The sequence below is a fragment of the Rosa rugosa genome, chromosome 6, assembly GCF_958449725.1.
Source record: "Rosa rugosa chromosome 6, drRosRugo1.1, whole genome shotgun sequence".
Lineage (NCBI taxonomy): Eukaryota > Viridiplantae > Streptophyta > Magnoliopsida > Rosales > Rosaceae > Rosa > Rosa rugosa.
In genome coordinates, this window is record NC_084825.1 from 36,959,548 (window position 1) to 37,014,141 (window position 54,594).

General features: G+C 39.6%; 6 protein-coding genes across 11 annotated transcripts; 4 read left to right on the plus strand and 2 right to left on the minus strand.

The window, feature by feature from the left end:
- The first annotated feature begins 744 nt into the window (after positions 1 to 744).
- LOC133714574 (probable glycerol-3-phosphate acyltransferase 8) lies at positions 745 to 3,493 on the plus strand. The gene is made up of 3 exons (XM_062140711.1): positions 745 to 1,154; positions 1,251 to 1,563; positions 2,308 to 3,493. Exons 1-3 carry the CDS (start codon positions 835 to 837, stop codon positions 3,181 to 3,183), a joined length of 1,509 nt encoding a protein of 502 aa, XP_061996695.1. The 5' UTR covers positions 745 to 834; the 3' UTR covers positions 3,184 to 3,493.
- A 42-nt stretch (positions 3,494 to 3,535) lies between these two features.
- LOC133714575 (inositol phosphorylceramide glucuronosyltransferase 1-like) lies at positions 3,536 to 12,368 on the plus strand. Of its 2 annotated transcripts, XM_062140713.1 has the most exons (3): positions 3,643 to 4,707; positions 4,788 to 4,861; positions 12,004 to 12,368. In XM_062140713.1, exons 1-3 carry the CDS (start codon positions 4,681 to 4,683, stop codon positions 12,134 to 12,136), a joined length of 234 nt encoding a protein of 77 aa, XP_061996697.1. In that variant the 5' UTR covers positions 3,643 to 4,680; the 3' UTR covers positions 12,137 to 12,368. The 2 variants fall into 2 exon arrangements, 1 of the variants encoding a protein (XP_061996697.1); XR_009848732.1 differs by having other exon boundaries at positions 3,536 to 4,707; positions 4,788 to 12,368.
- Positions 12,369 to 18,509: 6,141 nt separating this feature from the next.
- LOC133714576 (uncharacterized) lies at positions 18,510 to 20,702 on the plus strand. Its single transcript, XM_062140714.1, has 5 exons — positions 18,510 to 18,919; positions 19,006 to 19,211; positions 19,301 to 19,399; positions 19,482 to 19,555; positions 20,238 to 20,702. Exons 1-5 carry the CDS (start codon positions 18,625 to 18,627, stop codon positions 20,461 to 20,463), a joined length of 900 nt encoding a protein of 299 aa, XP_061996698.1. The 5' UTR covers positions 18,510 to 18,624; the 3' UTR covers positions 20,464 to 20,702.
- A 1,962-nt stretch (positions 20,703 to 22,664) lies between these two features.
- LOC133714111 (ascorbate transporter, chloroplastic-like) lies at positions 22,665 to 27,892 on the plus strand. Its single transcript, XM_062140188.1, has 11 exons — positions 22,665 to 23,013; positions 23,650 to 24,221; positions 24,425 to 24,532; positions 24,802 to 24,957; positions 25,394 to 25,609; positions 25,919 to 26,128; positions 26,393 to 26,530; positions 26,637 to 26,738; positions 26,838 to 26,903; positions 27,216 to 27,300; positions 27,451 to 27,892. Exons 1-11 carry the CDS (start codon positions 22,959 to 22,961, stop codon positions 27,546 to 27,548), a joined length of 1,806 nt encoding a protein of 601 aa, XP_061996172.1. The 5' UTR covers positions 22,665 to 22,958; the 3' UTR covers positions 27,549 to 27,892.
- Positions 27,893 to 28,250: 358 nt separating this feature from the next.
- Positions 28,251 to 31,089, minus strand: LOC133714112 (cytochrome P450 86A8-like). The gene has a single exon (XM_062140189.1). It carries the CDS (start codon positions 30,347 to 30,349, stop codon positions 28,709 to 28,711), a length of 1,641 nt encoding a protein of 546 aa, XP_061996173.1. The 5' UTR covers positions 30,350 to 31,089; the 3' UTR covers positions 28,251 to 28,708.
- Positions 31,090 to 34,426: 3,337 nt separating this feature from the next.
- LOC133717156 (origin of replication complex subunit 5-like) lies at positions 34,427 to 39,786 on the minus strand. 5 transcript variants are annotated; one of them, XR_009849443.1, is made up of 8 exons: positions 39,657 to 39,786; positions 39,382 to 39,549; positions 38,463 to 38,588; positions 37,261 to 38,105; positions 36,771 to 37,187; positions 35,967 to 36,282; positions 35,731 to 35,855; positions 34,427 to 34,704 (listed from the first exon to the last, which is right to left on the minus strand). XR_009849443.1 is itself a non-coding variant. In XM_062143816.1 (7 exons), the coding sequence occupies exons 3-7, from the start codon at positions 38,577 to 38,579 to the stop codon at positions 35,805 to 35,807; spliced, it is 1,746 nt and encodes a 581-aa protein (XP_061999800.1). In that variant the 5' UTR covers positions 38,580 to 38,588; positions 39,382 to 39,549; positions 39,657 to 39,786; the 3' UTR covers positions 35,620 to 35,804. The 5 variants fall into 5 exon arrangements, 1 of the variants encoding a protein (XP_061999800.1); XR_009849444.1 differs by lacking the exon at positions 34,427 to 34,704 and adding an exon at positions 35,130 to 35,566; XR_009849445.1 differs by lacking the exon at positions 39,382 to 39,549 and having other exon boundaries at positions 39,657 to 39,747.
- Between the last annotated feature and the right edge of the window lie 14,808 nt (positions 39,787 to 54,594).

The following is a 54,594-nucleotide window of genomic DNA, read 5'->3' on the forward strand; positions in this document are numbered from 1 at the left end:
GAATATATGAGGTTGAAATATTCATAAATAGCTAGTAGCTTTATTCCCCAGCAAAGTTAACTTCATGAATATAGCAAATATTACCTAACGTACTACACCATAAGTCAAATCTCTACTAGCCTAGGATATGATCAAATCTACAAACTATCAATTCAATTCTTATAGCCGAAGATTATTTTGTTAACAACATAATGGATCCTTCCAAAAATTGAAAAAAATAGACTCCCACACTCAAATGCAATTCACTTACCAAAACGTGTTACGTACATCCACACATTTTATACGACCAAAAAAACTCTAATTTTTATTAATTCTGTTTTCCTGTTAATCATGGTCTTTATCAAAAAAATCTAAACTAAATAAGTGAACAATTTCTATCATTGAACCGCATTATTAGGTGATCGACGAAACTTGCCGTCTACAATGCAGACAGTCGGTCTCCCGTCGATCCACATCGCCCTAGCAAACTTGCAACTTTTTCTACACATTGTACTTTTAACCTACTTTAATTATCCTTTTTCACTGTAAAGAGCTGTAACTATCCTCAGTCACTTGCATTCCATGTTGCCCTGGACATGCCTACCTTGTGAATACATGTTATAGTAGCCAACTATTCATAGCACCAAGATCAAATATTCAACCCTAACCCCAACCATATTAATTTCCACCTCAATATGGACCACCTAATAATTTCTCTAATTTCCATACCCAACCAACTCTAATACTCCCTCATTTAAAACCCCCTGCGCGCTTTCCCCCTCTCTCAGACAAGTAAGCACCAAACCCTCAAAACCCTCATTTTCAGTTTCAGAGAGAGAGAGAGAGCTTTCAGCTATGGCGTCGAAGAAGCAAGGGCGGAGCTTCCCGTCGATCACGCGGTGCGACACCAGCGAAACGGCGTCGTACGAGTCCATCGCGGCGGATCTCGACGGCACTCTCCTCATCTCCCGCAGCTCCTTCCCTTACTTCATGCTCGTCGCAATCGAAGCCGGCAGCCTCCTCCGCGGCTTCGTGCTTCTTCTCTCTCTTCCGCTCGTCATCGTCTCCTACCTCTTCGTCTCCGAAGCCCTCGGCATCCAGATCCTCATCTTCATCTCCTTCGCCGGCCTCAAAGTCCGCGACATCGAGCTCGCCTCACGCGCCGTCCTCCCCAGGTACACGCGCTTAGGATAGGGACGCATAACTAATTGTTTCGTTACGAGTAGTTGTTGTTGTGTGTATTCTGAGTTGTTATGTGATTGATTTGTTAGGTTTTACGCGGCGGATGTGAGGGCGGAGAGCTTCGAGGTGTTCGACAAGTGCAAGAGGAAGGTGGTGGTGACGGCGAATCCGACGCTGATGGTGGAGCCGTTCGTGAAGGATTTTCTCGGCGGAGATAAGGTGCTCGGCACGGAGATCGAGGTGAATCCGAAGACGAAGAAGGCGACTGGTTTTGTGAAGAAGCCGGGGGTTTTGGTCGGGAAGTTGAAGCGTGCGGCTATTGAGAAGGAGTTCGGAGATGTAGTGCCGGAAATTGGGATCGGAGACCGGAGCTCCGATCACGACTTCATGGCTATTTGCAAGGTTCGTTTCCTTTCCCGCAAGTTTGCTCTTTTTATTTATTTATTTATTTTTTATTTAAGTAGTAAAACCATTGGGACCCATTGTGATAACCATTTCCAACTACTTTGCCAGCTCAAATGGCAAGTGGTCTAGCAAAGTTATAAATGAGAGTAAAAGGAAATAACTACCTTAGTTATGAAGTTCATTCATGCATCTCACTTAGTTATGAAGTTCATTCATACATCTCACATGAATCACATGGAAATGCAATCATTGATATGTACTTCATGAAAGACCCATAGTTCTCTAGTAAAATTAAGTGATCGCTTATCTACTATTACATTTGGAGGCATTTTTCTGAGTCTCCACAATATTATATCAAAATCGTCACATATTTCGTGTGAGATAGAACTTAATCGATAAGAAATATGTTATTGTATTACCGCTATTCGATTTAAATGTTAGAATTCATTTAAAAGTAAACTAATTAAATCAAACTTCTCATCTAACCAATCACTCTAATGCGCTTGTGACCCTGAACAAATATGTTAATCATGTCCCTACTGTGTATCACTCGGATTACAAATTGTGCTGATTTTCGTGAAATTTGTATTTAGTTCTAGTTACCTATTTATTGATCTGTTATTGATCATGTTGATATATATATATCTGGATCACTTTGATTACAATTTGTGCTTCACTTTCTATAGCGCTGTATTATATTATGGTTTAGTTTTTGCTCATTATGGTTTCAATGTTGAGCAGGAAGGCTACATGGTTCCCCCAAGCAAATCAGCACGCCCAGTCCCATTGGACCGCCTAAAAAACCGGCTCATCTTCCACGACGGCCGCCTAGTCCAGCGCCCCGACCCACTCAACGCCATCATTACCTATCTCTGGCTCCCATTCGCCTTCGTCCTCTGCATCATGCGCGTCTACATCAACCTTCCCCTCCCCGAACGCATCGTCCCCTACACCTACGCAATGCTCGGTATCAAGCTCAAAATCCGCGGCAACCGCCCCCCACCACCTTCCCCAGGCACACCAGGAAACCTCTACGTCTGCAACCACCGCACCGCCCTCGACCCCATCATCATCGCCATTGCCCTAGGCCGCAAAGTCTCGTGTGTCTCCTACAGCGTCAGCCGCCTCTCTCGGTTCCTCTCCCCCATCCCCACCATCGCTCTCTCCCGCGACCGTGAGGCTGACGCTGCTCGCCTCACCGCCCTTCTCCAAAAGGGCGACCTCGTCGTGTGTCCGGAGGGCACCACGTGCCGAGAGCCGTTCCTGCTTCGTTTCAGTGCTTTGTTCGCAGAAATGAGCGATAGGATCGTCCCGGTGGCGATGGACTGTAAGCAGAGCATGTTCTACGGCACCACCGTGAGAGGGGTTAAGTTTTGGGACCCGTACTTCTTCTTCATGAACCCGAGGCCGACTTACGAGGCGACGTTTCTGGACCGGCTTCCGGACGACATGTCCTGCAAGGCGGGGAAGTCGGCGATCGAGGTGGCGAACTACGTGCAGAAGGTGCTGGGTGATGTGCTGGGGTTTGAGCGCACCGGGTTAACTAGGAAGGACAAGTACTTGTTGCTGGGGGGAAATGACGGAAAGGTGGAGTCCATGTACAATGGGAAGAAGTGAGTGCGAGGGCGTTATGGTCATTGGAATTGGTAGAAGGAATTTGGTATTTTACTAATTGCTGGGTGAAAGCTCTACTGAGATTTAGTGAAGCTCTCCGTTGGTATCGCTGAAGGATTCCAGGTGGGTATAATGGTCTAAGTGTAGATGAATTCAATGTTCAGATCGAACTTGCTTAATGATAGTGATTCGATCAGCATGATATCAAAACTGTTTCTTGTTGGAATATGGAAAATTTGTATTAATTTATACTTTTCTAGTGTTCTTATCTTTCGTCTATTCATGCAAATATTAGTAGATCGATTTCTACTCATGTATTGTTTGAAATGTCCTTATAAGCTAATTTAGTATTTGCATGAAGATGAGAACCAATTTTTCTCAATACTACTTAGCAACGTGTGCCGTTGACTCTGGAGAACAAAACTTAATCCCACCACCTCTATGCTTCTGCGCATATCACCAAGGCATCACCCTAACTCGTTTCGAACAACAACTCCCAACACCAACAACTGGTTCTGCGCATATCACCAAGCGCAAAAGTGAGACCGCTGCAGATGGCGAGGAGTCTACTGCGACAAACCAAATGGCCATGTTACTCGACTTCGTCTTGGAGACCAATATTTGGGAGGTACGGTTACTCCTAAACTCATTCAGTTGCAGCATTTGGAATTTTTGCATCTCCAATTCGATATATGGGAGCCAAATTCCAAAGTTCATTGGTTCCTTTACCAACTTAAGCGTACCTTCATCTTTTTGGATTTTATGGCAAATTGCTATATGGCCCATATCAGCTAAGAAACCTTACACACTTACAATATGTGATAACTACCTTGATGTACAAGAAAATAACCTCAATTGGCTTCCGTATCTTTCTACTTTAAAATACTTGGATCTGAGTTCGAACAATCTCGATAACGTAATTGATTGGCTGGAAACGGCCGGTAAACAAGCTCCCCAATCTAAGAAATCCACTTTTTCTCACATAATTTCTTCCAAATCTCTTGCTAGAGTTGACCTGTTTTACAACCCGGATGTCAGTGCCACTACTTGCTCAATGAGATGGAAGTTTCTCATGAAGTTTCCACGAAATTTAATGAGATGGAAGTTTCCACGAAATTTCAGTCTCTTAGTAATCGATATTTCCTCAATAGTTTGGTCATTGACTGAGACTTACTTGGAGCTCTTGAAGAAGCCCCAATGGACCGAGGGCATCACCTCCCAAGCATTCGACGGAATCCGAATCAGAATCATCGGCCACCGCGGTCGGCGATCTGGTCAACTCGCGCTCCGAAGCGGCCTGAGGGTGGTCGGCGACGAGTTCTCGTTCCTCCGAGTCCGCGGCCTCCGCTCGCTCCTTAAGTTCCTCCGATCCGTCGTCGAGTCCGACTCCACCATCAACCTCTTCTCCCCGACCCAATCCATATTTTCGCACTTGGAATTTCATATTTTATTAATCTGTGATTTCTGACGGATGTGTGCTTGGATGCTTTGACTGCGATTATGTTGGATTCATCGGCTAATCAAATGGTATGTTCAGTTTCGTTATAATTGGTTTTGTGAATGATGATGGGTGTTTTGTCCTTTGATTGTAATGGTGTGATGTTCAGGACTTTGAGGCACTTAATGGTATCGAGGAAGTTGCAGAGCTTATAAGAGACAAGCAAGTTGATGAGAATCTCAGGTTAGTTACTCGTTATATGTTAATGGATCTTTTTTTTTTTTTTTCATATGCTAACTTCCATTATATAATATCTAGCATTTAATGTTAAGATGATAGTTCCACTGAATTGAGTTACGATTTGAGGCTTTATCCACGTATAATGGTTTTGGGAGGCCAAATTCTTTAAAAACGATATTTCTTTCCTGATAGTTACTGGAAAAAATGTGAGTTTTTTCAACAATAGCTTTATGGTAACAACATGATTTCTGTGTGCGCTCCTTTCTTCTTCATAATCCCTGCATATCTATCATCAGTACAGATGTTTGTTGGCAATTTGATGTTGAGAGGTTATTGTCACCGTCCTTGGTCATCATGTGAAGCTTTTATCTGCTAATTGTTGGTTATGAAGGGTGAATTCTTTGAGTTGAAAATATTGCTCGATAGATATTTTTTTTCCCCACTATAGCTTTATGGTAGCCATATGTTTTCTGTGTGTTCTACTTGGTTCTTCCTAATCCCTATGCAACTGTTGTTGGTACTGCTATTTTTTGGCTTGTAAACTAATCAAATCGGAAATCATTTGATCATAAAACCAACAATCGAGTAAATTCACCGTTTATTCATTAATTGGCTAATTAAACAATTTCTAAGATTGATTTCTCTACAAATGATTTTAGATAATATAATAATTAGTATGACTGATTTTGATCATCATATTACATTGTATTATGAACATGACGGAGTTTGGACGGATGTGTCCAAGCTCAATTTGACAAGATAATGAAATTTTCTTTTTGACATTGATATTTTGTGACGTTAAATTTTGTCTTTTGTAATTTTATCTCGTTAGCACTCATTCAAAATTCCAAGTACTTCAAACAATAAATCCATCATGTTCTTGCTAGTTTGGACTAACAAAACCTAAATAGATTAGAGGACTTATCAATATTTATTGCGCTATGGTCATATATAGAAATAAAAGCTGATGAGACATATACAGATCAGATGGGGAGGAAAGCTAATATAGTTACCCAAAAGAAAAAAGCTATAGTTACCCAAAAGAAAAGAGCTAGAGTAAAGAAACTACTATAATGATGGTGAGGCTGCATATGTGGTTGCCATATGCATTATTACTCCAAAACATAAGTTTGAACTACTTCATGATTGTCGTCCGCAACTATGAACTACTCTTCCATTCAAGGGAAGCATGCATCTACTTCTCTCGAAAGCTGTAGGACCTAAACATACACAAAATCATAATCACGATAAGTACCACAAAAGAAAGCTACTACTTTGTATTTGTGAGAGTGTGTGTGTGTGTGAGAGAGAGAGAGTGTGTGTGTGTGTGAGTGAGAGAGAGAGCTAAGTACCATAAAAGAAAGCTACTACTTTGTATTTGTGAGAGTGTGTGTGTGTGTGTGAGTGAGTGAGAGAGAGAGAGAGAGAGAGAGAGAGAGAGAGAGAGAGAGAGATTACCACTTAGTTATGATGAAATAAACTAGTCAATCAATTCTCTAGCCTCTTGATCAAAGTTATCCTCACATAAAGCCGGTCGTTTAGAAGATTTAAGAACTTATAGTATGCATATCTCCATGACTGTCAAAAACCAAACTGCCACAAACTCTTAAGAATACATCAAAAAATCCAAGACCTACACTGATGTAAAATCCTTGTGTGATGAGCCCAATGTCGTTCTTGATCCCAAAGTTCTTGTGGACTGTTTTCCGAATCTAGAAAACTTGACTTCTCAAGTGAAATCCACAAAGGTGAGGATTTCCCAAAAAGTAGAAGGCATTGTAGTTTTGGAGCTGAGAACCCTTTGGAATATTTCCGGAAATGTTGTTGTGTGACAAGTCCAAATAACCAAGACCATATATTTGAAATCCACTTGTTGGAATTGTGCCATGTTATAGGTTTCTTGATAAATCAAGGGAATTTAATGATTGCAGCATTCCATTCTCTCGAGTTATTTGACTTGTTAAATGGTTTCTCGACAAGTTAAGAGAAACTGACTCAAAAAGACAAGTGATTTCATTGGGAATATCCCCTGTCAACTTGTTGCTCGAGAGATCGAAACTCTACAAGTCCCAATTTACTTTTGTTCTTGGACAATTTTCCTTTCCATGTGATGGTTATTTCATCTTCATATAACTTCTCCCATAATGAAACACGTGTTCAATCTCCTTACCTTTATTGACAAGACTAGGTCCATTATTCATTCTGTATATGTGATTAATGGTTGGATTAATTGAATTTTCGCTATGAGCCATAGCAATCAAATTGTTGATACATTTGTGTATACTTCTAGAGATGTCATTGATTGACAAATCTAAAATTTGAATGCTTGTGAGATGACATATATAATCGTGAAGGAATGCTACCATTGAAGATACTGGATTGAAGGATAAGTATAACCGAATTTGCAAATCGAACCCTTAACCACTTAGGTATAGGTCTTGAAAATTTATTGTTTTAAAGACCTAAAACTTTTAAATTTGTGCAATTCTTCAGGGAATAAAATTTTCCCACAAATTTGTTGTTATCTAGTTTCAATGACTCAACAGAAACTAAGTTTCCCATTGTGTTAGAACTCTTCCTGAAATTGCATTGTTACTCAAATCAAGAAAGATTAGATTTTCTAATAAATGTGTCTAACTATTTGGAATTTCCCCCGATAGATTATTACTTTAGAGATCAAGAAAGGTTAAATTGCTAACCGCAGCACACAAGAATGAAGCTGACCATAAAAATTTATTATTAGAGATATCCGCAAATAAAAAAATCATTGACAAGACGATTGGACCTTCCAATAGATTCCGACTCAAATTAAGTCTAGAATTATATACAAACTCGAATCTCAAATTTTCCAATGTTTCTCTAATTAGTTTGTATATAATTCTGGATTTAATTTGAGTAGGAATCTATTGGAAGGTCTAATTGTCTGGTCAATGATTTTTTTATTTGCGGATATCCCTAATAATAAATTTTCAGGGTCAGCTTCATTCTTATGTGCTGTGGTTAGTAATTTAACATTTCTTGATCTCTAAAGCAATAATCTATCGGGGGAACTTCCAAATAGTTAGACACATTTATTAGAAAATCTAATCTTTCTTGATTTGAGTAACAATGCAATTTCAGGAAGAGTTCTAACCACAATGGGAAACTTAGTTTATGTTGAGTCATTGAAACTAGATAACAACAAATTTGTGGGAAAATTTTATTCTCTGAAGAATTGCACAAATTTAAAAGCTTTAGGTCTTGAAAACAATAAATTTTCAGGACCTATACCTAAGTGGTTAAGGGTTCGATTTGCAAATTCGGTTATACTTATCCTTCAATCCAATATCTTCAATGGTAGCATTCCTTCTCGATTATGTCATCTTACAAGCATTCAAATTTTAGATTTGTCAATCAATGACATCTCTAGAAGTATACACAAATGTATCAACAATTTGATTGCTATAGCTCATAGCGAAAATCCAATTGATCCAACCATTAATCACATATACAGAATGAATAATGGACCTAGTCTTGTCAATAAAGGTAAGGAGATTGAACACGTGTTTCATTATGGGAGAAGTTATATGAAGATGAAATAACCATCACATGGAAAAGAAAATTGTTCAAGGACAAAAGTAAATTGGGACTTGTAGAGTGTCGATCTCTCGAGCAACAAGTTGATAGGGGATATTCCCAATGAAATCACTTGTCTTTTTGGGTCAGTTTCTCTTAACTTGTCGAGAAACCATTTAACTGGTCAAATAACTCGAGAGAATGGAATGCTGCAGTCATTAAATTCCCTTGATTTATCAAGAAACCTATTACATGGCACAATTCCAACAAGTGGATTTCAAATATATGGTCTTGGTTATTTGGGCTTGTCACATAACAACCTTTTTGAAAAGATTTCCATGATTTATCAAGAAACCTATACATGGCGCAATTCCAACAAGCATTTTTCAAATATCTGGTCTTGGTTATTTGGACTTGTGTTAGAAATCCTCAACTTTATGGACTTCCACTTGAGAGGTCCTGTTCTCTAGATTCGGAACACAATCCAGAACAAGTTGAGTACTCTTGGAATCAAGAAAATGACGATGGGCTTATTACACAAGGATTAATTTTACATCAGTGTAGGGCTTGGATTCTTGGGAGTTTGTGGCAGTTTGATTTTCAACAAGTCATGGAGATACACATACTACAAATTCTTTAATCTTCTGAACAACCGGCTTTATGTAAGGATAACTTTGATCATGAGGCAACTAAAGAATAGACTAGCTTAGTTCATCATAACTAAGCGGTAATCTCTCTCTCTCTCTCTCTCTCTCTCTCTTTCTTTCTCACACACACACATACAATACGAAGTAGTAGCTTTGTTTTATGGTACTTATCGCAATTATGATTTTGTGTATGTTTAGGTTGATCCTGTAGCTTCCACGAGAAGTAGATGCATACTTCGCTTGACTTGAAGTGTTCATAGTTGCAGACGATGATAATGAAGCAATACAAGCTTATGTTTTGGAGTAATAATGCATATGGCAACCATATATGCTGCTTCAGCATCATTGTAGTAGTTTCTTTACTCTAGCTTTTGCCTTTTTGGCAACTATATTAGCTTTCCTCCCAATTTGATCTGTCTATGTTTCTTGAGCTGGGGTTTGAGTGCACTGGGTTAACTAGGGCTACGTTTGGGGGGGGGCTTTTTTGCTCCCCCGCTTATAACTTTATAAGCACCTCAACCATTTCCGTTTGGTAAACTAGCTTCTGGCCGACTTTTTCCAGAAGCCACCGCTTCTTTGGTCGAAAAGCCAAAGCCGCCAACCCCTTGCTTTTAGAAGAAGGCAACGGCTTTTCTTGCTGTAGCGGTATATACTGTAGTTTAATGAAATTTTTGAAATACCGGGATGTATCCTCTATTCCTTTCAGCAATTACACAATGCCATGAAACCCTTCTCTTCCGTGTTCAAAGTCGAAGTGAGAGAGCTGCACCGCAGTGAACACAAACGCACAAGCCATCTTGCTGACTGCCTTCACCTCGCCTCTCATCCGTGTTCGAAATCGAAGCCTCAATCCTTGATTGCCGGCTGCTTGGAAATTTGATTCACGGTTAGTTTATATCTATATCAGTTTCAATTTATTTGAAAAAGAGGTATTATAGGTTGATTTGGGTTTCAATTTCAGTTTCAAGTTCAAGTTCAATTTCAGTTTCAAGTTCAGTTTTGTATCTATTATAGGTTGATTTCAGTTTCAATTCGTGTAATTGGGTATTGAATTAATGAGTTTCTAGGTTGATTTGGGACAATCAGGTAAAGCTTATTCATCTATGGAGTCATTGCTCGGTCTTTGATTTGGGACAATCCGAGTGTTTTGTAGTAGGGGAGGAGATTTAGAGGTGTGCTCAGAGGTAGTTCTAGGCTCTAAGAAGAGCAATGAAGGTGGGATAGATGACAGACACCTTAGGAAGAATGTAATGGGGAGAATTGAGCTAGAGGATTTTGATTCTAATGGCTTCGTTGCAATAGGTAGATGGGAATGATATCGTTGAGAGAAGATAAGTCGATTTTTTTGTTATGTAGTGTTCTTGGCTAGTTTGTTTTTAAATGATGGTGCAGGTTAGCAATGATGATACCAGGGGTTCATTGCTTTACTTTCTTAATTCACGTTTTTGGACTCTAGTTTTGTGTATCATCAATTTGAGCATTTTTCTGGTTTAGTATGTCAACTTGTGCACAAATTAGGTTGGATCACTATGGTAGGAAAACATTCATTTTTAGGCCTAATTGAATTGCTGGTGCTGCAAGTTTATGTTCTTTTTGTTTGTTTTCGTCTCGGTATATTCATCAGTAGGTGGCACTTTTAGTCATAATTCTCGTGAGCCTAAGTACAAGATTGAATTCCATTATGATGACTCACCTTTTCCTCCTACCAAAGGGGGCTATGGTTGTGATACCATCTTCTAATATAAAGTCATTTGATTGTAAGCACGAACCTTCCCTTTGAGTAATTTGTTTTCGTATAGGGAGCATAGAGTGTGCTATCTAGACCAAGAGTGTGTGGGTAAGATTGTATCAGTTGGTAGATTAAAACTCTCCCACGAATTGATTGAATTCTGGTTAGCCAGAACAAATGGCTGGTAAGTTCTTTCTGGTATCTTGTTAAACCAAATGACCATTACCAATCATTTGGAAACCAAAAGCAAATTCCCCAGATTGTGAGGCCCAAAAGGAGTTATTCTCCTGTGCAATGAGAGATGAACCCGAAGATATATTTTTGTAAGTTTGAGCCATAGTGGAAAATGATAGTAGTTGTAGAAGGATTAGTAAAAAGCATACAGAATATGATAGTGCAAAAGCCATGGCGTGAAGAATACTATTTCTCTAGTGTTTAGAGTAGTTAACTATGAATCAAGTTATCAAAATATAAAGATCAATCCCTTGCATTTATATAAGACCTGCTCTATTTACTGTCCAAATTTTCTAAGTCATCCACAGTCCATTGGAATTGTCGACAATTGTTCTTCATCTTTGGTCTTTCAACTTTAGATCTTTGATTTCATTTTATGTTGGTGATTTTGTTGAATCATATGGTGTTGAGTCATTTTATGTTGTTGAATTCGGTGTTGATAAAGAAGATTCTCGAGTGTATCTTCTGAGAATCTTCAGCTGCAGCAAATCTCTCTAGTTCCCCTGTTTATGTTTCATGGAATATGAATTCAAATTCATCATAATTCTATTTACTAAGAGAATTTATGCTGTTTTTGGGTTTCATCATGTGTGAGTTTGGTGTCATAGCTCTTCACAATTGAACTACAGAACTTTGGAATTCTATTCCTTCTGTTGGTATAGCTCTTGCAGGTCTTGGTGATTTACTTGAATAGTGAAGATGGTGGGAAGCATTGAGGCTGCAAATGGATTGGGAATTATGCGCACCCTGTTCAGAATTTCAATGATTTGGGACTGCATTGGCGAAAATTTAATAAGCACGATGCTCTTGAAGTTTATGTTTAATAGAACAATATATACATGAGTTGGTTATTGTTAGCTTATGCTTCATATGATAGGTATAATGTGTATATATGAGTTGGTGCATTATCCAGTTGCTTGTTTTGTGGGCTCATATACACTAAGGAGCAAGAACTGACAGATTTATATTATCTTTGACAGGTTAGGTTTAATGGTTGTGGGAGGCCTAATCTTGGCATCTTTCATGACATATGCGTCGGAGCACCTTGCAACTAGATCATTCTTGAGATTCCTTGAAGACCGAGATGCTACGAGAAGTAGGAGCTTTTGTTAGATATAGTTCACTGGTGACAAAACTGAGCATGTAAAACTATTGTCCAAAAGACCAAGTATGTCCTGTAAGCAGTGTTTGATGCTTCTGTTGTAATCTGTTTCACATGGAACGCCTGGATGAATTTGTAAATTATTGCCAGAAAATCTGTTGATAAGTGGTTTTTCTCGAGGAAATTTTGTTGTAACATTGTTACGGAAACTATTAATGATACTGTTAACATTCTTTCGCACAATCTCAATCTTTCATATATCAACCCTGACCTTAAGGTTTCGTTAAGCTAGATTTCTAACAATGGGTCAGATCACAATCTAGTCATCCACAGGTGATTAAGAAGAAAGCTTTGAGGCAGCCACTATTGAAATTTGATTGGATTAATTTTGTTATACTTGGCATTGGATCTTGCGAGAAGAACTAGGGTTTAGGGAGGAACAGCTCTTAATCAGGCTCGTTGTCCCCAAGCTGAATTGAATATCATTTCTTAATGTTCATGAGACCACTTATTCCATAAAATGTATTTTAGTAACTAATTGTTATTAATGTTACTAATATATTCTTGTTTTAAATGAGGATGCATGTATTTTTTTCTTGAAAAAATGATGCTCTCTCCAAAACCTAGCCGCCCAGGCTATGGTGTTCAAATCTGGCGATCGACTCCGATCTCCACCCTAAGTGGAGACTTGTTCTCCTACCTCTGCGGTTTTACACCCGCCTCCCTGAATCGTCCGTTTCCGGCAATCACTCTTCATAAGCATTGCGCTCTAGGCATTACCAACTCATTTTCTCAAGGGCGCGATGATGAGGACAGAGGGATGGATCAGGTTGAGATCAGTGATAGGAATGATTGGTTACCTGGCTTCCGGATTCGACCACAGAGGGCACGGCTCAAACCTCTTGGTACTCGTGACTTTTTTTCGAAATCTCCATGGTCCTGGCATGGGGGTGTGGCCGGAGTTGTGCGGGATGGGATGGCGGCGGCGGCGTATTACAGAAGGAGCTGTTTGGGATCATTTCTGGGTCAGAACTGGTCTGGCGGTCTGGGGCAGGGCGTGAAGTGGATCGGGGCGTGTTTGGCCCGTCAAGAGGGACGTGGGGATGTAGAGTAAGCTTTGGAGCGGATCTGCAGTGTTTTCCACCGCACAATGGTTGTGGGTCTGATTGGGATTGATGCAGAGCCGATAGGGGCAGAAACGCAGGCGAAAGTTGGCGTGGAAGCTGTCGGAAAGCAGTCGACGATGGCGGTATGGGTGGTGACCAGATCAGTTGGGAGGCCTAACTCCAAACGGGTGCCCAAATCAATTTTGAGGCCCAATTGGGTGCCCAAAACTATTCTGAGGCCCAATGGAGTGTTCAAAGTTTTTGAAAATGTTGCTTGGAATTGGGCCATTTTGTGGACCAAAATGATGGGCTCTAGTTCTCTAGGGTATCGTATTTGGGATCCCGGCGGCTTGATCCAACTAACTATGGTTATGTTTGAAATTAGTGATACTTGCGAATCTTCTAGAGTAGTACTGAAGGAGAATTTGAGCTACTCTGTAATGGCGGAGCATGACATGTCAAATGAGTGGACCTATCTCTATGTACCACCGTGGGTACTACCACAACTTCTTGTTCTGTTTGTAGATGGCAGCGGAAGGGTATGTAATGGTTACTCTAGCCTTAGGCTAACACAAATTTCTAGTAATTTGATAACACTCCACAAATGCTATATGGAGATGTTACGATATAGTTGATATTTGAATTTCTATCTATAAAGTTATTTCCTTGATTCAAAAAAAATTGTCCAATATTAATCATATGGTTATCATGATTTATAAAAATTGAAAGTTAACAAAAATTAATAAGGACATAATAAAGATTAAAAATAATAACAAGAGCATTTGAACAACATTGTATTACCAAACAATTAAGGCAAAATAATCTCTCATGTCCAATTTAGTCATTCCACAAACAAAAAGCACAAGCCAGTTTGAGTTTACCAAACACTTTGCCACTGACAGCTCTTATAAAAAGTCAATTTACCAAACACTCAGCTGCTTTGCTTTTCAGCTACTTATTCTCAGAAATAAGCAGAAGCCAGCTTTTCTGAAAAGCCTAGCCATACCAAACATAGCCTAGAAAGGACAAGTACTTGTTGCCGGGAGGAAATGACGGAAAGGTGGAGTCCATGTACAATGCGAAGAAGTGAATGTGAGGGCGTTACGGTCATTTGAGTTGGCAGAAGGAAGTGGGTGTTCTGCTAAATGCTAGGTGGAAGCTCTACTGAGATTTAGTGATGCTCTCTGTTGGTATTGCTGAAGGGTTCCAAGTGGGTATATTGGTCTAAGTCATGGTGAATTCAATGTTCAGAACTTGCTTAATGAGATTGATTCGATCAGCATGATATCAAAACTATTTCTTGTTGGAATATGGAATTGTAATAATATTCCTACTTTTCTAGCATTCTTATCTTTTCTCTATTATTGCAAATATTAATAGTTTTATGCCTATGTAACGAAAAATATTTGTTTCTCACCATGAAAATAAATTCTAAAATCTTTGTACACCCCTCACGGCCTCACTCATATAATATCCAAGAACACAATAATCACCAAGGATAATTTTCCTCTTGACTCTACTTTTTCCTTCCACTCGTGCACAATTAAGCTCTTTCTCATGCTTGCATAAACTATCATGCTTCCTTCCTATTCATAATTCGGCAGCACCACTTTGAAGACCAAGTAATGACTTGCCTATGGTTCACAACTATATCACAATAGTAAGACCAAGTAATGACTTGCATTTGGTTCACAACTATATCACAATAGTAACTAAGCCATATATAGAAATGTCCTTACAAGCTAAGTTAGCATTTACGATCAGAAGTTCAGAACCAATTGATCTCAACACTACTAGCAACGTGTGCCGTTGATTGTGGAGAACAAAACTTAACCCCACCACCTATATGCTTCTGCGCATATCACAAAGGCATTACCCAAACTCGTTTCGAACAACAACTCCAACACCAACAACTGATCGAGGACCCATTCTCATAAGCTCCATAAAATCAAAGTGTTAGTGGCCACTAGGGGAATTCCTCTACTAACTTCAGTACTGAATGCATGCTTGCATTCTGATCATCAATTACCCTTGTTCAATTAATGACCTTCATCAATTAATATTGAGATGGAAGCAAACCGCTTGTTTATGCATCTATGCTGCTTTTGCTACTGCTATATATCAATAACTTAGTTCATCATCATAACTAAGAGGTAATCTCTCTCTCTCTCTCTCTCTCTCTCTAGCTCTCTCTCTCATATACAAATACAAAGTAGTAGCTTTGTTTTATGGTACTCATCGCAATTATGATTTTGTGTATGTTCAGGCCCTGCAACTTCCGCTAGAAATAGATGCATACTTCCCTTGACTCGAAGAGTTCATAGTTGCGGACGACAATAATGAAGCAATACAAGCTTATGTTTCGGAGTAATATATGCATATGGCATGGCAACCATATACGCTGCTTAAGACAATGCTTTACTCTAGCTTTTGTCTTTTTGACAACGATATTAGCTTTCCTCCCAATTTGATTTGTCTATGCCTCATGAGCTTTTGTTTTATATATGACCATAGTATAATAAACCCTAGAATCAATACTTTGCAACTCCTATATATTATGTATTTAGGTTTTGTTTTATTTATGTCCCATGGAAGTGGTCTTCACCTAGTCCCCCCTTCTTTTTGTACTTTTTTTTTTCTATCAATAAAATTTCGAATAAAGGTGAAGAGTTAGCCTTTATTTGTGCTTAGAAAAAACTTTAATTAGGGAATGCATGACGCTCTCTTTTTGTCTCTCTCGAGCAACCCTAAGGTCGCAGCCGGCCTTGATTGGTGGCGACAGCACTGCAAATTTCCTGACTCTCGGCATAGAGGTTTCTCAGTCACGTTGTGGCTCTACACCTTGGATTTGGAAGGGCGGCGACATCTCTCTTTCTTCTCCCCCCCTTGGTGACGTCGGTGTTTGGCTTCGACATCCCTGTAATATCTCTCTGGATCGGTTATGTCTTCTGGAAGGATCGGAGATTCTGATGGTAGTCATCTTGGCTGAGATGGCGCGAGTTTCCTTGACTTCAAGCTCGTTGGAGATAGGCGGAGCAGGGCATTTCGCTGCCGGTGTGTTTGGGTTAGGTGATGTGGGACGGGGACTCGGTAATGGCTGGGTTGTTCAGGCCGGAGTGGACTCAGATCCGATCAGATGGGATTGTTCGATTTTTATGGTGGTCGAGGACATCGTGATCGGTGGCGAATCGGTTTCCCCTTCGGCGGCAAAGATTGCAGCTGGGCTGCAATTAAACTGTGTCGGTGGTGATGGTGATCTTTCTCTTATGCTGGATTGCGGCGGTAATGGGACAAGCTGTGGCGGCAGTGGTGAGGGTGGTCCTGCTGAGGGCAGCGGCTATTTGGTCGTTAGGTATGCCAACGTTTGCTACTGGGCTCTAAGACTGTTGGGCCTGGAGTGGTCCTTCGCTTATGGTTGGGGCCTTTGCCCTTGCTTTTGGATGGTGGACTTCCTGTGTGCTGCATGGGTCTCTTGCTGGGCTAAGTTTAATCGGGGATCCTCGATCAATTTGGGCTGCTCTGATGAATGAAGACAGAGTGGATGATGATACATCATCCGTTACTCCTAATTTTATTTAATTTTTTATCTTGGTCACAGAAACCAATAGCTCTGAGGGTTTTTTTTATTCCTGCTTCAGAGTTTCTAGGTTTTTGTATGAAATAATGGTGCATAGACTTTCTAAAAGGTGGGTGTACTGGGGGTATACTGGGTTCTTGTTCTTGTTTAGAATAGGACTCTTAATTAGGGTGCTCTGAGGAACGATTCTTTCTGTCAACTCCATAGGGATGTTTTGTTTTTGTACTACTTGCTGAATCTATATAATAGACTGACCTCTTTTGATTAAAAAAAAAAAAAAAAAAAGAGTTAGCCTTTATTTTGCTTCTGGAAAAAGAAAAAAGGTTATGTAGATCAAAAGATTCAAAACTAACTTAAATATGATGAATTTATTGTTTGAAGTTTAAACTTGTGCTAATGAGATAAAATTACAAAAGACAAAAGGTCGGCAGCGGCTTCAATTGAGTGAGTACTCTCGTCCGGTGGTAGCTATGGCATTCAGGCGGGCACGTTTGGGTCTCACCAATGACGCGTGATCTGCTGCCGGACGGGACTCGATGCTAGCGTTCTAGAGGCTCTGGTGTGGGTGTTTTGCTCGAATGTTTTGCAGGTGGTTGTCGGCTCTGGATCAATGGAAATCTAGCTCTGGGGTGCATGCGGTGCAGTATGGTGGATCTCATCTGCAGATCGACGGCGTTGCAGATTGAGGGCGCTGGGTCGGGGCAGATTCGATTTAGGGGCGGCGTTGGATTGTGGAGCGTTGGGTCTTGGTGTCGTGGCGGTTTCGACTTCGGCGGCGGAATCGTGGAACGCTGGCGGGGTCCGTGCCGGTTTTGCGTCGGTGGGAATCTTGCCGGAGCTGGCGTGGGTTCGGTGTCGGCTGAGGGCTGTTGTGCTTGCCGCATGCGTTTGGAGATGAAAGTTGGTCTGGGCCAATCTCGGCCTGTTGGGCATTGGGTGGGCCTGTTTTTTTGGAGCCTCTTGGGACAATAATTTGATGGGCTAGGGTTTTGCTCTCAGCCCATCCCTATGTTCTTTAGTTTGTCTATTTACAATAAGGTTCTGTTTCCTGGGACAGTCTAGGCACTGTTGTGCATCTAGTTGTTGCATTTGGTCTGGTCTTGTCGACTTAATTCTCAGTAATTTAGTTGTACACCAATTGAGGTCTCTAGGCAACTAGGTTTATTGGTTATGAGTTAGGTTGGGTGGGCCAGATCCTTCTATCGCCTCTGGCGTAGTACCAAAGGGGGATTCCCGCTATGTCTACGTATTAATTGTACAATGAGTGGATCTATGTTTCTATGTACCGTTGTGGGTACTACCACTATCTTTTTATCTGTTTATGGCAGCGGAAGGATATGTAATGGCCTATTCTGACTTTCGATGAATATATTTTCGCCTACTGGCTCCATTCTAAAAAAAAAAAAAAAAAAAAAAACGTGATAGAATTAAAAAAAAATAATAATTCATACTCGCCAAAATGAGTTTGGACAAATGCGTCCAAAAGTTTATGAGTACAATATACATAGTGTAATATAATGATCGAAATCACTCCGATTATTCATCATCTAAAAATCATTTGTATTTAATTCAATCTTTTAGAGATTGTTAAATTATTTAACCATAGCAAAATACATGAACGGCAGGCTATGAAAATATCAACCATTGTCAAAAATATTTATTTGTTCGATGGTTTTAAATTACTCTAAAGTCTAAACTCATACGAAGAAATAATTTGTAGCCGTAAAATCTACATAGACCCATTACTATCTTCTTTAAGAATTTATTCTAAATTCGTTCTGAAATTTTATTCTGAGGTGACCACTGAGACTGAGCTATGTACTTGAAGAAGCCCCAATGGACGGAGGGAATCACCCCCAAGCCCTCGCCGGAATCCGAATCAGACTCACCGGCCACCGCCGTCGGCGATCTGGTCAACTCCTTGACCACCCAGAGAGTCTACCGCGAGGTCACGCTCGCGCTCCGAAGCGGCCTGAGGGAGGTCCGCGCCGAGTTCTCGTTCCTCCGAGTCCGCGGCCTCCGCTCGCTCCTCAAGTTCCTCCGATCCGTCGCCGAGTCCGACTCCACCATCAACCTCTTCTCCCAGACCCAATCGATTCCGGAGCTTCAAGGTCCGGCGATTTTCGCACTTCGAATTTCACATCTTTATAATTCCGTGATTTCTGATGGTTTGGGATTTAATTTCTTTGGGTTCCAGTGGTGCCGGTTCTGTTTCAACACTCGCTGAAAGAGGCGGAGGACGAGATCGTGAGGAATTTGGATCACATTTTCGGCGTGGAGCCTCTGAAAATCACCACTCCTTCGACTGACTCGGAGATTTCGCTCGCGCTTCGGGTTTTGGAAGGGTGCTGTTTGCTTCATCGGGAAAGTGCCGTCTTGGCTCACCAGCACAAGGCTATTCAGGTACCAATTTCGGAAGCTGATACCGAAATGAACAATTGATTGATTGGTGTTGTGTTGGTGATGAATTTTGTGATTGGGGTTTTGTTTAGGTGTTGATGAATGTATTACCTACTAGAGGAGTGGCTGAGCAGGGTGTGTGCTTGGATGCTTTGACTGCCATTATGTTGGATTCGTCAGCTAATCAAATGGTATGTGCAGTTTCGTTGTTACTTGGTTGTGTGAATGATGATGGGTGGTTTGCTCTTTGATTTTAATGGGTGTAATGTTCAGGACTTTGAGGCACTTAATGGTATCGAGGAAGTTGCAGAGCTTATAAGAGATAAGCAAGTTGATGAGAATCTTAGGTTAGTTATTCGTTATATGTTAATGGATTGTTTTCTTATGCTAACTTCCGTTGTACAATATCTAGCATTTAATGTTAAGATGATGGTTCACTGAATTGAGTTACGATTTGAGGGTTTATCCACGTATAATGGTTTTGGGAGGCCAAAGTCTTTGAAAATGATATTTCTTTCTTGACTATTCTGGGAAAAATGTGAGAGTTTTTTATGGTAACCACATGATTTCTGTGTGTGCTCCTTGCCTCTTCATAATCCCTACATATCTATCATCAGTACAGATGTTTGTTAGCAATTTGATGTTGAGAGGTTTTGTCACTGTCCTTGGTCATCATGTGAAGCTTCTATATGCTAATTGTTGTTTGAGATGAAAATATTGCTCGATAGATATTGTGTGAAAGTTTTTTTTTTTTTTCTTTTCGCAATATAGCTTTATGGTAGCCACATGATTTCTGTGTGTTCTATTCTAATCCCTATGCAACTGTTGTTAGTACTGCTATCTTTTGGCTTGTGATGAATTAAGTCTAGAAATCATGAATCTCTTGAGAAAATCATGTCCTTTATTCTAGGCAAGTAGGCGTAGGCCGCGTAGTTGGATTAGTAATGAGTAATGAGGCCATCTGGCTAAGCTAGGCCCTTACATCTTATTCAAGCACACTGAAGAACGCCGCCTATTGCTTCTGATTAGGTTGAAATGCGGAGAGTTCCTGCTGCTACTCATAGGGCATGTAAATGGGAGGGACAGGCCACCCTTGGCAACTGTACATGAAGACATAAAGCGACTTTTGGGTGAGAAATCTGCTTCCCTTATCTGGGCGGCCAGTCAATTTGGCTCAACTCTTGATCCGGAGCAAAGACTAACTGCCCTTCACATCCAAGCTCGTCGTGTACTGGAGTCATTGGACCTGTACTGAATCTGAACATAGAAACCACCATAGGTCTTACTCATTGTTTTTAAGAAAATCACCATCTGTAACCGTATTTCCTCCATTGCTTTGTGTGTTTCTCAGCAATGGCTAATTTTTGACAATGTTTGAGAAATTGATTTGAAGAAACCGTGTTAACCTATTTCTTACAACATAGAGCAACGTGTTGTTATAATCTAGTTGTAAACTTTATGTTAATAATAATAGTATAATGTTCTTTTATGGATTCTTTTACTAGCATGATGCACAAATTTATTCACCGTCTTCGATCCAACTGCATTTGAAACTGCATACACCAGACCTCATATTTGAATTCTGCATTTTAGAACATTAATAAAGTTCTGGCAGAAACGGTTGCTTTCCAGACGACCCCGATATATACCATTCCTTCTTACTTAGTCCTTTGGCTATATGTTCAGTGTGATTAGGTTGTTCACAAATATCAGTTTATTGTCTAACCAAAGTTTGATGGTCTTAGTGTCATTAAACTACTACATTCGGGTTCGAATCTCGTAGACTCTTATTGGAGTTTAAATCTCAATATATATATATTTTTTTTTTTGAAAAGTCCACGAGGCGAAATAATATATTCATCACAAGCTAGAATAAGCCTATACATACCCTTTCGCTGTCATTTAAGGACATAGACAGACAAGAATGTAGTGGTAGTACCCACAGTGGTACATAGAAATATACCTATTCATTATACATTTCAGACTGTAGAGATAGCGGAGATCCTCCTTTGGTACCACGCAAGAGGCGCTAGAAAAATATAGGAAACTTATTATAATTAGACAAAAAAGCTAAAAACATAGGGTTGGGCCAATGGCCTAAACCCTAGCGCAAATTTAGAAGCTAATGGACTACGGTAGAAACCTCAGCCCAACAACCTGAAGCTCAGTAGGGTAGTCAGCCAAGAAGATCCCCCAGGCCCATCATCCTGGTTTGAGCCCGGTCCACCATCTTCTCCCAACCCTCGTCGTATGTCACATTCCGGCCGAGTTCGGTTCGACCTTTGCCACCAACCCGCCTTGTCGCGATCCACATCACCATGGCAGCGATCCAATCGTCCCGAGCCACACCGCCGACCTGCGTCACCACCAAACAACACCATCCCCAATCCAGATCTTCACAACCTCGCACCGCCAATGATCAAAACCCATGTCGGCGTTGCCGGTCTAAGAAACCATTCACGGGGACCGATTACCGACCTGTAACAACACAACCATCGCCTTCGCCACCAGCCCAGCCGAACCAAACTGACAAAAACCGAGAGAACCCTCTCCGGCAGAGCCCTATGAGCATCTCTCCCGTCCGGCAGGAAACCCCAAGACTGTGGCAAGGTCGGAGCCCACTCGGACGTCCGGACGCCGCCGGACATGACCAACTTTGCAACAACGGAGTACGCGGCCTTAGGGTTTTCCTTAGGATAAGACTCCTGAGTCTTCTTTTCGATTAAAAGTAATTTATATTTAGTCTGAATTCTCAATATATTATTTGTGGTCAGGGGAGAAAGCATTTTAACATGATTTTTTGGTACAGATTAGTCTTCTGACCTAGAAAACTTTTAAGAATATCGTGTGATTTCGATAAAAAAAAAACATATTAAGTAATTCCACTTCATTAAGTAATACATTTTTATAAGATATGATACTAAATGCAATGTATTTTGACGTTTTCATCGAAATTCAATACTTTTTAAATATTTTTATAAAATGTTAGTACTGTTTTGACCTTCGATGTACTCGATTTATTGGTCACATAACCTGAAAGTACAGTTTGTCCCGTTTAATACGACTCGATTTATAGTCCCTCCACGTAGTCCATCACTACGTATTCGAATATCCCACGTTGGCCAGAATTATGCGGCAAGAAATTAAACAAAAAATGGTACTCTATAAAATTTCCAATTCTTTATTTTTCTCTAAAAATCAAATAGCAACTTTTGAGGTTGTGAGGGGGTGTTTGGTTTCTAAAATCCCCAAAACACCCAAACTCCATCTCTTAAACTACCATTTGACCCTTCCAAAGCCGCCAAATATCCCCCTTGCATGCAGGGGCGTTTTGGACAACTCCGTCTTCTCGCCTCCATTCACGAGGATGATAGGCCACGTGTCAGTCTCTGTACCCGTCCTTCTTCGGGTATAACGCCCACTGGGATTTTTTTTCCCGCGAGTTTAAATAATAAAAAAGAAAAAAGAAAGAAAGAAAGAAAATGAGAAGAAAAATCTGGGAGTGATGTTTGTGTGAGGAAAAGGCTCTCTCTCTCTCTCTCTCTCTGGTTATCCTCTCAAGCTCGAGAGGAGTGAAAACGACGGAGGAGCAAGAACGTCCACACTTAAATAGTTAAAGCTCCGAAACGGCGTCGTAACACTCTCGGTTTTCGTTGGACTCGGAATTCTGAAATGGAGTGATAGCCTTCATAGCTCCGTTGAGCTCTGTGATATTTCAATTGTGCTTATTTTGTTTTGGTTTGTATTGAAATGGCTATCGGCAGTGTCATATCCAACCGGAATTTCGGTTCTTTTATCGGCTCAGGTAAACTTTAGCGGACCTTATCTTGATATATGTAATTTTTTTTTTTTTTTTGAAATTTTAAGTTTTGGCTGCATTTTGTGAATTCTATGTTGTCAGTGAAATTATTTGCATGCATGTTGTTTGATTTGATTATTATATATTCTGGATTGTTTTTGTGAGGTGATGAAGAGTTTTAGTTTGGTTGCATGCTGCTACTGCTTTTGATTTGCTATTTTTTTTTTTTTTAGATAAACTGGTTATGTTGTTGGAATTTCAGCAGAGATTTTTCATTTTTACTTCTGAATTTTTCTGAGGAAATCGTCTTGTGTCTAATATTGAAGTCAACAAGTTCACCAACCAGTATGTAGCTTTGCATCATTCGTTACTTTCGGTTTCAAGATGAATTTGATGTGTAGCTTTGCATCATTTGTTCTTGTTACCACATTGATTGTGAACTATGGCTTTATGTATGTCCAGTATATAATCGCCTTCTTGTTCTCTATGCTTACAGAATGTATTAGGATGGGTCTAGATAATTTCATGAGTGTAAAGATGATAGCTTTCTTTTCAAAAAAAAAAAAGATGATAGCTTAAATTTTGATGGTTCGGAGGTGATTCCCCTTTTTAAAGTTTGTGTCATTTTTTTTATATTGGCAGGAAGAGTATTTCAAACCAACCATGCTGTTGTTCATAATAAAAGAGACAGTCTACAACTTCAGGGGAAAATGTTCTACCAAACTTTATGTACTCCAAGGGCCAATGGTTCTATATCTAGAAACTCATATAACCCTTACCTGGGTGCCAGTTTTTCTTCAGATGCAAACACACGGTTGTTGCATGATGAAGGCAACCGGCGTTATGTAATGTCTCTACAATCTGGTATAAGGTGCCAGAGCATCGTTACCAAGCAAAGAACTATAGGAAGATGCGAAGGCTATCTTTCTTCAAATCACTCTTTCAAAAGTTTCAATCAATCAAGGAAGCTGGATAAGCTTGATAACTGGCAATACCAGAAGTCTGAGAATGTTAAAGTTAACAGGATCCGTGCTGATTACAAGCCGGAGGATATTGACATAACCGAAACAGAGGTGGACTCATTGACAGGATCAGGTGAAGCTTTTTTGGCAGATGGAAAGGTGCCTAAAGTATCCACCTGGTGGGAGATTCCTAAACGATGGGTGATTGTGCTCCTTTGTTTTACAGCATTTCTATTGTGCAACATGGATCGTGTGAGTCTTTCTCTGAGTTAAGATAGAGTCTTTAATTCTTCACATCTGTTAGTTGTGTGTACATCGTTACAAGGTGCTTCAAGTTACTATGGAAATTTCCTATTCAAGACGCTATATCATGTCTAAAAATTATGCTGCTTATATATTGAATTTAAAGAAATGATATATTTTACTCTGCTGACAGTATCAAATATGTGTTGTAGGTGAATATGAGCATTGCAATACTTCCCATGTCCAAGGAATTTAACTGGAATAGTGCAACAGTTGGCTTGATTCAGTCCTCTTTTTTCTGGGGCTACCTACTTACTCAGGTTTGCTTCAGTCTGGCTGAAGTAGTTAGCATTACTCAGAAAGAAAGTACTTATCCATGGTCAATGCCTTATGAGCACACAAATAGGAATCTAGTACTGCTCCTGTCATTGTATGGTTTAGAAGATTGGTATTTTATATCAGCTGGATCTGGCATATATTTTTGTGTTCAAGCTACATATATGATATATGCATACGTTTGATTTTCTCATACACAAAGGCGTAGAGATTCTGCTTATATTGTATTAATTTATCATTTCTTTGAATATAGATTCTTGGAGGCATATGGGCAGATAAAATTGGCGGGAAGCGTGTATTGGGTTTTGGAGTGATCTGGTGGTCAGTGGCGACAGTTTTGACACCTATTGCTGCAAAAATCAGTCTTCCTTTCTTGCTTGTTATGCGTGCTTTTATGGGGATTGGTGAGGTTCGTCTTTTCCAGTGCTTAGCCTTGGATCTCTAGTCCTTAACTACTCTCCATTAGATAATAAGAATCTGATTTACCGGTTTGTTTTGAAATTTGCTTATCTAGCTTTACAAACGAAATAGAAGCAGATAAACTACCTAAAGTAAGAAATTATAGTTGGAGTGCTCCATATACTTGAAAAGGCTGAGGAATATTTGCATTTGGCTAGTTACTATGGACACTAGCTGAGTCAAAAAAAAACATAAAAAAAATTTGTAGCTTAGCATCAGAAACTTTTATTTTGGCTATTCGGAAAGATATTAAGATTTTGGTTTATTTTTGTCATTTGATACTTATCGTGTCTTAGCTAACTGCTACACAGTAATTTTCTTCGGCTTGTCCAACTAAGAACTTTCATTGCTTAACAGATTTTTTGTTTCCCTTTTTATTTTTACAGGGTGTTGCTATGCCTGCTATGAATAATATGCTCTCTAAGTGGATTCCAGTGTCAGAGAGAAGCAGAGCACTTTCACTAGTATATAGTGGCATGTATCTTGGTTCGGTCACTGGGTTGGCCGTTTCTCCCATTCTAATCCAGAAATTTAAATGGCCCTCTGTGTTTTACTCATTTGGCTCTCTTGGCAGCATCTGGTTTGCATTATGGCTGAGCAAAGTATGGTCTTGCTTCCCTCAACTACTGTTCATTGGAAATCTTCAAATTTACCGTATTGACTGCTGTTAGTAGACAGTTAGAGATGAATATTAATCTTTTCAGATATAGAGACTAGCATGAACTTGCTTTCATGTTTAGTCGTGCAATATTTAATAGAAACACTCACTTGACAAACACACAAAAAACAAGAAGGAAAAAGACCGGTAATATTTGATTCTAGGTCACTATGTAATTCAGAATCTCAGCTCACTTTATTTTACTCCATAATATTTAGCTCTGAAAGTACTTTCTTGTTTATTGGATCACCAGGCATATAGCACACCAAAAGAAGATCCAGAGCTTAGTGCAGAGGAAAAAGAGCTCATCCTAGGTGGCAATGTATCTAAGGAATGTGTTACTGTCATTCCTTGGAAACTAATTTTATCAAAACCAGCTGTATGGGCTCTTATAGTCTCCCACTTTTGCCATAATTGGGGAACCTTTATTCTGTTGACATGGATGCCTACATACTACAATCAGGTAAGGAACTTCTCCAAAACTGTTTTGCATAGATATGCACACAACACAGATTTTAGCAACTTATCAGCATGTCCTATCTGCTAATATGTAGTATTTGTATGAAAGTGAGACTCAAATCATTTAAGTATGAAAACACAAATATTTTTCTCATTATTACCTTCCTGCGCATGGTGTACAATGGTCTGTTCATCCAATAAATTTTAACTATAATTCATGACAGTCTGTCAAAGTTTGAATTCTCTTTTAATCTTAATTGCCTTTTAGGTTTTGAAGTTCAACCTCACTGAATCCGGGCTCCTCTGTGTCTTGCCATGGTTGACCATGGCTGTATTTGCAAATATAGGGGGTTGGATTGCAGATACACTTGTCAGCAGAGGTTATTCTGTCACGACAGTTCGTAAGGCAAGGACTAATACTGATTGGAATATAAAAATGTGGTTTAGGTGCCGATTCTCTCCTGTTTTTCTTTTCTGAAGATAAGCTTCTCCAAATCCATTTAATGTTGCAGATCATGCAATCAATTGGGTTTCTGGGACCAGCCTTTTTCCTTACTCTGCTGAGCCGTGTCAAGACACCTGCTATGGCAGTATTATGCATGGCATGCAGTCAGGTAGAAGCACTTGTTATCAGATACGGTTGGGCTTGAAATTTCCCAAATATGATTATGATGAGGTAGCATATCTATTCTCACTTTCTGTACTACTGATAGGGAGCTGATGCATTCTCACAATCTGGCCTCTATTCAAATCACCAAGACATTGGACCTCGCTATAGTGTGAGTTGCTATCTTCTTATGATATGGCTCATGTGTTAATGATATTCATGTGCTATTTTTCTTTCTCAAGTAGTATCGTCCTTATTGCTTGTTTTTGATATATTTCATAAATTCTAAACAGATAACAGTTTATCCTCTTTGTTTCGGGAATAATTTTCTGGGATCAAATTTATATTTGAATTCTTTACTGAAGATTTGAACATTGCCCCCCAAGATAAAAGAAAAATAAGAAAGAGAAAAGAGGTCCTTACCAAAGAACTGAAGTAGTATTATCTGAACCTGTGGAATTAAACTTATTAGTATTAATTACAGGGAGTATTGCTGGGGCTGTCTAACACAGCAGGAGTTCTTGCTGGTGTCTTTGGTACAGCAGCAACCGGGTACATACTCCAGCGAGGTACAGTTTAATGCTTCAGATATAACTGTTTTCGACATTTTCTTTTCCAGTCAGCTTCTAGTTTCCAGTTCTGTAGTGAGTTATCGAACTTCAATATTCAGGTTTCAATTCCACATTGACTTCTCAGTTCTCACACTTTCATATCTGCAGGTTCTTGGGATGATGTATTCAAGGTGGCTGTTGTATTGTACCTCATAGGCACAGTAGTTTGGAACTTATTTTCCACCGGAGAGAAAGTTCTCGACTAAAGAAAAGTGAGAAATGCAAGAATCAGAGGAATGGAGGAGCCTGCAGTCTATGTAACTGTAGAGATGAAACTATAAAGAGATGGAAGAAATTTAAACATATGAAAGGGCAAATCCTGTCTAGTGAACTAGAGTTTTTCGATACCACCTGTATCAATCTTTTTGTAACAAACTTCAGAGGCCCTTTCTGGGTTGGCTTGTGACCCCACTTTTTTACAGGTTAATGCCTTTTCTTTCATTTTAGTACATGCTTCTAATGTAGAGAACTTTTGGGTAAGTTGCACCCGTGAACCTTTTGCTTTGCCCATACAATGCTAATAGTACATGCTTCCCTTAGGTCTTTCTTACTGGATTTCCCAGCAGTTTGATTCCATATGCATTAACTTTGCACATTCGAATCCATGCATAGATTGTGCCGAATATGGGACTTGTTTGGGATCAGAATCTCTTCAATCCTTGATGTATTAGGGAGAAATGCTAAGGATTGGCGAGTGATTTAGATTCTAGCAAATTGTTTTCCAACTAGTTTGAAGTTTTCTCATAGAAAATAGTAACAATTACTTGCAGGCCTCATATTTTGAAATTGTACACACTCTCTTGAAGAATATGCCTTACAAGTAGAATCAGACATTTCAATACATCAGCTTGATGGTATATTATATCAGTTGGCTTATCTGGTCATTTAAATTCTCTCCAGCTTATGCATTTCATATACTTTCAGAAATTTTTATTGAACATAACAATATTAAGTACATTTCAGCTGAGAAAGACCATACATACATGATGTAAGAAGCACAAAATTACTATGTTTTGCAAATGAATAATAATATTGATAAAAGGTAATTTATGAAAATCTGAACAAGCATGAACATAAAGAATATTGTAATAAAATTTTGCAAGCTTAATTTGCTTACAAGGGAAAGATAGATGATACCCTATAATGTTCAAGTAAATTATGAGAAATCCACTACCTCCGTGTGTAGCTCAATGGAAGAGATAAATTGCTGTGGCCCAAAACATTTGCAAACATTTAATTGATCCACATGAGCTTAGCTTCCTCACTTTCCTTTCTATTGTGCTGTGTTTTCTTCTGTCATGGGGTTCCACCACAAAAATACACATCTTCCACAACCCTAATTCAATCCCGCAAGTTCATCACCCTCTTAATCAGCCCCAACTACCACTTCACCGCCACCGTTACATTTGACGGCAACAGAGTCTTGTCCATTCAGCTGTACTTCCCTGTCTCTCTTTGCCCTTCCCAAAACACCCCCTAAATCCCTTTGATGCACATTCATCATCAGACCATACTTCATGAACAATGTCAGTGACATCTTTTGCTCCACCTTGTGGCCCGGCACCACCGTGAGACGGTGGCGGAGCAATACCGATGCGGCTACCGACTTCATTTGCAGGTACGCCAGGTCCCTCCCTAGACAGATTCTTGGACCAGCATTGAATGCTACATATTTGTATTCATGCATTATGAATCTCTTACCATCCGAAGACAACCACCTCTCAGGACGAAACTCTAGGCAATCGTCGCCCCATGAGGACTTCATCCTCCCCGTCGCGTATATTGAGTACGTGACCGATGATCCGGCGGGCACAAATGTCCCGTCGGGCAAAACATCATCCCGCACAACATGCTTCGAGTCTTGGGGTACGGAAGGGTACAACCTAAGACTTTCGGACAATGCTGCCTTGAGGTATATCAATCGGTCAAGTTCCTCAAAATGCAACGACTCTTCCAACCATGCTGTAACATCCTCGCCACGTGTCTCAATCAGAACGGTGCAGATTTCTCGCAAGATTTTCTCCTCAATAATTGGGTTTAGCGTCACTAACCAAAAGAACCAGCTGAGCGCCACCGATGACGTGTCACGTCCGGCTAGGATGAAATTGAGCGCCACGTGTTGGAGGAAGGTGTCCGAGTAGGACTCCTTTTTCTTCATGAACCTTGACAGCAGATCATCATGTGGGTTCCCATCCTTCTGCTGACTCAGCAACTCGAGCTTACGTGAAGCGATCACTTTGGATAAATACTCATCAATATGCACAAGGCTCCGGCTCAGCGTGACTTCCATTCCAAGCCCGAGCCATTTCTTCACCTTCCACAACACCTCAGGCAAAATGAACCGCTGCAGCGACGCCTCGGTGGCCCGGTCGAAAGCCGAGGCGAAGCTGTTGTCGGGATACCCCGCAGAGCAAGTCTCCGGGTCTTTCCCGAAAGCCAAGCCACAAATATTATCAAAAGTGAGCCGAAGCAGCAAGTCCTGAAGATCAACAGGCTCGCCTTTCAGCTCAGCTTCTTTGAGAATAGGGCAGAACCTGAGCTTAATGGCTCGGCTCACCCACCGAGCCATGGCTTGGCGCAACGTCCTGGTAGTAAACTCCAGGGCAGCAGTTTTCCTCTGGAACAGCCACGTGTCGCCGTCGGAGTTAAATATGCCCTCGCCGAGAAGATCGTGAAACACCGATTGCCAGGTGGGGCCCTTCGGGTAGTTGTCGAACCGGGCCTTCAGGATGTGCTCCACATTCTTCGGGTCGCACGTGACGGTCACGAGGCCCTGCTTTTTGGCGAGAAAAGGAACCGCGCAGATGCAGGTTTGGTACGTGCCGCCGCAGGCGCGTAGGTTATCGCAGATCCAGTCATGCAAACGGTCGCAATTTTCGATCAGGCCGGGGAGGCTACCCAGTAAGGGCCAAACACGTGGACCCTTCAGGGACCGTGAGATGAAGGTGAACCAAAGTAGGTAAGCCGTGATGGCCGTGAATAAGAGCAAAGCAGAGCCAATCTCCATCGTTAACTTATACACCAAGTCTCGACCTAACACGAAACAACCAACGATGGAAAATGTCAATGCATGCAATGTGACAAGAGAGCAGAATCTTTTGGGTTATCTTCGGACAGATTTCCCCGAAACAAATGTTGATTTTGGGGGAAAGCTCGAGGAATTAGAAGCAAGGAAAGTGCTGGACTAAAAGAAGGAAACACAAGTAGGGTTTTTTGGAGGAGAAAAGAGGGTGTGTGATGGATCTAAGATATAGAAGAATGGAGAAGGAGAAGAAGAAGAAGAAGAAGAAGGAAGCAGGGAGGAGTGGTGGAGACGAAGGAGAAGTTTTGGTGGTTGTGGATAGATATAGTACAAAGTGGAGTGTTATAGAGAGAGTCTTTTATAGGTGAGAAGCAATTACTAAGGCCAGACTGGTCCTGACGTTGCGCTCTCTTCTCTCTCACACTGACATTAAGCTTCACATACAGCACAGCACAGGCTCATAAATGCCATCAGAGGTCGGTGAGAACGCGCAAAACAACCATGGCTTCATCAAAAGCATAGAAAACCACTGGCTTCTTTTCTCTTGTGTGGACTCTCAAATACACTGTATATCATACAAAAGCGAATAAAAATACCACTTGTGGCACCTAAATTTACTGGAAATGGAAGAAGCGCTTTTAATTTTTGGAGCATTGAATGGTGGAAGAAGTAAATGAGATTAGTTGAGAAACAAAGACAGAGAAAGTGAGAAAAGGGGGGAGAGGGAGAGAGAGAGAGAGAGAGACAAGGAAGAAAGCACAGAATTAAAAAGGGTGGCAGAAGAAAATGGGTCACATGCACCCACATATTTCACTACACACAGATAATTAGATCATGGGTTGTTTTAATTATTCATTTGATGGTTTTGTTGAACAGAATTGGGCTAAGAGTAGCTTAGCCCTGGCTTTTTTTGTATCGATAGAGAGAGCTTGAAAAAAGTAATGAAAATGGGGTTCTTCATGTACGCGTGTCTTTTTGGTTAGGATTGCGTGAGCAACCCACCCACAATTTATTACACTTATTGCTTGTGTGACTTCAATTTTGAACCCTTCTTTTCTTTTTCAAAAATTTTCTTATCTCTATCCTCAATTCTGCAGAGACCTATGTATGTATCTAATTCTTCTGGCCTAGAGTAAAAACAATTCTGGGATTCCTTGCTTCCTTCCTTCTTCACAGGCTTGACCTTCTCACTTTTAATGCTGTTATGATTTCAAAAAATGCGCGCCTATGTCTGCAGTAAGGAGGCATAAGCAAAAGTCAAAGTGCAAGAGACAGATGCATATAAAATAGTGCTCCCTCACGAGTCACAACTGCTCACCTGAATGCAGGTAATGCCCCTAAATTTTTGAACAAATTCATAGACTACTGCCCAATTCAGGGTATACGTTAATACATGTATGAAACTTGGCATATCCCTCGTACAGTTTTTTTTTTTTTTTTCCTCGCTAAAGTTTACGGGTCCCCTAAACTTTCCCAATTGTCTATTGTGTCTCTTTAACTAAACATTTAGCTTGAATTCCCTCTTGAGTTCCAATCTTTACAATGTCACTCTACCATCAAGTACATACATAAGCTATCTCGTTGGTTATCATTATTGTGACTCTTCAACTTCGATGGTCAGATTAGCAAAAATTAAGACCACTATAGTAACGATTGACTACATGAAAGTGGGTAAATTTGGGTCGATACTAGATGATAGTAACATGAAAAGATAAGAACTCATTGGCTAGTGATGCAAAGTGATGGTGAAAAAAAATTGAAACTTCTGAGAATATCTAATAAGCTAAATTTTTAGTTAAATGAACACAATAGAAAACTCATCAAAAGTGAGTGCAGTGGCTAAACTTCGGTTTTTTTCTTTTCATTTTTCTTTCGTAGCATTAATGATAGTTCACATAAATTTCCTAAGTTTTCAAAGAAGCAAACCACATGATTGAGACCCAATTGACTATATCAACCCATATGATTAGTTCATCGACCTAACTCAACACAAAATATCAATTCTGGAAAAGCTAGATAGTCTCTTTAGGTTTCTAGAGGAAATGCAGCACCGAAATTTGAGGTGGTGAACTGGTGATGAAGAACAAGTAAGTGCATAGTCATATATCCTGGTCGCTGAAGTTTTCCACCACCGTCAGTTTAGGTCTGTGCTTGGCTAAGCAGGGAGCACCATCTCCATCACTACTTTTCACTACATGTGCCTTCTGACAAGTTTCACTAGGTTGGCACTTTGTAATTTCTGTTTACACCATAACTGGAATTATCACGTACAATCAAAGCTTTCGTTGCATTGATCATCTCATGCATGATCAGCTAGATTTATCACTTGGAGGTCTTAATCTTGAATCTATAGTCTGCTAGATGGAAAAGTCTCCCGTACGTGTATATATCGATGGTAGACAAGACCATTACGGTAGTAGATCAACTTTTTATAGTTGTAAACCAATATTTCATAACCACTATGAGAAATTGGTTTTTTTTTTTTTTGAGAAAATGATAACTTCATTACTTAAGGCCAGAAAACACGTACATTAGATGCTGTCTCATACCTAAAATCTAGATGGCACAAGCCGCCAAGAAAAAGACAAGTACCTTCACTGTTAACACATATGCTCACTTATTGAGCCTAAACAACAAGAAATCAAGTCCTCACTACTAACCCCTCTTTGAAAAGTAAATCTAGTCGCCTAGAGACCTCAATTGGTGTACAACTAGAGTAAACTAAGAAGAAAGTAATAGAAGACCCAATTTCAAGTGGTAGGCAAGAGACCAGGAAAGCCTAAAAGGCTTTCCTTTGCTCTTATGTCTAGGGCTAGAAACCGAACCTCCAATTGCAGTTACTGGGACGTTGGCTCTTGTTCTGACTTCTGGCGGTCTACCCGTCTTCTTCTTCAGAGTGACAAGAGGCACATCATTGTCATCCGCGATCAAAGGTTTGCCAAGTAGAAAAGATTGGGAGGACCTGCACACAGGACCACCGCCAATCTTTCCCAGATCTGGGGCACTACCACCCGTTGCAAGAGAAAGAGGAGCAGCAAAGCTTGCTGTGTCGGCATCTATGGAGGCCATGGAAAGGAGGAAGCAATAGCAAGAGGCTAGAGGCTAGGGAAGGAGGCTTTGGGTGCCGTAGAAGACTAGGTTGAGAGAAAAACTCTCCTAGGGTTTAGTTTAGCTTGTGAATGCTCTTCAAAAGTGTATGATAAATATTACATGAGAAATTGGTTTATTATAACATCGGGTAGTGTACAACTAATATATTGGTAGATTAATGTATCAAAAGAGATGCCTTACTACATATGTGTAAACTTGTAAGATGTTGAATGAGGGACTTGAACTTAACTAAGTACTAAAATGGTCCAAACATAAAGCATCATACAACCTCTAGTTATACCTACTCGTTCATTTCTAGATGCTACTATATTCAAGAAAGAACCATTTTACTTGGAGAAGAAAATGCATAAAATACCCTATCAATAAACAGAAATAACTTCGAGATTTACTTGAGAAAAACAATCACAATACGTTTATCACGTTAAGACCGAATTATTTGTTTAGCAATAACCATAACTCATTTAGGCTTGTTTTAGAGAAGAACATATTTTGAGCAAGATTTGACATAAGCGATCGAAGTCCTACATCAATACAAAAAGAGATACTACCATCATGAACAACAAATCTAGCAAGACATACTATGGGTCGCTCTACTACTCCATCTAAGAACATTTAAACTTGTTAATGTGTATTTGAATTTTGTCTAACTAGCTATTGATTTAATAATATTTTTCTCCACAATAATAGATTAAGTCACCAATTCGGTTTTGCCTTTTGGTGCTAAAAAAATTGTTGACTTTGTCACTTCCTTGGTATGTATAGTGCATTTTTATCTTGTACATAGTGTTTCGAGAACTTAATGTTTAACATATCCTACCCTTGAACTAGTTTAAAACAAAATTTCTGTGTAGGGTCAATGAAGGTAGATGAACACTCACTTTGCTATAAGACACAGAAGAAGACAGAGAATGAATTTGTAATAAAGAAATCAAGCTAACTTTTGACTATGCTTGCCTATAGTTCCAAAATTTATACACACCGACACTTTGTGCTGAAGGAATTAAATTACATCTTATTTTAGTTTTTTTCTCATCTTCTCATTGAGCACATTGCATGAGAAAAATAATTGACTGATGCTTTTCCCATTCCATAATCTGGTCTCTAAAATTGCAAGAACACATTTAATAGTTCTCTGGTCAAAACAGTTCCTTCTCTTTTCATCCCTGAGCTCCAGTAAAATAGAGTAATTTGGTGCTGAATCATACAATTAAGCTCCTTCAAGGCTTTCCCTAAAAAATACACACTGCAAATAAGTTTGTGCTTTCTATTATAATACTCATAATACAAAATCATCTAAAGAATCATCTCAGTCAAAACCCATTTGCTTCTGACGAACTTCTTTTTCTGGGTGAACTAATTGCATGCTTCTGTGTTTTCTATCCAAACAGGTAAAGACGTAAAGTAAACTATTGTAATTTCCAAATGAATGGCTTGGATTGAGACATCCCAGAAGAAATCAAAACTTCCCCATTTGTTAATAAATTAGATAGCTACAGACACTCCTAATGAAATAAATAAAGTAGTTGAACAAAAGAATAAATTAATTAGGTCCAGCATCATATTAGATATGGTGGCTTAGAAAGCTATAAGGGAAAGTCAAGGTAGGAAGACTATAATGCTGTTCAAACATCAAAATCAGTATATCTTTGTGTTTCTGATAACAAATTCCAAGTACTTAAGATTCTTGTCGACAGCTCTCATAGTTGTTGTGAAGTGTTCATAATCCACATTTCAAAGAAGAATTAGGTCTCCCACTAGAGATTGATGGGCAAAGAAAAATTTGTACATCCACCTCCCATGAAGGACCACTAAGGATAGGACTCTGGACCCTAGAAAGTTATTAGAGTCAGCCCTCTCGAACTGTCTCATTCCAACTGTTTCTAGTTTTGTCAACACTTCCAATTGGACTCATTGAAATAAACCATTGACGCGGCATTTCTCTAAAGATGGCATTTAAGATGGAATTTAAGGCCCCCCAGAAATTTAAAAGTCCTCCCACATTGAAGTTGTGGTATCTACCCCAATTTCCCCATCACATCTTTCATATTATTGTTGCTTCCTCAGCTATTTCCTGGTAGTAGCAAAACTGACCTGAAAACCTAAGCAGTCTTGGGGTTATCATCATACCCGTAAGTAATGCTCTAGGTTCATTATTCAAAGTAGTAAAGTGGCAGTCTCATATAAATATCCTTGTTCTGTTTTTAAATTTATAATGGAAAATAAAAGTATTAAGCTTAAAATGATGTATCACTTACACAATCTGACCCTTCTATTTCATCCTTGAAAATAAGTTGACGACAATGTTGCAGATACCATTGCTCTTAAGCAATCATCTTCTGTACAAGTACTTTGAGAGAGGAAACTTAATGCTCCTTGCTACCTGCAATCCAAGTATATGCAAGATGTTGGACAAATCAAAAGGAGTTCATTATCTCACAATCTTACACCATACGCACTTTTTAACTTCTATATGAGAGGCACAAAAAGGTACCTGCAGGGCCATATCTTCACTAACTGTAGAACGATAGCGAGTTGAGCCCTCCAGTGGGCAGCTTCCTCCTTTAACAATAAAATTTGCACCACAGAGACTAGTCAATTGTAAGAGCACATCAGACATGAGCCCACAATGTCCATCTTGAATTCCTAACCCATCCTGTGCTTGTTCCTCATCATCAAGTGGATCTTCAGCCACGGACGTAATACACTGGAATATGGCTAGTAACCTCTCCATTGCGAATGTTCCGGGGCCCTTCATGAGTAATTCCTGTTCTGCAGTTTCCTTCTGTTCCATTGACTTCTCAGAGACCCTGATAGTGAAGAAGCATTATTTAAAAGAAATCAGCGCCTACAGGTGAAAGAAAATCATAACGATATTAAACTGGTATTGGCTTGATCAAATCTTGCTAAGGTTTTTTCTTTTTTATTTATTTATCTTTTTTTTTTTAAGACAATGGCAAAAAGAATCTAAAGCATTTTTACCCATGGTAACTCATACCAGAAATTTTTACAAAAGATTCTTGCACACAACCTAATGGAAAGAAAAACTAAAGCATCTGTTAACTATACTGTGGTATACATTATAACAGTAGAAGGCAGGTGGATATGCTTAATTTTCATTCTTAAAAGCACATATTTTAGCTTAGTAGTCAGACTTGTATTGAAAAGATTACAGGGGTAGATATTGTAATGATAGCTAGATTTTGGTATCCTATCTCAGTAGCAGGTCACAGCCTGAAAGTTTACAACTACAGCCAGATAAACTATATTAATACTGGTACTTTGGAAAAACACTTACTTCCTCTTTCGTTTTCGATTATTAGAACCTCCAGTAGAATCGAACAATGATGCATCAAGGGTAGCTGGATTTCTTGAAGCAAGGAATGCAGAAATAAGAAGATACTTGGCAGAAGTAGACATGTGAAAATCTAACCGGTCAACAACTTCATAACCTCCGGATTTCCTTGTGCTACCCCTTGGCTTTCTCTCCCTAGCTTCAACTTCAGCGGGAGGCTGAGTTGAAACCTTAAATATCTCATTCAGTGCAGGAGCAATATGGGGCTGAAATTGACTAAACAACTTTCTCTTCATTTCTTCATTGGGAACAACCCCAAGATCAGTAATAGGTTCACAATATTTTCTGAATAATAGTGAAAAGGCACTAGACAATTCATCCACTCGTCTGGTAATTCTACTGAAAGGCCTTAGTACAACACTAATAAGAAAAACAGATTCAATATTAGATAATACATAATGCAAAAGATGAGAGTAGCAAAAAATATTCTTACCTGAGAAAAGAGGTATAAAGCTTTTTGTTTGCTTGGTTTCTCATTAAGATTTGACCAAGATCATCATCCGTATAATCAGGAAGATATAGAGGGTTAGGCTCAACATAACCCATATTTGAGTCATATGTATCCGGTGAGGTATTGCTGATGAAGATAAGACCGACCTCGGGCTTTTTCAGAGTATCATAGAGATTAAACAACAAAGGTAACACAGTAGAACCTTTGTCCCACTCTTTGACACGCTCCAAATTGTCAAAAATCAAGTAGATCATATTTCCACTAGCCTTTCCTGACCTTTTGCTACTCAATCCTGACTTTTGTCCCTGAGGATTACCAATAATGCTAACCAAGGCTTCGCGAAGAAAATTCACAAAATCAGATGGTTTTTCACAGCGCTTTGCACTAGAATAACCATTTTCTGCATTCTTTTGGTGAAGGAACAATTGATTCAATATGGATTCAAACAAGATTCGAGGATTATAACAGGTAAGGCAGCTTAGGTAAACAATAGGTCGTTTAAGATGCCTAAATGTTTGTAGAACAATACTAGTTTTTCCAGTGGAAGAGCCTCCATATATAAATATAGGAAGCATGGGAGAGTTCTGCGGACCCAAAAGGTGCACAAGCTCTTTGATCTGACTATCTCTACCAGGAAAACTAGACACCAGATCAGCGAAGCTAAAGGACTCTCCTTCTTCTCCAATCACAAGGTCATCTAAAGTCAGTTGCTGCTGACTATTTGCTTTTGTTTCTTCAACTACATTGTTTGAACATTTGGCCAAAGCAGAGGATCGGGTTGTTCTCCTTGTGATTTGTGGGCTTTCTTCTTTAACCATGTCTGAACTCTAGCCAAAAGAAACATTAAGATCATAAGTGAGAATAATCGTAAGTCCTAGTTGTTGTATCACAATGCAAGCCAGCACGACAACAATAAAAGCACAAACAAGACCAAGAACCATTGAACCTCAAAGAAAATCAACTTATAAAAGACAAAGTTGCAATCATACTGCATGCGAAAACTTGCAAACATGATAGAAAATATGGAAACAATGTGCGAAAGAACTTGAACCAAAATAAAAGCTGAAGCCCCCCTTAGTGAGCATTATATAAAGACAAGGAAATCTACTTATCTCTGATCAAATAGAAATCAAATATCTGGAAAGGAAAAATAATTAGACAAGGAAATGAATGCATTAGAATACCGCAGAAGCATCATTTGGGTGTTGACTGCTTGTATCTGTTTCTTCAACTACACTTTTAGCCAAATTGGAGGATCTGGTTGCTCTCCTTGTAATTTGTGGCCTTTCTTCCTTAACCATGTCTGAATTCTGGCCAAAAGAAACAGTAAACTAATAAATGAGAATAAGCTGACAGAAACTTTCAAGATAAAATTAGTACCTAAGGAATCACAATGCAAACCAACAATGCAACACTGAAAAGTGGATACATCACCAAAAAGCATTAAAACTCAATGACAATCAACTTATCGAAAACAATGTTGCAAGGACATTGCACGCAAGAACTTGCAACAATGATAGGAATAAAGGAAACGACATCCATAACAGAAGGAAAAAGCAAAACCAGAAGATAATGAAGAAGCATGAAAGTCGAAAAGGATTCTAATTAGAAAATAATCAGAAAAGGTAAAACGTATTTTGAACCTTCTACTGAAAACTAAAATAGAAATGTAAACACAAAAACACATTGATTCAAACATAATTGAAATCCCGAAGGATTTAAGAACATTTAGAAACCGAGGTATAAACCAACCAATCTCAACTATGAACAACTGGTTTGAGCATCCAATTAATCTTCTCTGATCGAAAGTTAACTAAAAACCAATTTCCAGAAACAAATAGAAAGAGTCACAGGAATCATTTACACTTTCTCACCACTCAACTTAACAACCACAATCTCACTGAAGGCCTTTTCATCAAGTAATACAACATAGAGAACAAAACGGCAGAACACCAAAACCAAAAGAAGTCCATCCTTAAAACAAAAATAGAAAACATACATCAGAGTCAAGTTGGTTTCGCAACACCATGATTTTAAACCAAGCATAACAAACAGAGAAACAAACAAATCAAAGTAAAATTGTAAATTAAAGGAGGCACTCACCTTAAGACAAGGCAACCAAAGACACACTAAACAACCCAAAACAAAGACCTTCACTTCTGAACCCCTTGCCTTCCCACAACTCTGTTTCAAGAGCAGGAAAAACCCACAAATTCCCAAACTTTTTTCTTTTTTTTTTCTCTTTCAATCGCGTCTCCCCTCTACATCTACCTATTCCGAAACATAAAAACCCAGTTGAGAAAAGATTGCCTCTTTAATTAGAAGTAATGATTAGTTTGAAATGGGGTAATTGGGAAAACAGAGAGGTTGAGGATTACCTGATCGGCGAGTCCGCCGGAGGATCAGAGAAACGAAAGCAAAGCGGCGGTCTTTTTGTTTTTTGTTTTTGTTTTTGGTAGATAGATATTGAATTGAAAACCCTGACAAGGTGAGTTTGGGAGTTAAAAATGAAAATGGAAAATGAAAAATATATGCAGAAACTTGTTTCCCGCCATTTATGTGGAGCGCGGGATCTTTATATTAAGCGTTAAAGGTAGCCCAACTATTGTCAATTGGGCTCGTCGACATGAACAAGGCCCAAAGGACAGATTCGGGAAAATAAATAAATAAATAAAACTTTTATGTATGCTTCCAAAATTGATATATTTTCAAAGTAATAGCTGACTTTGTCAACTCATGTCAAATTATCAATCAGAACACAACTTTTGAATCTGAGGTTGATCAACTCTATTAGGTTGGGAGGTTCAAATGCCAATTTTGGAGGTATGAATAGAGGCTCTAAAAAATGAATTTAAGTCTCTAAAAAAAAAAATGCATAATAGCTCATTTGCTATCCTAAGTTTAGTGTCACTTTGCTACCCTAGGTTTTCACAATTAGCCAATTTGCTACCCTATGTATTATTTCTATCAATTTGCTACCTTATGTTTTCAAAATTAGCCAAATTACTATCCTTTCATCATGTCAATTCGTTCATTCATTCATTCATCCATGTTTGGATGAATTTTGAAATATAGGGTGTTAGCAAATAGCTAATTTTGAAAATTTATGGAAGCAAATTGGTTAATCTTGAAAACCTAGAGTAGTAAATTTAATGAAAGGGTAGAAAATTGGATATCATATAATCTAAGCTTCAAAGGAAATGAGACCGATAGGTTGGCACTGCTAGCCATCAAAGCTCAAATACATGATCCCAATCATCAAGTCATGAGCTCATGGAATGACTCCATCACTTTTGCACGTGGAGCGGTGTCACCTGCATGGAAGGCATCATCAAAGGGTCACCATGCTGGTCTTCCACTCTCAACGTTTGGCCGGCTCAAGGTTTCAAGTTTCTCCGAAACTGTCGAAATTTCCTTAATTTTAAAATACCGAAACGAAATTCATATGCTATATCATTTCTGTCAGGAGTTTCCCGAAATTTTCCATACATTTTCGCAAAATTCTTAATTTTCGAAATATCTATACACAAAATATATAGGACTAAATACTGTTTAGTCCTTGAGCTTTTGACCATAAAACACTTCAGTCCCTGACCTTCTAATTTCACACGTTTAGTCCATGTACTTCAAAATTTCAGACCAATAGGTCCTTACCGTCTAAAAGTCGCGGCAAAATGTCTATTATGCCCTCAGTTCTTTTTTTTTTAAATAAATTTATTCCTTTCTCTAAGGGCATAATAGACATGGAAACCTTAGTACTATGGGTAAGGAAATACTAATACCAGGGAGGCGCCCACGGTTTGATATTGCCTTTTGTAATTTTTTTTTTTCCTCGATCTCAAAGAAGTTTTTGCTTCATCACTCAATGGGGTGGTTCAGTTGTTATTAAGTTAGAGGTGTACTAAGTATAAGATGTCCAAATTGCAAATTTAAAGATCCAACTAAAATCACCCATTCTCATTTTGTTCTTCTCTTTTTTACTTAATAACTGGTTCTTGTCGGTCAAAAAAAAAAAAAATCAAACAATAGTAACAACTGAACCATAAGCAACCCTGTCAGTATATCAATGTGCGTATGTATCACCATCATCTTGAAGAGTCACTAGAGGCACTGCCCTAAACTATCTCAGCATCTAAGCCTCTACTCTGAAATAACATCTTTAATAACCTACAGACAATTTATACATCAAACAATTTCAAGCTTCTTCCTTCAAAACTATTTTTAGTAGTTAAATAAATCTCAATGATGAAGAGTAATTGATCAATTTCGCCATTAACAGAGGTGTATCAAAAGATAGAGCAAATTCTGCCAAAAAAGAAGAAGATTATTTAATTAAACATTTAAACCTTTCGGTTAATTTTCATATATATTCAAGTCATTCCATTCATTTCAATCATTTCCTAATAAAAAAATAAATAAATAAAATCACCAAAGTGGTTCGTAGCTTTGTATCCACTGGAAGTCAGTCAACGATTCTTACAGCTACAGCCTACAGGAGTACAGGGTATGAAAGGCAGCGTTCTGATTTATGATGGGTCACAGTGAGTAAAAGAAGCACTAATTTTTATCACACGTACTTCACAAGTACACACTTCAAGTACTTTAAGTAAAAAGCGACATTATTAGTGAAAACAAGGCTTAAGTAAACTAGTAAAGTATATATGAAAAAGCAATATTAGTGGAATACAAACCATAAAGAATAAAAAGCAACCAATTAGGCAATTAGTACTAACAACTTGGTCGTAAAAGTTGAAAACCTTGAAAGTGTTGTAGGGAAACTGAAATTGAGAGGAATTTGCTGTGTATTCTCATTGATAATAGGGGCCTCTTTATATAGAGGATTACAATGCATAGAATCTCAATCGTACAAGGAAAGTAATCGTACATTGAATAGGAATCTAGATCCTTCTAATTTAACCCTATTACCACTAAGTCAAGTAACCTAAAGTTTGGGCCAAACACAAATAGAGATATCCTTAAACACTCCCCCTTGTGTTGTCCAAACGCGGTGCTTCTCTCGTTGCCTCGTTAAAAACCTTGCCGAGTAACAAAAACCCAGTGGGATAAAAATAACCTCGGTCGAAGGGGAAAAAGAGCACAACACACCCTTCACGTTTCGAGACCATACATGTAGACATCTCCCCCTGATGTCTGCATCTCCCCCTGATGACTAAGGTCATGGGAGTTCGGATAACTTCCGTAAACGATGCTACCAACATGTTTCTCGAAAGTGGAATTTAGGCAATGACTTAGTGAGCAAGTCTGCCACACTGTCCTCAGATCGAACCTAGTTCATTTTGATCTTGAGGAGAGTCTGTTGTTGCTGATTAAGCTTGGTATTGTCACTTTGATGTAGCCTTGCTTCATTTGCATTATCCTAAATGCTCGTAGGCTCATCTATGGTAGACTTCAAACCACAATTGTTCGAACATGCGTAATTATGGATCCAATCCATATACATTCACGAATCTCTTCGTGAAGAGCAATAGTCTCTGCATGGTCCGAACATATAGCGACTAGGGTCTATTCTGTAGACCTCCTAGATATCGCAGTCTTTACCCATGGTGAACACTTAACCAGTTTGGGAATGACCTTTGTGTGGGTCAGAGAGATACCCAGCATCAGCAAAACCTTCCAAAACGCTAACTTCGTTTTGGGATGGGGAGAGGGGACGCAGGCCAGTGTTGGCGGCGTTCCTGGTGTGTGATGGGTCCAAATCCATCATCTCTCTGTAGGGATAGAACAAGCCCATATCAATCGTACATCTCAAGTACTGAAAGATATCTTTTACACCAATCCTAATGGCGTCGCGTTGGCGCAAAGCTATATCTTAGTTAACAAGCTCACTGCAAATGAGATGTCCGGTCTTGTGCATTTAACTAAGTACAATAATGCGCCTATTGTACTCAAGTAAGGCACTTCTGCCTCTAGCACATCTTCGTCATCATCCTTTCGACGAAGCTAGAGGATCCTTTTCAGGATCAAGACTACGAACGATCATGGGGGTGCTTGAAGGCTTGACCTTGTCAAAATGCCTAAGCATCTATCGACACGATGCTCGAGTTCCAAACCGAGACATAATCGTGTTCTCCCAAAATCCTTCATCTCAAACTCGGATTTCAAATGTTCAGCGGTTTCCCTTAACTCTTTCAGGGCTTCTAATGAAGATCATGTCCAACATGAACCGCGATAGAATCCTAAACTTGTTATGGAAACGCGTGGGCATATCCCTTCCCAATCAAGTAGTCACTTTAGTGAGCGTTTCAACCTCTTTGTAAACGCGCTCTGTGGTCTAGAGCCACTTGACTTGGGTAAATGAAATTCACCATGAACCTTCATGTATATTCCGTATCTAGATCCCCATAGAGATACGTAGTGACTACATTTGTAAGCTGCATGTTCAGTTATTCGGAAACTACCAAACTGACAAGGTAGTGGAGTGCAATGACATCCATTACGAGAGAATATGTCTCATCGTAGTCGATTCCAGGGCGTTTTGTGAGAAGCCTTGCGCCATAAGGCGAGATTGCCATCTCTTTTTCTCATCACGCTTTCTAACGAAGACCCATTAGTCAATAGGTTTTATGTCAGGAGGTGTTGGCATCACTAGCTCAGTAAACCTTCCTCTTCTTTAGAGAATCCATCTTAACCTGGATCGCATCTTTCCATTTAGGCCAAATCTCTCTACGTTGGCATTCATTCATCAACGGAGCGTGGTTCGATATCATCTAACTCAACAAACTCATGCGCAACGAAATGCGCAACTACATCATCAATTATGATGGAGTTTCTATCCCACGTCTCATGTACACTAGTGTAATTTTCATAGAGCTCTATATTCTTAGGAATAGGGTTCTAACGTTGAGGCGTCCCCCAACGATAACCATAACCCGGAAGATTCTCATGAGACGGATTTTGAGTGTCGATGATCAAAGGGTTGGAATGTGCCAAAGTATACTTCGAACTCACGGGCCTCCCACGCATCCTAGCTGGGGCCATGGCCTATAACGCCAGAGTACCACTCTCTTTGGTATTGGCGCCATGCCTACCTCGGTGTAGGGTGGCGCTACGTCCTCTCGTAGGGACTTCCATCCTTGCGGGCATGTTTGCAGCATATTTGTGTGATCTCGTCACTTTAGTAGGGATCGAGATGAGACATAGTGGGGACAGGCCACGACAATTCCTGTCGTTCCTGCTGAACATCTGTGTTCTTATCTCCCCATAACGACGGGAAGACTGTCTCATCAAAGTGACATCCGCACATCTAGCGGTAAGGAGATCGCCATGCAAGGGCATTAAGTGGCGGACGGTTGTTGGAGTCTCAAATCCAACTGAGTTGCTCATTCGTCTGTAAAGACCCATTATAGAGCGCTGTGGCGGCGCAATTGGCACATAAATGGCACACTCAAATATGCGTAAGTACGATATTTGTACCCAGTCACTAGCTGTAACGCAGAGGTAGATTGAGTGGCAGTGGGTCGTAGATGAATTAGCATAGCTGCAAGCGATATTGCATCACCCCAAGCGGATAGAAGGAGGTTGGTGCGCATTACCAATGTCCGGACTACCATCGTAGTCGTTTCCGCGAGACCATTTGAGTGTGCTCATGGGAATATGATGTCCAACATCAGTCCCAAATGCAATGACTATCGAAAGTCTTCGATGTAAACTCACTAGCATAGTCAAATCCAATTGACTGAATAGGATGATTCGGGGAGTGAGCCCGTTGTCATATGATGTGTGCTAGGAGTGTTTCATAAGCAGCATTACAAGTGGACAATGGCACAACACGTGACCAGCGTGTTTGCATATCAACCAACATCATGAGATATTTAAACGTCCGCAAGTTGGTGGAATCAGTCCACAGAATCCCTACGGATTCTATGTAAGAACATAATGAATATTTTCATATCCTTTGCATAGGACGGTCTCAGTCCTAATTTTCCTAAGGAAGTGGCTTCGTAAAATGAGCGAGAGGCCTTAGAAGCAACCAAGGAGAGTTTTGGTTGGGCCTGAGCGTTTGAGACGCATATTGAAGCAAAGTTTGTGACTACATCACCCATCATGGTGTCATGACCATGGGAAGTGGCATCCATGGCGTTATAACCATGGGGATTGACATCCATGGCGTCATGGCCATGGGTAGCGCCATATATGGCGTTGTCACAAGGGACTTGGGCGGCCATATGGCGCCCCAAGACAGCTGCAGCGCCAGATGCTGCAATTGTTGCGATCTTGCTAAGTCCAGGAACCAATTTTTGATTCTTGCTTCATTTCGCTCGAGGGTGTCCATGTGAAGTCTTTAGTAGACGAATCATCATATCATGACCATGGTGACTTATCCTGTCGAGACAAAGCCAATATGTGTCTAAATCCAAGAGATCTTCTCTCATAACTTTATTGGATTTAATAGCTCGAATAGTGACATAGAGTCCACTAGAGAGACACATAAACTTCTCTAAGATGCGCCTTTATTTGCAATCATTAGAGGTATTGCAAAGGAACTCATTTTTGTTCTCCTCATGCATTTCTGCATGGAATCCGTTGGCTATTCATAGGGTGTGATTTGCCCTAGGAGCGTAGAGAGTTTCTGTGACAGTAATTAAGGTGCCATTTGGCAAGTGGAACTTGGGCTATTCCATGTCCTTGAATTAATACTGATGGCCCAGCCATCGTAGTCACAAAAGTCATATGCTCAGAATCAAAATGGAGTCAAAATGAAAAGAACTCGAAATTTTATTCATAAGCCAACGGAGTTACATCATTGTCTCTTTGACCAAAGAAAATCTAATCCAAAATGCTAGCTAATGCAAAACAATGGTAGTCGTTTGACTTCTTTCGGTAACTCCAAAATAAATATGACCAGGTGAGTAGAGAGATGTCGGTGGAGCAAAGCTCGCTTAAGTACCACTTATCTCAAAACCTTCCTAGACATCACACTCATTTTGGATGAGCCTATGTGAAGAAAAACTAAACCAATAGCATTTACTACATAGTATGGCAATTGCCTATTACATCTCTTGGAAAATAAAGACTTAAACAGAATTGGCGATCTATTGATCCCAGCCAAATTTGTAGTCTTCAACCCTTTACTCTAGATCATCTTCTTGATCTTCTTGTTCCACATAGTGAGCTTCTCTTGCTTCACAATATGCTTTGTAGGCGGTGACAATTTCTTCACGAGCTCTACAAATGTGTGCCCAATGATCAGACACTCCACATCGAGAACATACATCTCTTTGCTCAAACTCCATTGATTGAGGCGCTTTGAAAGCGTCATTTAGATGGCTCTTAGTGTTGGTGGCACCACCAACATGGCCAGAGGCGTTGCCTCCCTCTCTCTTTCCACGTTGACCTCTTCGGTTCCGTGTTCGCCTATATTGGCGGTTACCTTCCCAAGTAGGGCGATTATTTGGACCAGAACGTCCAGAAGTATCCCTAAGGTTAGAGTTTCGCTCTTGGCGCCTTCTCTTAGGGGCGCGACTATAATTGGATTCCGGAATATGCTCTATTTCCACGGATCTCGAATTATAGTTCTTCACAAGGATGTTGTCATGCTTTTCAGCGACATTCATAGTTCCAATGAGCTCATGAAACCTTGTGATCCGTTCTGCAGCAATATCGATTCGATAGTTCTTAGCAACCATCAATGCAGAAACGGGGAAGGTAGAGAGAGTCTTCTCAATCAACATCGCATTTGTGATCTCTTTACCACAGAATTCCATTAAGGATTTAATGCGAAGTGCTTCCGAGTTATAGTCAAGAACTGACTTGAAGTCACAGAAGCGGAGGCAATGCCATCTCACTTCTAGGTCAGGAAGCAGGGAGTCACGGACGTTGCCAAATCTTTCTTCGAGTGAGACCCACAGCCTTCTGGGGTCTTCTTCATTCATACACTCGTACTGGAGTGAATCATCCATATGACGAGTCATTAGGATGATGGCTTTCGCCTTATTTGCCTCTAAGGCTGCTCTATTTGCTTCCAAAGCTTGAGCTTGCTCAACAGTTAGCACGTCCTGGCTAGGCTCGAGAATCGTATCCAGGATTCCATCGGCCTTGAGATGCTGGCGGACATCACGAACCCACCTGTGATATTCAGAGCCAGTTGTTCCCAATGGAGCAAAGTCCAATTTGTTCAGGTTACTCATCCTGAAAGAGAACAAGAAATTAGGGTTAGTTTCGGAGCGTGAAAGGCTACCACGAAAACATAAAAAATTTCTGAGCGTAGTCGCTTCCAAGAAATTAGGAATTTCCGAGCGTAGTCACTTCCAAGAAATTCGATTCCAAGAGGGGTTGGATTAGATCGAAACAATGATGTGTGTGGTCGATCGTTTTCTTCTCAACAAACTCTTAAGTTTGGAGGACTCTACAAGCTCCAAGCTTGGAGTGAGCACGAACCCCCACAGTTCGGCTTTTGGTCTCCCCTATGAAAAAGAAAGGGGGGTAGAAGAAGGGAGGTTGAAAGTCCCCGAGAAAAGAACAGAAATTGAATTTAAAAACGGGAACGTTTAGTAAAAAATACCTTGAAATAAGTCGCCGGAAAAAGTGGTCGGAAAAGTTGCCGGAAGTGGCCGGAAAAGTCGCCGGAAAGTGGCCGGAAATCGGCAGGAAAAAGGTTGACCGGTCGTTGACCGGAGGGTTGACTGACGTTGACCGAGGTGCTGACGTGGCACTCTGACGCTGACGTGGGCTGCTGACTGGACGCTTGCGTGAGCGCTGACGTGGCAGGCTGACGTCAGTGGGCTGAGAGGTTGGGCTTCAAGTCTTCTGGGCCGAGCTGTCTTCTCCTGCTGTTGGGCCGAGCTGAGTTCTGGGCCTAGGGTTGACCAGATATGGGCTCGGTTGGCTGAAGTAGAGGCAGATGATGCAGGCGGCGGTTCGGTGGTTCAGTTGATTCAGGCGGCCGGTTCGGGCGGTTTCAGGCCGGTTCCGGAGGTGAATTTTCAGCTCCGGTGATCTGGGGTCAGGCTACAGCTTCTGGTGGAGTATGGAGGCAGTAAGCTGTGAGGAAGACGTCGAACCGGGCAGAGAGGTTTTCGGTATTTCCGGGGGCCGGTCCGGGTATTTTCCGACCGGTTCTGGGGGCAGCGCCGCCGGTTCTGGGCTTCTGGAGGTAAGATCTTCAAGGTGGGCGGCGGAGGTTTCTGGGATTTGAAGGCTACGAATATTAGGTTTCAGGGTTAGGGCTTCGTGTTGATAACGTGTTGTAGGGAAACTGAAATTGAGAGAAATTTGCTGTGTATTCTCATTGATAATAGGGGCCTCTTTATATAGAGGATTACAATGCATGAATCTCAATCGTACAAGGAAAGTAATCGTACATTGAATAGGAATCTAGATCCTTCTAATTTAACCCTATTACCACTAGATCAAGTAACCTAGAGTTTGGGCCAAACACAAATAGAGATATCCTTAAACAGAAAGGTTATTTTCTTTTCATCACATGCAACAGAAGACAATGGTGACTTCCAATTTAGTTTTGCTTTCCATCTTAATTTCCAGAAATTAAGAAACACCAAAGTTAATGCACGCTATCAACTTTTCTATGGGAGAACAGGGAAGGAGATTTAGTCTTTGTGAGTCTTAATTAATAACTAGCATTTTTCTATACAAGCTTTGCATGTTTTAAGATAAATTTTTGTTTTTGGAAAAATAAAAAAGAATATATAATAGAAGAAAATAGTTATTGCAGAGAAGATAGTAGGAGACAAGGTTTTAAATTTAGGTTTAGGTTCCGATTTCGGTACTTTAAATTTAAGGAAATTTAGAAAAAAGTTTCGATTGCGGTGAAAATTTCGGTTAAAAATAAAGAAATCGTATTAATTGTTTTTATAAAATGATATTTTTGAATGAAACTGTTACATAGACTAAACTAATCTATAATAAACCTATTGGAAAATTCTACAAAATGTTAACGTATGACATGCATACAATTGCCTTAAAAGTGGTAATTTGAGTCCTCAAAATAGTAATATTAGTCCTCAAAGTTGTAACATGAGTCCTTAAAGTGGTAAATTTTCTTAGTTACCACAAGAGTCCTCAAAATAGTAATATTAGTCCTCAAAGTGGTAACATGAGTCCTTAAAGTGGTAAATTTTATTAGTTTACCATATGAGTCCTCAAAATAGTAATATTAGTCCTCAAAGTGGTAACATGAGTCCTTAAAGTGGTAAAAATAGTTGATGTATGAGAAATGTTAACATACCATAGCTTTACCCAAACCTATTTACAATTTAGTCTCTCTAAAATTATACATTTATAATAGAATTGTGATATTCAATATGTACGAGTAATTAATTAGTATTGTAGTAGGTTGCTAAACTAACCTATTTACAATTTAGCCTCTCTAAAATTATACATTTATAATAGAATTGTGATATTCAATATGTACGAGTAATTAATTAGTACTGTAGTAGGTTGCTAAACTAGTGTTTTTATCTATATGTAATTATAATTGTGCAATATATATATTTTTTTTGAACCAAATCAATCATTTCATTCAACTCAAGCTAGAATTGCACGGATACATACCTTCCCTTGCCATACCTAAAACAAGTTTAGGACGTGGTATATGCTAGCACCACCCGCCTTAACGGTTGGGCTAGGAGGTTTAGAGAGATAAGCAAAACAAGTCTCTTGTGCATCAGCCACCTTCTTTGACTTTGGAGGGTTCTTGTTTTTTGCCCCCAGCGGTCTTCCTCTTTTCTTTTTTGTTTCAGAGTTTGCAGACACCATCACTTGTGGTACTAGAATATTCCCAGGAGCTTCAATCATACCCAAGGACCTAGCAGAGAACTTACTGGTGAACATTGGCATTTTTTGTTTATTTGCTTGAACTTCAGGGAGGAGCGGTTTGAACAGCTCCGGCAGCAAAATCTTGAGCTTTTGGGGGAGATTTTGTAGGAGAGGGAGGTAGTTGGCGTTTGTCACCCCTATTCTCCTTTGTCACTACTTCCACCAATGCAGGTGTACCTGTGTCTTCAGGAGCTTTCGGGCTTTGAGTGTTATCTACCAGTTCAGATGGTAACCCCTGCTCAAGCCCCATGCACTCATCAGGAGCTTTTGGTTCAGGGTTTGGTACCTCAGTGGCTGGGGTTGCAATCACTGCCAGGGCCCAAGGTTCATGCACTGCCTCTTCGATCTGTCTCAGAGAGATTAAGGTCTCTTACGCAGAATAATAGGCTTGTGTGGTTTGCTTGCCTCCTTGGATTGAAAGAGTGACCTGCAGCAGAATCGGTGTTTGCACACCTTGAAAACGGAAGGTTCCGTCAACAAACTCGTTAGCAGCAAACCCTAACGAAGGACCAACAATTTCTTTCCTTTGGCCACCCGAACTCTGTATAGCATGGCGCCCAAGTAAAGGGCAATGATCACCCTCATGATAAATCAAATTGCAATGATCACACTTTCCCACCAAGTTCTCAAAAAAATATGAAATTTCAGCTTCAACCCCTGATGCAAGTTTTAGGGTTTTCTTGAGGAAAAAAGGTTTTGAGATATCATGAGCCACATGAACCCTAACCTTGCCTTGATTTACAAATAGTTTATCATCCAATTCAAGGAACTTACCAGCTACCGAGGTAATATTTCTGATCATGTCCGGCTCCTCAAACAGCGGCGGAATGTTGCTGATGCGAACCCAGAAGAATAGTAAGGTCAGAGCGACTTTCTCAATAGGCATAACACCATCATACTCTTGCAGTACAATCGGAGCTTGATTGAATCTCCATGGTCCGCCCTTCAAAACCTTATTACGATCCTTTCTCAAATAGAAAATTAGGACGAAGCGATTTGGTGCCCTTTCTTGAATTTTAAAATCTTTATCCAAGACCCATACTCGCCTGAAAAAGCGTTTCAGATCGTTCAAGGAGGCCGACATCTTCACCAGAGGACGTGCCAACAGAAAGGACTACTTGGCCCGTCGTTGGATTCCTGCAGAGGCATTTGAGACATCAACCACATCGCTGCTAGCAAGCGCAAGCGATGCAGTAAAGGAAGAGGTGACTGCGTCGATGTTGGACATGTTGGCGGTATTGAGATCGAAGGAGGTGTGACGTACGTCGCTCAGTTTGCTAGGGTTGGGAGACTGCACACGGAGCGTTGCCTTAGGGTTTTTTTCGTATGGTGCTTTCTTATAATTGTGCTATATATTGATTAGTGAATGTGATTAATTTACTTTTTTTTTTTATTATTTTTTTTTATATCTGGAACCCAGTGGGAGTCTTGGCCATCACACATTTTTCACTAATAATTAGAAAAATACAACCCGAGGGGGGGAGGGGGGACGTAATGCCAAAACCCCGTGAATAAAAATGAACAAGTACAATAAAAGTAATATAAAGTATTAAGAATAAGTGTTACTACGATGTGGTTCGATCCATATGGTTGAACTGCTTCTATCTAGTATAATACAACACTGCTCCTAAGTACATAAATTTTGGAAATGATTTTGGTAGTAGATAAAAGCAAAAAGGTTTTTTTGTTGTATTCAACTTGATTGGAAAAAAAAATTAAAAATTTCATATTTTCTCTATGAAAAATGAGTAAAAAACTTCGTTGTCGGTGGCATCAAATTCACATAAATTTTGGAGAAAATTCGGACAAAATTTCAGTGTGAATTTTTAAATATATATTTTGTGTGTAGATATTTCGGAAATTAAGAACTTCGCGGAAATGTACAGAAAATTTTTAAAAATTTCAGGAAACTCCTGACGGAAATGATATAGCATATGAATTTCGTTTCGGTACTTCCAAATTAAGGAAATTTCGATGGAAATTTCGGTAGTTTCGGAGAAATTTGAAACCTTGGTAGGAGAGCACAGTTATTGTAGAGAAGATAGTGGAAGAGAATAATTATTGCAGAGAAAAGATAATAAAGAGAGAAAAATAGGTTATGGGATTTTATTTATTTATTTATCCTAAAGAAAATCTATATTTGGATAACAATACTTCTTCTCTTAATAATAATATCAGTGTTCTGAAAATCGGTCTAGGTGGCGCCTAGGCGCTGGGAGGTAAAGCACCGACTCGATTTCTTAGAAATCGGTGGAACTAGGCGGTGAGGATGTTAGGCGGGTACTAGGCAGAGCTGGGAGGTCCTAGGCGGCTCTGAGCGATCCTAGGCAGCTCTGGGCGTGCCTAGGCGATCTTCACAACGACCCATTCCTTCTACCATCTTTGTTTTTCTTTCCTCTTCCTCTGTCTCCAGCACCCACCTCCAAGGGTAGATTTAAGGGAGGGCGAGGGTGGGTAGCTGTGCACTTCAATTTTTTGCAGGCTTCAAGGTTGGAAAGATCTGTCTTTAAAAATGGTTGTGACGGCGATGAAGTGCAGAATGAGGAAGAAGATGAGAACAATTCTTCATTTGTTTAAAAACTTTATTATATTGAATGGATATGCTCGTCTTGGGAGCTTGCAATCTTAATAACTAACTATAAGATAATGCTAAGCTCACATGAGGATCAAATCATGATTATCTTTACTTAAAAAAAAAACAAACAAAAAGAAAAGAAAAGAAAAAATTATGGGCTGATCTTAGGGCTGTAAATAGGCTCGATACAGCTCGTGTTCGACTCGTATTCGGCTCGATTTTAGCTAGTTCGGCTCGTGTTTGTAAGATAAATTAGCCGAGCTTGAGCTCAATATTAAGCTCGACAAAAAAACGAGCCGAGTTTGAACAAGGATATATTCGGCTCGTCTAGCTCGTGAGTAGCTCGTTTTTTCATGAGTAGCTCGAGCTTGTTAAAACTCAACTCGATCATGAAAATTTATAGTATAAATAAAAATATAATTTTTCTAATCTCAAATCTTTAATTCTTTTTAGGGATATCTTCACAAATGGTGTATGAACTTTAGGCATTTCGACACTTTGGTGTACCAACTTTCATAACTATCAGAATGGTATATCAACTTTGCTCTAATATTTCATTTTGGTGTATGCCGTTAAATTTTCCGTTATCTTTGCCAAAAAAAAAAAAATTCCGTTATCTTTCCTTTAGCTTTGTCAGTTTTTTTGTTTGTAAAGATAACGGAAAATTTAACGGCGTACACCAAAATGAAAGATTGAAGCAAACTTGATACACCATTCTGATAGTTATGAAAGTTGGTACACCAAAGTGTCGAAATGCCTAAAGTTCATACACCATTTGTGATGTTTTCCCTTCTTTTTATTACCTTTATTTCAATTAGAAGAGAATCTGAGAATTTAAGTAAAATATATTCCAATAAAGTCAAATTTGGATTATTATTTTAAATTTTCTTTCTTCCTTTTTTATTTTTTAAATTTAAAGTCAAATGAGCCAAGCCAAGCTTATTCAAGCTCGAGCTCGTCTAATAAATCAAGCCGAGCTGAGCTGAGCTTGAGCTTAAGAAAAATATTCAAGCCGAGCCAAGCTTGAGCATGAAAAAAAAAATTCAAGCTTTAGACCGGCTCGAGCTTGATAAAAAGCAAATGAGCCGAACATGATCATCTTGATATTCGCTCCGACTCGGCTCATTTACACCCCTAGCTGATCTCCTTCGTTAATTCAACAATTATATTTCTTTTTTGGGTTACATCAACTATTATATTTCATTGATTAATTATATATGCAATAATAATATGATTAATATCTTATTTATATAATTATATATGTTATAAAAATTAAAAATTAGAAAACTGCCTAAGCGTGGGCGCTACTCCCTTGCTTACCGCCCGACTACCGCCTAGTGATTTTTAGAACCTTGAATAATATAGTTGTTGAGGGCAGCCACACCAGCCCCATTGAAAAAAAAAAAAATTAATAATATAGATTAGCCATGTTAATAGTTGTCTTTCGAAAAGCAAGTCACGACCCTTTTCCCTCGTTTTTTTTTATTTTCCATTAATAAATTTGGCAACATTTTCATCCGCAGTCAATAAATGCAGAAAGTGCAGTTGAGAAATCAAACACGTCCTTCACATTTCACCTTCACCTTAATTGACTTCCATTCAGTCTTTCCAGTATAATTAGAAAGCAACATTAGTGGAAGACAATAGAGATTAAAGTATAAACCGTGTTCTAAAAATCCACTTACCGGCCCCTAAACGCTAGGCAATGGCCAGTCAGCTCGATTAGTTAAAATTAAAACAGCGCCTCAGTGGGTTGGGTTAAAAATATATATTATTTTTGTCAAATATTTGAAAATCTCACTACATGATTACTTTTTTTCATATTTTTAATCAATTATACTACTAAATATAATTTTAATTGCACTTATTTATATGTTATACAATAAATTAAAATAAAATAAACATTCACCTAGGGGCTAGGTGCTTAGGTCCTTCCCATCCACCCG

Coding starts and splice junctions, on each gene's coding strand:
- LOC133714574 (XM_062140711.1), top strand. CDS start 835: ATGGCGTCGAAGAAGCAAGGGCGGAGCTTCCCGTCGATCACGCGGTGC. Junction 1,155..1,250: donor TCACGCGCCGTCCTCCCCAG/GTACACGCGCTT, acceptor TTGATTTGTTAG/GTTTTACGCGGCGGATGTGA. Junction 1,564..2,307: donor ACTTCATGGCTATTTGCAAG/GTTCGTTTCCTT, acceptor AATGTTGAGCAG/GAAGGCTACATGGTTCCCCC.
- LOC133714575 (XM_062140713.1), top strand. CDS start 4,681: ATGTTGGATTCATCGGCTAATCAAATG. Junction 4,708..4,787: donor ATTCATCGGCTAATCAAATG/GTATGTTCAGTT, acceptor TGTGATGTTCAG/GACTTTGAGGCACTTAATGG. Junction 4,862..12,003: donor CAAGTTGATGAGAATCTCAG/GTTAGTTACTCG, acceptor TATCTTTGACAG/GTTAGGTTTAATGGTTGTGG.
- LOC133714576 (XM_062140714.1), top strand. CDS start 18,625: ATGTACTTGAAGAAGCCCCAATGGACGGAGGGAATCACCCCCAAGCCC. Junction 18,920..19,005: donor ATCGATTCCGGAGCTTCAAG/GTCCGGCGATTT, acceptor TTTGGGTTCCAG/TGGTGCCGGTTCTGTTTCAA. Junction 19,400..19,481: donor ATTCGTCAGCTAATCAAATG/GTATGTGCAGTT, acceptor TGTAATGTTCAG/GACTTTGAGGCACTTAATGG.
- LOC133714111 (XM_062140188.1), top strand. CDS start 22,959: ATGGCTATCGGCAGTGTCATATCCAACCGGAATTTCGGTTCTTTTATC. Junction 26,531..26,636: donor CTGTCACGACAGTTCGTAAG/GCAAGGACTAAT, acceptor TTAATGTTGCAG/ATCATGCAATCAATTGGGTT. Junction 26,904..27,215: donor ACATTGGACCTCGCTATAGT/GTGAGTTGCTAT, acceptor TATTAATTACAG/GGAGTATTGCTGGGGCTGTC.
- LOC133714112 (XM_062140189.1), bottom strand. CDS start 30,349: ATGGAGATTGGCTCTGCTTTGCTCTTATTCACGGCCATCACGGCTTAC.
- LOC133717156 (XM_062143816.1), bottom strand. CDS start 38,579: ATGGTTAAGGAAGAAAGGCCACAAATTACAAGGAGAGCAACCAGATCC. Junction 38,106..38,462: donor ACCCAAATGATGCTTCTGCG/GTATTCTAATGC, acceptor TCTTTTGGCTAG/AGTTCAGACATGGTTAAAGA. Junction 35,856..35,966: donor GTGAAGATATGGCCCTGCAG/GTACCTTTTTGT, acceptor CTTGGATTGCAG/GTAGCAAGGAGCATTAAGTT.